Genomic DNA, 68,696 nt, shown 5'->3' with positions numbered 1-68,696 from the left:
GAATACTTTCGCAAGGCACTGTATATCTCTGGGACTCTAGATATTCTGTACCTTGTACCCTTACGTGACAGATTGAGAATATTGGAAGACTGCTTGGTGTGTTTCTGCAACTTGACCTCAATGGGACTTTGAAATCAAGGTTAAATCAAAACGAATAAAAACTAATGTGTGTCTCCTCCACCTCGAGTGTCCTGTTAGTTCCTGTGGCCCCTGGGGGCCCGGCTGACATCCTGCCTGCTGCAGTGTGTGGAACCTCTCCAGATCCAGGGGCATCTGGCTCTGCCCTCTACCTCTCCTCCTGGTCGCCCTCCCCCACCTCTCCCATCTGTGTCCCCCTCTCCCCCTCCCCACACCCAGCACACTGCAGCCAAACCCACGGAGCCTGCGGCTGTTCACACCACAGAGGTAGAAGGGGAATTAGACCTACATGGGTAAACCCTGGCTGCCATAGAGTGACAGTGATATTTCAGTCTGTGTTCAGTTCCTGAGCCCCCGCTGCACCAGTAGCGGTACCAGTGGCAGCCTCTCCAGTGACGTACATGGACACCTTACAGAGACCAGGGAGGCTTCTGTTGAGATGGAGGCTAGCTGTGTCAGGTGCTGTTCCACCTGGCCCTCCTCCAGACCCCTGGGTGCCCGTTTCCTGGTTTGGCCACTGTGTGGTTGTGTGTGTGTGTGTTTGTGTACCCATGTGTACCTGTGTGAATGTATATGTGTGCGTGTAACCGTGAGTGATTCAAGTAGCCCCAGCCCACCCCTCCACCATGACCGGGCACACATGACGACACCATGTTTCTGAAGCATATGTCCTCCGCTGACCTCCAGGACCTCCAGCGGTATTTAGGGATGCATGAGCGGACCGAGAGGGCTGACACATGTTGTCCAGTCCTGCAGAGGGGACAGACACCAGATGTTTAACTAGTTCATTTAACTGAAGGCCCATGTAGAAACCTTGTAGAAACCTTGTAGAAACATTGTAGAAACCTTGTAGAAACCTTGTAGAAACCTTATGGCTGTTGTTGTAGCTCCTCTAAATCCACCCCAAAAAACAGTCAACCAAGAGGACTGGAGAATCTGAGATGTTGTCCTGTAGAGACATGACATTATTCAACAGAGGACTGGGGAATCTGAGATGTTGTCCTGTAGAGACATGACATTATTCAACAGAGGACTGGAGAATCTGAGATGTTGTCCTGCAGAGACATGACATTATTCAACAGAGGACTGGAGAATCTGAGATGTTGTCCTGCAGAGACATGACATTATTCAACAGAGGACTGGAGAATCTGAGATGTTGTCCTGCAGAGACATTACATTATTTAACAGAGGACTGGAGAATCTGAGATGTTGTCCAGTCCTGCAGAGACATGACATTATTCAACAGAGGACAGGGGAATCTGAGATGTTGTCCTGCAGAGACATGACATTATTTAATTAACAGAGGACTGGAGAATCTGAGATGTTGTCCTGTAGAGACATGACATTATTCAACAGAGGACTGGGGAATCTGAGATGTTGTCCTGTCCTGTAGAAACATGACATTATTCAACAGAGGACTGGAGAATCTGAGATGTTGTCCTGCAAAGACATGACATTATTCAACAGAGGACTGGGGAATCTGAGATGTTGTCCAGTCCTGCAGAGACATTACATTATTCAACAGAGGACAGGAGAATCTGAGATGTTGTCCTGCAGAGACATGACATTATTTAATTAACAGAGGACTGGAGAATCTGAGATGTTGTCCTGTAGAGACATTACATTATTCAACAGAGGACTGGAGAATCTGAGATGTTGTCCTGCAGAGACATGACATTATTTAATTAACAGAGGACTGGAGAATCTGAGATGTTGTCCAGTCCTGCAGAGACATGACATTATTCAACAGAGGACAGGAGAATCTGAGATGTTGTCCTGCAGAGACATGACATTATTCAACAGAGGACTGGAGAATCTGAGATGTTGTCCTGCAGAGACATGACATTATTCAACAGAGGACTGGGGAATCTGAGATGTTGTCCTGCAGAGACATGACATTATTCAACAGAGGACTGGAGAATCTGAGATGTTGTCCTGTAGAGACATGACATTATTCAACAGAGGACTGGGGAATCTGAGATGTTGTCCTGCAGAGACATGACATTATTCAACAGAGGACTGGGGAATCTGAGATGTTGTCCTGCAGAGACATGACATTATTTAACAGAGGACTGGGGAATCTGAGATGTTGTCCTGCAGAGACATGACATTATTCAACAGAGGACTGGAGAATCTGAGATGTTGTCCTGCAGAGACATGACATTATTCAACAGAGGACTGGGGAATCTGAGATGTTGTCCTGTAGAGACATGACATTATTCAACAGAGGACTGGAGAATCTGAGATGTTGTCCTGTAGAGACATGACATTATTCAACAGAGGACAGGAGAATCTGAGATGTTGTCCTGTAGAGACATGACATTATTCAACAGAGGACTGGGGAATCTGAGATGTTGTCCTGTCCTGTAGAAACATGACATTATTCAACAGAGGACTGGAGAATCTGAGATGTTGTCCTGCAGAGACATGACATTATTCAACAGAGGACTGGGGAATCTGAGATGTTGTCCTGCAGAGACATGACATTATTCAACAGAGGACTGGGGAATCTGAGATGTTGTCCTGTCCTGTAGAAACATGACATTATTCAACAGAGGACTGGAGAATCTGAGATGTTGTCCTGTAGAGACATGACGTTATTCAACAGAGGACTGGGATGTATATTTAAGGTCTGACGGATGTTGTTCTATGTTCTGTATCCCCCCTGTAAGGTTGGTGTATCTGGACCTTTCCTGCCTTCCCTGTCCTGTTGTGTGTGTGTGTGTGTGTGTGTCCTGTCCTGTCATAGTGCCTGTGACGTCCCCTGTGCTTTGTGTTTAGGTCTGTAATGTGTTATGTCTCATTTAGTTGTATAGAGGCGCTGGCTAGACAGGACAGGAAAATACACACACACACACACACACACACACACACACACACACACACACACACACACACACACACACACACACACACACACACACACACACACACACACACACACACACACACTAACAAAGACCCATGTAAAGACATATTCACACACACACACATTTTACAGCAAACCCATGCAGGGGTGGAGACAGAAGGACCATCCACAGGGGGTGGGGGTTTGTGTTTGGGGGCGGACGACCGGTGCCCCCGGACTCAAATAAAATGACCAAACCCGTGGCCATGGCAACTGCCTAACCTAAGCCAATTTATAGACCCAAACAGTGAGGTCTCTGACAACAAACATCCTCCCTATAAATATGTAAACCAGGCCTATCCCGATGACTAGTGTGGGTGGGTGTGCAGTGGGGAGCAGAGAGGGCAGCCTGGGGGGACCACCCACCATCATGGCTCTCCTCTGATCACGGATGAATGAACTGTTAGAGCCCCGTGGCTCTCAGTCACCCGGAATCAATACAAACACTCAGGCCTTTAAAAAACAATGTTTTTACATATGTTGGCCCGTATTCATAGAGTAGGAGTGTTGATCTAAGATCAGGTCCCCCTTGTCCATATAATCATATTCATTATGATCTGAAAGGCAAAACTGATCCTAGATCAGCAATCTGAGATGTTTTCTGACCCAATGTGGAGATGCTGTGATTTGCATATACACACCCCTTGTATATTAACCTGACTGCCCCCTTCCATACTAATGGACTGTTCAGTGAATTATGCAACAGATACACATATGACTTTCAGTTTTACGGTTTATGAATGTTATAGATAGAAAATGTGTGTGTGTGTGTGTGTGATTATGTGTGTAGGCCACGGACAGAATGTGCTGTGTGTGTGTTTACCACCATCTGCCTGTGTTTTGGGTGTCAGGTGTGTGTGTGTGTGTGTGGTGTGTGTATGGTGTGTGTGGTGTGTGTGGTGTGTGTCTGGTGTGTGTGGTGTGTGTGCATGGTGTGTGTGTGTGTGTGTAGAATGTTTACGCCATTCGCCCTGCGTTACTCAAATGTCTGGCTGGACATTTTCATCAACTAGCTGCTAAGTCATCAAGGGGCCGTCCCAAATACCACACAACATCATTACTGGAGTCCCTAGGGGGGCGCCCGGATGCACATGACGCGTGTGTGTTTGTGTGTGTGTGTCTGTCTGTCTGTGCACGCATATGTGTGTGTGTGTACTGTGTATGTGTGTGCATACGTGACTGTGTGTGCGTGTGTGTGCATATGTGACTGTGTGTGTGTGTGTGGACATATACGTGACTATGTGTGTGTGTGTGTGTGTGTGTGTGTGTGTGTGTGTGTGTGTGTGTGTGTGTGTGTGTGTGTGTGTGTGTGTGTGTGTGTGCATACGTGACTGTGTGTGCGTGTGTGTGCATACGTGACTATGTGTGTGTGTGTGTGTGTGTGTGTATGTGTGTGTGTGTGTGGACATATGTGACTGTGTGTGTGTGTGTGGACATACGTGACTATGTGTGTGTGTGTGTGTGTGTGTGTGTGTGGACATACGTGACTATGTGTGTGTGTGTGTGTGTGTGTGTGTGTGTGTGTGTGAGTTTGTATGTGTGTGGGGGGGCATACGTGACTGTGTGTGTGTGCGTGTGTGTGTGTGTGTGTGTGGGGGGGGGGGGGGCATAAGTGACTGTGTGTGTGTGTGTCTGTGTGTGTCTGTGTGTTTAAGCTGGAACATTTATAGTGTGGTATTTTCAACACACAGCTGCAAAGCACAGGAGGGCTTTAATGTTGTGTTGGAAGTCTGGACTCTGATGATCTGTCCGTCCACCCCTCCCCCGTTTATTTTCCACTGTTCCACTGTCTAACTCTTCTCACCTGATGCACCAGCAGAAACACTGAGACAAAGACATCGTGACAACATGTCTGTAATGGTCTCTTTGTGTTAATGTGATGCCTTCACATAGGATCAAAGCAGTACATACGGTGCTCTGAATAGGATTATGAGTGTTAAAGATACGATGAAGTTGCTGAGCTTGTGTGTATGCGACAGACAGCGTTTTTCTGTGCATGCTTGCTGAATCCTTACAGTTCTAGAAATGGGCCCCCTCTCCCCGTCTACCCCCTCCCCCTCTCTTACCCTATCTCCTTCTTCCCCTCTCTTCCACTCACTCGCACTACCCCTCTTCACCTCTCTTCCACTCTCCCCCTTCCCCTTTCCCCCTCTCCCTCTTCCCCTCTCTTCCACTCTCCCCCTTCCCCTTTTCCCCTCTCTCCCTCTTCCCCTCTCCCTCTTTTCCTCTCTTCCACTCTCCCCCTTCCCCTTCCCCTTTTCCCCTCTCCCTCTTCCTCTCTCCATCTTCCCCTCTTTCCCCCTCTCCCCCTTCCCCTTTTCCCCTCTCTCCCTCTTCCTCTTCCCCTCTCTTCCACTCTCCCCCTTCCCCTTTTCCCCTCTCTCCCTCTTCCCCTCTCCCTCTTCCCCTCTCTTCCACTCTCCCCCTTCCCCTTTCCCCTCTCCCTCTTCCTCTCTCCCTCTTCCCCTCTTTCCCCCTCTCCCCCTTCCCCTTTTCCCCTCTCTCCCTCTTCCTCTTCCCCTCTCTTCCACTCTCCCCCTTCCCCTTTTCCCCTCTCCCTCTTCCCCTCTCTCTCTTCCACTCCCCCCCTTCCCCTTTTCCCCTCTCTCCCTCTTACCCTCTCTTCCCCCCTTTCCTTCTTCTCCTATCTTCCCCTTTCTTCCCCTCTCTCCCCCTTCCCCTTTTCCCCTCTCTCTCTCTTCCCCTCTCTCACCCTTCCCCTTTTCCCCTCTCTCTCTCTTCCCCTCTCTTCGCCTCTCTTCCCCTCCTCCTTTTCTCCGCTCTCTCCTTCTTCCCCGCTTCTCCTTTTCTCCTTTTCTCCTCACTCCCCCCTCTTTCCCTCTCTTCCCCTCTTTCCCTCTCTTCCCCTCTTTCCCTCTCTTCCCCTCTTCCCCTCTCCTCCTTTTCTCCTCACTCCCCCCTATTTCCCTCTCTTCCCCTCTTTCCCTCTCTTCCCCTCTTTCCCTCTCTTCCCCTCTTCCCCTCTCCTCCTTTTCTCCCCTCTCCCTCTCCCCTCCCCCTCTTCCCCTCTCTCCCTCTCTCCTCTCTCCCCCTCTTCCCCTCTCTCCCTCTCTCCCTCTCTTCCCCTCTCTTTTCCTCTCTCCCCACTCTCCCTCGTCTCCTCTCTCCCTCTTCCCCTCTCTCCCTCTCTCCTCTCTCCCCCTCTTCCCCTCTTCCCCTCTCCTCCTTTTCTCCTCTCCCCCTCTCCCCCTATCTCCCTGACAGGTGCTGTCCCCGGGGCCCTGAGGTCCAGTCTAAACACTCAGGTAATTGCGCCCAGGTGGGAGCGTGTGTGTGTGTGTGTGAGTGTGTTGAATGCTGAGGTAGAGCAATGTTTTCATTCTAAAACAATAACACAACCGCAGATAAAAATGGCACATTCTGTGTTAAAGCAATGAACCTCCTGGGGTGTTATTGAAGAGGGAACCGAGGGAGAGAAACAGCAAGGGGGAAGGAGGGAAGAAAGAAAATAAAAACACAGAGCTGTGCTCTTCTTCACCTCTTGCACCAGACCCAGTGGGATTGTCTCAGGTCGAGCCAGTTTACGAATCGTAGCATATCTTTATTAATAATCGAGACCCTAAACAACGCACAACGCTGGGTAAACAGCTGACCACAGAACTCATGCTATTCGCTTATTCATCACTTTTTGTAGAGTGGAGTGGAGTACAGATGTCATATCTTAATTTGATCATCCTGTTGTTGCAGGGATTTTCCTGCAAAGCAGGACATGCAAGATTGTGGTGTTTTTGACGTTTAAAAAGTCTTCTAAAGTTTGTAATATCCACCATAACATGTCAAACTTGATTTAGTGGTGTGGGGGCTGTGCTTTGGCAAAGTGGGTGGGGTTATATCCTGCCTGTTTGGCCCTATCCGGGGGTATCGTCGGATGGGGCCACAGTGTCTCCCGACCCCTCTTGTCTCAGCCTCCAGTATTTATGCTGCAGTAATTTATGTGTCAGGGGGCTAGGGTCAGTCTGTTATATCTGGAGTATTTCTCCTGTCTTATCCGGTGTCCTGTGTGAATTTAAGTATGCTCTCTCTAATTCTCTCTTTCTTTCTTTCTCTCTCTCTCTCGGAGGACCTGGGCCCTAGGACCATGCCTCAGGACTACCTGGCCTGATGACTCCTTGCTGTCCCCAGTCCACCTGGCCGTGCTGCTGCTCCAGTTTCAACTGTTCTGCCTGCGGCTATGGAACCCTGACCTGTTCACCGGACGTGCTACCTGTCCCAGACCTGCTGTTTTCAACTCTCTAGAGACAGCAGGAGTGCTAGAGATACTCTGAATGATCGGCTATGAAAAGTCAACTGACATTTACTCCTGAGGTGTTGACCTGTTGCACCCTCAACTACTACTGTGATCATTATGATTTGACCCTGCTGGTCATCTATTAACATTTGAACATCTTGGCCATGTTCTGTTATAATCTCCACCCGGCACAGCCAGAAGAGAACTGGCCACCTCTCATATTCTGGTTCCTCTCTAGGTTTCTTCCTAAGTTCTGGCCTTTCTAGGGAGTTTTTCCTAGCCCTGTGCTTCTACACCTACATTGCTTGCTATTTGGGTTTTTAGGCTGGGTTTCTGTACAGCACTTTGAGATATCAGCTGATGTAAGAAGGGCTTTATAAATACATATAATTGATTGATTTCCATTAACGAAAACTGCATCAACCCCTACATAAAACATTTCCATTCATTAAAATCCACGTAATAATTCACATTTTCTGCTGCATGATTATTTTCCTGTTGTAGCAAACTGGTTCAAATTAAGATCCTACATCTGTTGAGTGGAGAGGTTTCAGGAACAAGGGGAGCAGTTTGTGTGATGTGTGTGTGTGTGCACATGTGTAAGTTCTTGCTTGCATGTGTGTGTGTGAGTGCTATTGCTAACAATAAAGAGTTATCTCAGAACTGGGATGGCTGGCCCCACTAGACAGCCAGCCAGCTAAGGAACCAATGAGTGAATGGCGGAACGGCAGCACAGCTGTTTCTCATTGGTAACTCAGTACCGGCTGATGACCTACATTCTACTGGACGTCTTTAAAACCACCAGGGCCCTGCTGACTGCCACAGTTAGACTCTCTCAGAGAGAGAGAGGGAGGAGGAAAAGAAGGAACGAGAGAGAGGAATAGAGAGAGGGGAGAGAGAAAGACAGAGAGATAGAGAGAGAGGGAGAGACAGAGAGGGAGAGAGAGAGAGAACCCACCACAGACCTTCTGACCGCCAGAGTCAGACTCTCTAATCCCTCAGTGATGGGGAGAGGCAGAAAGAAGGAGAGAGAGAAAGGGAGGATGGGTGAGAGAGTGGGATAAACAACAGCATGATATTGTTATGAAAGAGTACAGGAGAGAGATAAAGAGTTACCAAGGGAAGGAAGGAAAGGGAGGGAGGAAATACATGTGAGTGACTGAGAGAGGGAAAGGAAAGGGGTAGGCAGAAAGAGAGAGGACGGGAGGGTGTGTGTGAGACAGAGAGAGGGAGAGGGAGGGAGAGCGTTAAATATTGGGGAAAGAGTGAGAGTGTGATTGAGAGAGAATGCGAGGCAGCCACAGCCCTTGGCATGCCTCGCAAATGTGTTTCCACAGCCCACAAGTGCAGCTGTGCACATCTCCAGTGAAAAAGAACGAATGGAGAAGAAAAAACAATTCCGGACCAACATCTATTCTTCCTGGATGGACTTTGTGTTGCACCAGTGGCTCGGAAAATCCTATTTTTTCCAAATGTGTTGTCCTACTCAAACACTCTGCGGTCACTCAAACTTTCATAAAGTTCGGCTGTCTGCATTTCAATGAGGAGATCCTTTCATTAAAGTTAGCGTGCCGCGGCAGCATTCCTCAAAAGCAGAGGACAGGAACAGCAGACAGGGAAGCAGGGATCTTATTGTATTGACCCACCAACCTCCCCCTTTCCCTCCAAAGGAGGCTGCTTTCCTGGGCTCAGCCCGGACGAAGGACAGGGCGGCTAAGTGGAGAGCCGGAGAGGCCTGGTAGGGCAACAGACCTGCAAGTTCAGCCATTATATAACTTCAGCACACACACACACACACACACACACACACACACACACACACACACACACACACACACACACACACACACACACACACACACACACACACACACACACACACAGCTTGATGGTTCCTCTCTAGGTTTCTTCCTAAATTCTGGCCTTTCTAGTGAGTTTTTCCTAGCCACCGTGCTTCTACATCTGCATTGCTTGCTATTTGGGTTTTTAGGCTGGGTTTCTGTCACACACACACACACACACACACACTCCGCTCCGTTACAGAGGGAAGAAGGAACTGAAAGTGGGTCACTGTGTCCCGGAGAGAGAGAGATAGAGAGAGACAAAGAGTATGTGTGTGTGCGTGAGAGTGTGTGAGTGAGAGAGAGAGAAAGAGAGAGGACGACAGTGAAATGAGAAAAGTGAAAGGGGGGGACACAGAGACGGTCCAGCTTTTTACTCCACTGCTTAGGAATTCATTGGATGGAAGTGTGCTGTAGACAGACATCTAGAGGAAGGAGGGGGAGGGAAAGGGAGGACAGGGGATTCAGAGATCGGGGTTATGTAAGGGGAAACTGTTTCAGGAGTCAGAGAGAGAGAGAGGGAGAGAGAGAGGGTGACTGAGCAGAGAGAGAGAGAGAGAGAGAGAGAAAGAGAGAAAGAGAGAAAGAGAGAGAAAAAGAGAGAGAAAAAGAGAGAGAGAAAGATATACAGAGAGAAAGATATACATACATTTAAACATACATAGAGAAAGAGCGAGAGAGAGAGAGAGAGGGAGAGAGAGGGAGATAGAGAGAGGGAGAGAGAGAGAGAGATAGAGAGAGGGTGACTGAGAGCAGAGAGAGAGAGAGAGAGAGAGAGAGAAAGAGAGAAAGAGAGAAAGAGAGAGAAAAAGAGAGAGAGAAAGATATACAGAGAGAAAGATATACATACATTTAAACATACCAATTAGGATTTGGCTAAAAATACTTGAATCAGTCATAGAGCCCATTGCCCTTTATGGTTGTGAGGTCTGGGGTCCGCTCACCAACCAAGACTTCACAAAATGGGACAAACACCAAATTGAGACTCTGCACGCAGAATTCTGCAAAAATATCCTCCGTGTACAACGCAGAACACCAAATAATGCATGCAGAGCAGAATTAGGCCAATACCCACTAATGATCAAAATCCAGAAAAGAGCCGTTAAATTCTATAACCACCTAAAAGGAAGCGATTCCCAAACCTTCCACAACAAAGCCATCACCTACAGAGAGATGAACCTGGAGAAGAGTCCCCTAAGCAAGCTGGTCCTGGGGCTCTGTTCACAAACACAAACACACCTTACAGAGCCCCAGGACAGCAGCACAATTAGACCCAACCAAATCATGAGAAAACAAAAAGATAATTACTTGACACATTGGAAAGAATTAACAAAAAAACAGAGCAAACTAGAATGCTATTTGGCCCTACACAGAGAGTACACAGCGGCAGAATACCTGACCACTGTGACTGACCCAAAATTAAGGAAAGCTTTGACTATGTACAGACTCAGTGAGCATAGCCTTGCTATTGAGAAAGGCCGCCGTAGGCAGACATGGCTCTCAAGAGAAGACTGCCCACAAAATGAGGTGGAAACTGAGCTGCACTTCCTAACCTCCTGCCCAATGTATGACCATATTAGAGAGACATATTTCCCTCAGATTACACAGATCCACAAAGAATTCGAAAACAAATCCAATTTTGAAAAACTCCCATATCTACTGGGTGAAATTCCACAGTGTGCCATCACAGCAGCAAGATTTGTGACCTGTTGCCACGAGAAAAGGGCAACCAGTGAAGAACAAACCCCATTGTAAATACAACCCATATCTATGCTTATTTATTTTATCTTGTGTCCTTTATCATTTGTACATTGTTAAAACACTGTGTATATATATATATATAATATGACATTTGTAATGTCTTTATTGTTTTGAAACTTCTGTATGTGTGATGTTTACTGTTCATTTTTATTGTTTATTTCACTTTATATATTCACTTTATATATTATCTACCTCACTTGCTTTGGCAATGTTAACACATGTTTCCCATGCCAATAAAGCCCTTGAATTGAATTGAATTGAAAGAGAGAAAGAGAGAGCGAGAGAGAGAGAAAGAGAGAGAGAGAGAGAGAGAGAGAGAGAGAGAGAAAGAGAGAGAGAAAGAGAGAGAGAGAGAGAGAGAGAGAGAGAGAGAGAGAGAGAGAGAGAGAGAGAGAGAGAGAGAGAGAGAGAGAGAGAGAGAGAGAGAGAGAGAAAGAGAGAAAGAGAGAGAGAGAGAGAGAGAGAGAGAGAGAGAGAGAGAGAGAGAGAGAGAGAGAGAGAGAGAGAGAGAGAGAGAGAGAGAGAGAGAGAGAGAGAGAGAGAGAGAGAGAGAGAGAGAGAGAGAGAGAGAGAGAGAGAGAGAGAGAGAGAGAGAGAGAGAGAGAGAGAGAGAGAGAGAGAGAGAGAGAGAGAGAGACAGAGAGAGACAGAGAGAGAGAGCGAGGAGAGAGAGAGAGAGAGAGAGAGAGAGAGAGAGAGAGAGAGAGAGAGAGAGAGAGAGAGAGAGAGAGAGAGAGAGAGAGAGAGCAACACATTTTTTTGCATGACATGTCTGTCTTTCACAGGCTTTCATGTCACCAAAGGCAGGTGTCCTGTGACACGCGATTCAACTGCTTTTCTGTGGTGCTGCAGAGAGGACCTCTCTTTCAGAGAGAGGAGGGGAGTTTATGTTCCAGATTTCAAGTTGAGATTCCACTTTGTAAACACAATGTTGACACAGTGTTGACACAATGTTGACACTCGGGTTGAAACAATGTTGACACTCGGGTTGACACAATGTTGACACTTGGGTTGACACAATGTTGACACTCGGGTTGACACAGTGTTGACATTCATGTTGACACAATGTTGACATTCAGGTTGACACAATGTTGACATTCAGGTTGACACAATGTTGACATTCAGGTTGACACAGTGTTGACACTCAGGTTGACACAATGTTGACACTCAGGTTGACACAATGTTGACACTCAGGTTGACACAATGTTGACACTCAGGTTGACACAGTGTTGACACTCAGGTTGACACACGCAGTTGAAGTCAATCAACGTTTGAGCTATAGAATCTAGAGTTGTCTGGATTGGCTGTCACAAAGCCTTTGACTGTGTATCACAGACTGTCAGTCTCAAACTGACAACCAAAACACTTGCATGTGTAACGCAGGGCTTATTTATCACGACTCCTCCACTACTGTAAATCAGCCTCTCATAGAAATTCAGACAAACTTCCTTGGCGTGTCCAATCTGTTTGTCTCTGAGACTACAGTAGCATGTTGTGCTGAAGTTACGAGGGCCGCCTGTCCTGACGGATGTTCTCTCTGAGGAGCTGGTTTCCTGTTTGTGATACAGGCCTCAGTGGGCTTTACCCAGGTTCCTATGGGGCTCTCCTGCTTTGTGGAGGCCGAGACAAAGGCCGTGTGTCACCAGCAAAGAGAGAGAGAGAGAAGACTTGGGGAGAGAGGGTCGGAATTACAGAGGACTTCCCTCTCTCTCTCTCTCTCTCTCTCTCTCTCTCTCTCTCTCTCTCTCTCTCTCTCTCTCTCTCTCTCTCTGTCTCCCTCTGTCCCTCTCTCTCTCGGTCTCCCTCTGTCCCTCTCTCGCTCTCTCGCTCTCTCTCTCTCTCGCTCTCTCGCTCTCTCTCTCTCTCTCTCTCTCTCTCTCTCTCTCTCTCTCTCTCTCTCTCGGTCTCCCACTGTCCCTCTCTCTCTCTCCCTCTCTCGGTCTCCCTCTGTCCCTCTCTCTCTCGCTCTCTCTCTCGGTCTCCCTCTGTCGCTCTCTCTCTCTCTCTCTCTCTCTCTGTCTCTGTCTCTGTCTCTGTCTCTTATTTATCCCTCTCCCCCATCTCTCCCTTTCTCTCTGGCATTGGTTCGGCCTCCTCCCCCCTACTCAATTCCATAATGAATCGACTTGCATAACTTGCATAATTCATTTGGGACGGGATAATAGGAGAATGTTACAGTAATGGTGGGTGGAAGGGCCACTACTCACTGTCAGGGCTGGTCATACTTCTTCATCTGTTCATACACAGTGTATCCACATAATGCGTTGGTGAGTTGTGTGTGTGTGTGTTCACAGTGTGGGTTTTTGTTGTGGAAAAGAGTGTGTGTGTGACTCTACATGCTCGAGCGTATGAATGTGTAATGTGTGTGAGAGAGTGTGTGTGTGTGTGTTCATCTGGCGTGAGCGTATCAGAAGGGGTCGGAGGTCAAACCCGGAGGAGTGTGCTGGCTCTGGAATGCAATAAGACCCACATGAGGAACTGATTAACACACACACACACACACACACACACACACACACACACACACACACACACACACACACACACACACACACACACACACACACACACACACACACACACACACACACACACACACAGAGAACCCACTTAAACATCAGGACGCATCTCGAGAGTGTCTCCCAGGGCCGGGAGGGTGGCGTGGGGGTGGGAGCTGCTGAAAAAGCCCGATCCTCCCTGTCCTTCATTAATCATGTTAAGGCCATTTATCTAGACGAGTCTGACATCACAATCCAACCACACAATCACTGTATAACAATATGAAATGACATGCTGCCAGAATACAGAACAAGAGTCGGGCTGTTTTGGAATGCATTCCACAGGTCATCCTATTCCTACATAGTGCACTGTATAGAGGAAGAGGTGGCGTTTGGGCCGTAGCCTTGGTTCCTAATGAATATACTTACCTACATACCTTACTGTGCCGTATGACAGCTGGTTCTGCTACTGTTTACTACAGGACATGAAGCTCCAGATGTTTCACTTTCATATGTTTTACTCCACAACAATGTAATTACTGTGTGTGTGTGTGTGTGTGTGTGTGTGAAGGTAGAGTATACTCCCCTCCTTATCGAGTTAACTAAGGATGACTTGCCAGGACTTGTCACGAGACCTGGCCTAAGGTGCCAGACTCGTGTTTTTCTGCCGGTGTGTGTGTGTGTGTCAGAGGGGGAGAGGTTAGTGTAGGGGTAGTAGTCATGTGCTTTCTCTCCCATGTGTGTCAATACATGTCTGTTTGTATGTTTGTGTGTGTTAGTGCATGTGTGCATATATGCGTGTGTGTGTGTAGTGTGTAAATATTGCATTAGGGAAGACAGGAGATGGGTAAGGTTAGTTTCCTTCCCCTTTGTAACAAATACACATCCTTTGTCTATGTTTGTCATAACTGATATTAACTGATATTCTCCAAAAATCGATGGATATACAGTACATAAATAAATGAATGATCAAACATCTCAGATTGGGTCTTTAAACTAGAGAAAATAGTTTCAAACTGCCACTAATACTAACTCAGTGAGGGTAGAGAGATCCCACTAATACTAACTCAACAAGGTAGAGAGATCCCACTAATACTAACTCAGTGAGGGTAGAGAGATCCCACTAATACTAACTCAACAAGGTAGAGAGATCCCACTAATATTAACTCAGTGAGGGTAGAGAGATCCCACTAATACTAACTCAACAAGGTAGAGAGATCCCACTAATACTAACTCAACGAGGTAGAGAGATCCCACTAATACTAACTCAACAAGGTAGAGAGATCCCACTAATACTAACTCAACAAGGTAGAGAGATCCCACTAATACTAACTCAACGAGGTAGAGAGATCCCACTAATACTAACTCAGTGAGGGAGAGATCCCACTAATACTAACTCAACAAGATCCCACTAATACTAACTCAGTGAGGTTAGAGAGATCCCACTAATACTAACTCAGTGAGGTAGAGAGATCCCACTAATACTAACTCAACAAGGTAGAGAGATCCCACTAATACTAACTCAGTGAGGGTAGAGAGATCCCACTAATACTAACTCAACAAGGTAGAGAGATCCCACTAATACTAACTCAACGAGGTAGAGAGATCCCACTAATACTAACTCAATGAGGTAGATAGATCCCACTAATACTAACTCAACGAGGTAGAGAGATCACAAGTCCCACCAACTAACTAAGCACATAGTGTTCATAAGGAAGACGTGGTCACACACTGTTCTCCCCATAGAAAATGACTCACTCATAATAAACATTGCAGTTTCTGCTCTCCTGTCTGGAGACACACACACTAACACACCTCTCTGGAGACAGACAGTGATCAGCAGGCTCCACTCCTGGCTACATCACATGACCAGGTAACATAATCGAGAGAGATGAGTCATCCAGTTGTAAATCTTTCTTTATATGACTCCATTTCTTTCTTATATGGACCAATCATTCTAGTGGCTCATTTAAAGGAAGACAAAACACTGAACATAATAGGAATTATTTGACAATCAACTCACTTACTCAATTTCAATCTCACGGCACAATTCAAACTTCTTTTTCCACTTTGTGTGTGTTGTTCGGCTTTTATACTGATTGTATTAAAAGGATGGCAATGACAAGAACATCCATATTATCGGCTGTTTCCCTAATCAGGAAGTACATTTGAATTTGGAACGACTTGTTCATTCCTTAGTTTCTATTCCCTGAGTGTATAAAACATGAACAACGACTGTTATTTCCTGGAACACGGACTGAACTGGTGAGCCCAGGTGAAAGCTGGGATCCTTTATTGATGTGACTTGTTAAATCCACTTAGATGAAAGGGTGGAAACAGGTTAAACAAGGATTTTTTAAGCCATGAGACAATTGACAGGAAAATACCTAGTCAGTTGTCCAACTGAATGTATTTCACTGAAATGTGTTAACAGTTTTTAATAATCGCTAGGACCCATTAGACCCAATACTTAGGTCACCTTTTCAAAACTCTTCACACAGTGAGCACAACAACAGTCTATGTGGGCTAAACTATGGATCATTTTTTCATTGCTTTTTCACGAAATGCATTCAATGACTACATCTTTCAATTTTCATGAACTCTTTTCTCTGTCACGCCCTGACCTTAGTTATCTCTGTTTTCGTTATTATTTTGGTTAGGTCAGGGTGTGACGAGGGTAGGTATGCTTTTGTTTGTCTTGTCTAGGGTTTTTGTAGATCCAGGTTTTTTTTGTAAGTCTAGGTAATTGTATGTCTATGGTGGCCTGAATTGGTTCCCAATCAGAGGCAGCTGTTTATCGTTGTCTCTGATTGGGGATCCTATTTAGGTTACCATTTTCCCTTTTGAATTTGTGGGTTCTTGTCTATGTGTAGTTGCCTGTCAGCACTTGTTTATATAGTGTCATGGTTTGTTTTTTTTGTTAGATTGTTCAGTGTTCAATTTGACTAATAAAAGAGAATGTACGCATACCACACTGTGCCTTGGTCTCCTCCATACAACGACCGTGACATTCTCACTCAGACACAACCACCACCAAAACTCTATGTACCTACAGGCCAATTTGCACATGTTTACATACTCTTTTCAAAACTGTTCAACTTAAGTTCAAAACCTAACATAACACAACATTGAATAAGACATACATTTGCTACATTTCTACAGTAATACCGTGTTGAAATATATTCCACATCTAAAGAATTAAATACTATCAAAACAATTAGACCAACCACAGCTGATTCCCATTGTAGCTGAACACCTACCCAGGTGTTAGTCTTTCAATTACATTACCATCTATACAAAAGGGGACATTTTAGGAATAATGCTGTGCTGTAATGTAAACATGGACCCAGCCAGAGATAGAGAAGTGACAGAGGAAGAAGAGTGGCTGGGAGAGGGAGAGGGAGAGGAGTGCGCACGCACACATGGTGGAAGAAGACTGAGAGGAAGATCAAGAGCTGTAGTCTCAGTTGAGATTAGGGCTACTATAATTGATCATGTAATAAATCATGGTCTATCAATGAGAGAGGCTGGTATGAGTGCAGCCAAATCTGCAACACTCAACAGTGGCATCTATTGTGAGAAATGTCCCGCAAAACGATAGCTAAGATGTGCATTCTGCAAGGGCATCTGACTGAACTGTACATTACAGAAGTAAATTGAGCAAAGCCTCCAAACCCACTTGTGTGTAATTGTTTTTGTATTTCTGCTTAGGACCCAGCGGTGACCTCCCACAGGCGGGAGAGGTAGGATTTTTCACTGCTGTGCAGGAAACTGCAGTCGTTGATATGGTCATCAGAAACAACGGCATAAAACTCACAGAGATTCGGGACGAGTGTTGGCAGACAATGTAAGCATAACAAATATGCTTACATCAAGTCAGGATGAAGCAGTTGTACACTGTCCCCTTTGAGAGGAACTCTGAACGAGTCAAGCAACTCAGGAACCAATATGTCCAGGTAAGATAATATAAGATATATAATACACAACTGGTTTTGAACAAAACCAAACAGGGCAGAGGCGCACCATGGCATGTTTTAAGGTATAATGTAAACTACCGTCATAGCCTAACTCTTATGTTGCCTTGTGGATGTATTTTAGAGAGTCGTGGAGATTGAAGCCAGTTAAACACCCCACATATTCATCTTTGTGGATGAGGCTGGTTTCAACTTGGCCAAAACACGGCAGCGAGGAAGGAATGTGATTGGAAAAAGAGCCACAGTGGACGTCCTGGGCCAGAGGGGTGACAACATCACAATGTGTCCAGCAATATCCTCTGATGGATTCCTGTCTCACAAACCGCTAATTGGGCCACACAACATTTCATTCCTGCATGACCTCTATGGGAGGGTTGTGCCAGGTGAGGGCAGGGTTGCAGTGAGGCAAAATCGGCCAACGTTTGTAATTGCATGGGACAATGTGGCACTTCACCACTCCCATACAGTCACAGAGTGGTTTACAGCCCCTCCCAGGATGATGTCACTTTTCCTCCCACCTTACTCTCCATTCCTCAACCCCATAGAGGAATTATTTTCCTCATGGAGGTGGAAGGTTTATGACCACCATCCACATGATCAAATGTCCCTCCTGGACCCAATGAATGGTGGATGCCTGGACATATCTGCAGAAGATTGCCAGGGATGGACCAGGCATGCCAAAAGATTAGTTCCTAGGTGTATTGCCCACGATGACATAAGATGTGATGTGGATGAGAACCTGTGGCTAAATGCAGAAGACAGGGTTGACAGGGTTGACTGGTACGGCAACTGCTCCGCCCTCAACCGTAAGGCTCTCCAGAGGGTAGTGAGGTCTGCACAACGCATCACTGGGGGCAAACTACCTGCCCTCCAGGACACCTACACCACCCGATGTCACAGGAAGGCCATAAAGATCATCAAGGACATCAACCACCCGAGCCACTGCCTGTTCACCCCGCTATCATCCAGAAGGCGAGGTCAGTACAGGTGCATCAAAGCTGGGACCGAGAGACTGAAAAACAGCTTCTATCTCAAGGCTATCAGACTGTTAAACAGCCACCACTAACATTGAGTGGCTGCTGCCAACACACTGACACTGACTCAACTCCAGCCACTTTAATAATGGGAATTGATGGGAAATTATGTAAATATATCACTAGCCACTTTAAACAATGCTACCTTATATAATGTTACTTACCCTACATTATTCATCTCATAGGCATACGTATATACTGTACTCTATATCATCGACTGTATCCTTATGTAATACATGTATCACTAGCCACTTTAACTATGCCACTTTGTTTACATACTCATCTCATATGTATATACTGTACTCGATACAATCTACTGTATCTGCCTATGCTGCTCTGTACCATCACTCATTCATATATCCTTATGTACATATTCTTTATCCCCTTACACTGTGTACAAGACAGTAGTTTTGGAATTGTTAGTTAGATTACTTGTTGGTTATTACTGCATTGTCGGAACTAGAAGCACAAGCATTTCGCTACACTCGCATTAACATCTGCTAACCATGTGTATGTGACAAATAAAATTTGATTTGATTTGATTTGACTACTGTATCTGTATCGGTAGATGGTGTATATACAAATGATTGTATTTTGGAATCACTCAATGCCATAAAATGACATAAAACACATTGAAGCATATTGCATCATGTCTGATTCATTCCTATAACATAAACTGCAGGTTATTCTAAACAGTAGAGTGGTGTCATTCTTGTTTTGTACAGAAAACATTGTGTAATGCTACCTGTTGTTAGTGTTGTTTTATGAGTGACAACGTGTGCTTGTTGGGTGACAACCTTTGCCAGTGTTCTGGAAGAAGGAGTTGATTTGAGACATGTATGAAGTGTTTTGGTAGTTTTAGGGCATTGTGAACGTGGAATGAACTGCTGTGCCAAGCTGAAAGTTAGTTAGGAGAACTGTGTGAAGAGTTTTGAAAAAGTGACCTAAGTATTGAGAAATGGGTTCTAGCGATTGTAAAAAATTGTAACCCAACCCCTCTGAATAAGAGAGGTGCGGGGGGGGGGGGGGGGGGTTGCTCAGTGGCATAACAACAGATTTTTACCTTGTCAGCTCAGGGATTTGATTCAGCAACCTTCCGGTTACTGGCCCAACGCTCTGACCACAAGGCCAATCGAGACATGAATTGTGTGTGTGTGTGTGCCACATAAGGTGTTCCTAATGTTTTGTTGACTCAGGGTATGTACAAACAGTACACACTGATGCGTGTCTCTATGTTTTTACATTCCGGTTAATGATGATGATCAGAGGTGCTGGCCACTCTTCAGCCAGCGTCGTCGTGGTGACCAAACATGTTCAGTGACTCAGATCTGTCTTGCCCAATGACAACAGCAGGATGTCTCTGCCAGTGTCTGTCTATCTAGTAGGTAGGGCTCTGCTAGTCTGGGGGATTCCTCCTTTGGCTCGCCCTGCCCTGTTTCCTTCTGAGTGGCGTGACTGGGAGGTAGAGGTGACTGTACATTAGAGCAGACAGACAGGGCTGATAGCCAAGGGGGTGGATGGTATGGCTTCTGGTGGGTAGGGCAGTACCGGTGCCATTCCTACCATTCCAAGTGAAAGCACCACAATGGACAAGTCTTTCTGAAGTTTTTGTCCGTAGCGTGACAAAAATGTGTTAGGGCTAGGCAGCACAGTCATATGGCTGTATGGGACTGTGTAGTATTGTTGAGTAACTGAATACAACAAACTGGTTAACTGAGTAGCCTGACTGGGAGGCTGGCAATGGAACGTTCAGACTTGGAGAAGGAAAGTTGGAGGAAAGAGTGGAGGAAGAGGAGCGTCCTCTCTGCCGCCGCCTGCTGTAGTGGGCCCATGATGATGGACAACCCTGGGGGCAGAGCACCAGATAAGCTCCCCGGGCCTCCACATGGCTTTCAGGGCTATAGGGGGCCGAGGGGGGTCAGGGGGCCCAGTGTGGGAGTGCCTCTCTGGGGCTCCATCCATCAGCTCTGCCCTTCAAGGGGCCAGGCCTGGGGCTGCCGTGTACTATCAGTATTTATGATGTGACATTTTTCTAAACGTCAGAGCGATGTTGATAACGTGTAGGATGTGAGGTTGTGTTGAGTGCAAAAACAAATTTGCCATTTCTGTTAGGCTACAGTGTCATTTGCAACACCCTGCGTCTGTTGCGCAACACGCTACAGTGTTGCCCTTCTGTCACTACAAAATGCCTCGAGTCAAAAGGAAAGTCCATAATTCAGAGCGTTGCGCCTTGTGAGCGTTTGTGTGTTTGGGTTTCCTTTCCTTCTCTTTTCCACTGTGACATCATCAGTCAGGCTCGTGACTTTTGACGGACAGCTTTTGAAAATAACATCATAGCAACGGCATGGCAACTGAAACATTCCGACGTCATCTGGAGGGCTTTTTTTTATGACAATTTACAAAAATGCCTCTACATGTCATCTCTCGAAGACAGACCTGTAGCCTGCCTCTCCATGTCATCTCTCGAAGACAGACCTGTAGCCTGCCTCTCCATGTCATCTCTCGAAGACAGACCTGTAGCCTGCCTCTCCATGTCATCTCTCGAAGACAGACCTGTAGCCTGCCTCTACATGTCATCTCTCAAAGACAGACCTGTAGCCTGCCTCTCCATATCATCTCTCGAAGACAGACCTGTAGCCTGCCTCTCCATGTCATCTCTCGAAGACAGACCTGTAGCCTGCCTCTCCATGTCATCTCTCGAAGACAGACCTGTAGCCTGCCTCTCCATGTCATCTCTCGAAGACAGACCTGTAGCCTGCCTCTCCATGTCATCTCTCGAAGACAGACCTGTAGCCTGCCTCTACATGTCATCTCTCAAAGACAGACCTGTAGCCTGCCTCTCCATGTCATCTCTCAAAGACAGACCTGTAGCCTGCCTCTCCATATCATCTCTCGAAGACAGACCTGTAGCCTGCCTCTCCATATCATCTCTCGAAGACAGACCTGTAGCCTGCCTCTCCATGTCATCTCTCGAAGACAGACCTGTAGCCTGCCTCTCCATATCATCTCTCGAAGACAGACCTGTAGCCTGCCTCTCCATATCATCTCTCGAAGACAGACCTGTAGCCTGCCTCTCCATCATCATGTCATCTCTCAAAGACAAAATGTTGTCATTCCTCACACTGCTGTCACCAGCTGGCATTGACTGACACACTCATTTTCTGGAGATGTGTGTGTGTGCATTCATGTGCACTGGCCTCATGAGTTGTGCCCTGCCGTAATAGATCCCCAGAGTGGAGGTGTCATAATACCCATAAAACCTAGCGGTCAAACAGGGAAATGGTTGTAATTGTTTTTCCACCATTCATTTTTCCCATAGGGGATTTTATGGACACTGAAACTAAGCTCTGTGTTTTGTGAAGGTTTACCCGGTTTTGATAACCGTGTCAATCTCTCTCAGACAAGGGGACTTTTATCAATATTTCAGCTGTTGTGTACATTTGTTTTATTAGATGACTTTATTATTTCATTCCAAGTCATCATCTCATCACTATATCCTGTCTGACAAAATCACTATTTTAGTAGCTCTTCAAAAATAAACAAGGAATACTTTTATGACTGCTGAATATCAACTATCAATAATTTATTTCATGTATTCTCAGGTAGAGTTACCTCAAAAAGAAACTGCTCTCTTTTGCTCTGTCCGTCGCACATTCTTCTGTCTCATTTACATAGCAGGTGTAAAAGAAACACACACACCAGAAAAGTAGGCGCGCAATGGGTTATTGTCGTTGTGGTTAATTGCCTTGTTTTCTGAGCTAAACTATGTGGAATATTGGCCTGTTGGAAACTACAACTCCCTACTACATCGCACAGTTTGCGATGTCTGATTTATCTCTAGAGAAACTGTGCAATGTGTGCACTGAGCTTACAGAAATAAACTGGACAAAATGAAATTAAAATAATTAAACCGAAGTCAGTCAATTAGTTGTTTAAAAAACGAAAAGTAACCTACATTGCTCAGCACTAGTGGCTATTAACCCCTGGTTATTTCCCAACTTACATCTATTTTAGGATGCTACTGGATACTTCATGACAATAATGATTCAGAAAGTTCTCCTTCCATTGAAATGGGTTATGACTATGAAATGATAGTTCCCCCCCCCACACACACACACTGCCAGTAAAGCTCATCGGATAGAACCAGTTGTGTTGTGGATAGAACCAGTTGTGTTGTGGATAGAACCAGTTGTGTTGTGGATAGAACCAGTTGTGTTGTGGATAGAACCAGTTGTGTTGTGGATAGAACCAGTTGTGTTGTGGATAGAACCAGTTGTGTTGTGGATAGAACCAGTTGTGTTGTGGATAGAACCAGTTGTGTTGTGGATAGAACCAGTTGTGTTGTGAGTCCTTCCCTTTGTGTGTGTCATACTATTTCAAATACTTTCGGGGCCACACTCCCAATATGGAGGCTGAGAGAGAGGGGATGACCCTGGCGTGTGAGCGAGAGGAACACTGTGCTGCTGTCATTACACCCTCCTGGGAGAGAGGGAGGGAGGGAGGGAGGGAGGGAGGGAGAGAGAGAGAGAGAGAGAGAGAGAGAGAGAGAGAGAGAGAGAGAGAGAGAGAGAGAGAGGGAGGGAGGGAGGGAGAGAGAGAGAGAGAGAGAGAGAGAGAGAGAGAGAGAGAGAGAGAGAGAGAGAGAGAGAGAGAGAGAGAGAGAGAGAGAGAGGGAAGTCCAAGACGTGCCGGGACGACATGTACCGTAGTGGTTACAGTGTGTGGGTGTCACCGGTACATAGAGTGTGTGTGAGTTTAGTTCATGCTGACCAGGCCCTCTTCTCTGGGTGTGTACAACACTTTGTTCTGTGACTCAGATGTCATGACAGTGTTAATCTCCCCATAACAACTGATTTGGGATCAGTTTCTAAGTGCATTAGTGAGTAAACAGACTGAGTTAAAAAGGCAAACACACACACACACACACACACACACACTAAATACCAGCCAGACTACCGCTGCACGCGACTCATTGGCGCAGTACGAAAGAGGGTCATTACGCAACATTTCAATATGCTCCTAAAATACATCCTCTTGACTCTCTTGTGTCTTATTAACACCCATTGGTGGTTACATCCAACACTTCATACTAGAGACACACCATGTTCCTAACTTTAATCTGGCTCATCTCATACAAGTACAATTTGCCTCTAAAATATAAAGTTCAGGATTTATGCCACGTTCTCTCCCTGTTTAGAACTGGAGTCAATGTATCAGGATCAGGCTTTAACACCAGAGATGACAGAGAGAGGGAAGGAGTGTGAGAGGGCAGGAGTGTGAGAGGGTAGGGGTGTGAGAGGGAAGGAGTGTGAGAGGGCAGGGGTGTGAGAGGGAAGGGGTGTGAGGGGCAGGGGTGTGTGAGGGTAGGGGTGTGAGAGGGAAGGGGTGTGAGGGGGCAGGGGTGTGAGAGGGCAGGAGTGTGAGAGGGCAGGGGTGTGAGAGGGTAGGGGTGTGTGAGGGAAGGGGTGTGAGAGGGTAGGGGTGTGAGAGGGAAGGGGTGTGAGAGGGTAGGGGTGTGAGAGGGAAGGGGTGTGAGAGGGTAGGGGTGTGGTAACTGGTAACCTACAGCATAATAAATGTTGCTAATGTCAAGATTAGTGGCGGTGGTAAGTCCTGTTCTGCTCATCTACTCTTCCATGGCGACATGCGTAGTGTCATAATGCCCATCGTGCTAACCAGGGCCCTGCCCAATCACCAATACCCAGTGACTCACTAGGAAGATTACACACTGCACACACACACACATACTCTTGCATGTACACATACCCAGGTGCACACATACACACTCGCGTGCGTACGCACACAGCATCGTTGGCTGAGACCATGAAAATCTTTAAAATTACCTCAACATTTGATTTGCTGTAAAATTAAATGAATATTGGCAGAAATTATTGTAGAAATGTGTGAAAATAAAAGCGTTAAGTTCAATGATGGATATGAGATGAAAATGTTCACAATTATTTCTGTCAATATTCACTTCGGTAATTTTACCGCAAATCAAGCATGTTTATCTCTTAATTGTAAAGGTTTTCATCACAGCTGTAAAAGTAGGGCACCAAAATGACATTACCAATAGTCTGCTCCCACCTTGTGGACAATAGGAATGTTGCGGCGTTTGTCCTGTGGATTTCCCCAAGTACTTATGTAAGGCACTTTCTTTTTATGGATTTGGTGGTAGGATAGGATAACCTGTCCTACATAAAACAGCTGCAGTTCACACACACACAGGGGTTTACACTTTACACGTGTAGGGGTATGTACCATGACAGTAATAAGCAACACATTGTTGTCTCAGTCAATGTACAGCGTGTATATTCACTGCTGTTTTCTTCTATCACTTGGAATGAAATGTGTACGTCCCCCTCTGACGTTATCTATTTCAACATGCATGTCTTTATCGGGTGACCTTGGCCAAGCATCCCTACCCCATCCCTACCCCTCACGGTGGCTGAAACAATTAGGCCCTTATACAAATAAATAGAAAATATGTTGCTTGCAAATCTACACAATGCAAGACATTGAATTTGGAATCAAAGTCGTTTAAAACCGAGCTTTACTAAGCAGCAATCTCTTTCTCGGCCTCTGCGACTGTTGCCAGGAGCCGGAGATAGACCGGTGACGTCCAATCATCTGCACAGCCCTCTCCTCTTTTCCTAGTTTGAGAGGGCTGGAATTACATGACATCATTTAAAGAGCGCCCCCGTACCACCAACGAGGAAAAAAATAAAACTTGAATCCTCACTCCTCCATCTTCCCACGAGCTGGAAGAGAAAACACCTGAGGGTCGTTTGCCATTGGGACGCTTTCCCTTCCCTTGTCGATATCGCGCAGCCTGTACCATTATTGGATTGGCCGCGGCGGTATCGCCGATAGTATCGGATTCGGGGAGGGGCGTTCTCTCCGCACGGGGAATGGCGGAGCAGCAGGCTGCTGTGCTGAGGATTCAGTGTGGGAGAGAGATGGGGATTTAGCACAATAAGATAGATCCCAGTCCTCTCTGTTTTCCACTCTCTCTCTCTGTTGTCGTTCTAAATCTCTGCTGCCCCTGGCCATGGATCCAGAGAAAACGTTGACGTTCTGCCTTGGACTCAAAGCAGAGGCGGTATGTTGACTTACAGATTTTGTATTATCAACATCTTCGCTTGATGTGATTGCTGTGAGTTATGGTGATTTTGTCAACAACTGGGCAATATTATACTGCAGGGGTATTAGGATACTGTGAATGCCGCCGTGATGTTTTCTAAGAAATGTTCCTAGCTTGCAAGGATTTGTTGTCATTACCGTCGCTTCAGTGGATATCTGTTATTGTTGGAAATAATTAAATTGATATTGCAAAAAATATTTAGGCTTCACAAGACTAAGGTTTTATGGACAGTCTGAAGTTCAAGTTTTTCCTAAATCAGGCCTTTTGAGCATAGATAGACTTGTTGTACAGCACACACACAACTGCATGATTATCATTTCATTTACGTTTTCATTTAAGACGTGTTGCTGATATCTGAAAGTTGATTTCCTCATCTCATTGTCTGGAAATTAATTTGCTGTAATGCACCAAAGAATGACCTTAATGTTACACAGCCCATAATTAAAAGTGCTTTTAGCTCCCGACCCTCATAATAAAGGTAATTTATAACCCCTCTGCCAATGGTGAAATACTATAGTGCTGATTCAATGAGCTATAGGCCTCGGGACGGGATAATGTAGGGCTGAAGCCCCTGGGTAACAGGGGGCAACAACAAAACAACAACTATGAAGGAAATACAGTGCATTCGGAAAGTATTCAGACCCCTTGACATTTTCCACATTTTGTTACTTTACAGCCTTATTCGAAAATGTATCAAATAAAATAAAATCCTCAGCAATCCACACACAATACCCCATAATGGCAAAGCGAAAACAGGCGTTTATATGTTTTTGCACATTTATTAAAATGAAAAAACAGAAATACCTTACTTATATAAGCATTCAGACCCTTTGCTATGAGACTCAAAATTGAGTTCAGGTGCATCCTGTTTCCATTGATCATCCTTTTGATGTTTCTACAACTTGATTGGAGTCCACCTGTGGTAAATTCAATGGATTGGACATGATTTGAAAAGGCACACACCTGTACGTATACGATCCCATAGTTGACAGTGCATGTCAGAGCAAAATCAAACCAAAGAGGTTGAAGGAATTGTCTGTAGAGCTCAGAGACAGGATTGTGTCGAGGCACAAATCTGGGGAAGGGTACCAAAACATTTCTGCAGCATTGAAGGTCCCCAAGAACACAGTCGCCTCCATCATTCTTAAATGGAAGAAGTTTGGAACCACCAAGACTCTTTCTAGAGCAGGCCGCCCGGCAAAACTGAGCAATCGGTAGAGAAGGGCCTTTGACAGGGAGGTGAACAAGAACCCGATGGTCACTCTGACAGAGCTCCAGAGTTCCTCTGTGGAGATGGGAGAGCCTTTTAGAATGAGAACCATCTCTGCAGCACTCCACCAATCAGGCCTTTATGGTAGAGTGGCCAGATGGAAGCCACTCCTCAGTAAAAGGCACATGACAGCCCACTTGGGGTTTGCCAAAAGGCACCTAAAGACTCTCAGACCATGAGAAACAAGATTCTCTGGTCTGATGAAACCAAGATTGAACTCTTTGGCCTGAATTCCAAGCGTCACATCTGGAGGAAACCTGGCACCATCCCTATGGTGAAGCATGGTGGTCTGAATACTTATGTAAATCTGTTTTTTATTTTTTGATACATTTTGCGTTGTCATTATGGAGTATTGTGTGTAGATTTATGATGGAAAAAAAATTAATGAATTGTTGAATAAAGCTACAGTAACAAAATGTGGAAAAAGTCAATACTTTCCGAATGCCTTTTTTATTTTACCTTTATTTAACCAGGCAAGTCAGTTAAGAACAAATTCTTATTTTCAATGACGGCCTAGGAACAGTGGGTTAAATGCCTGTTCAGGGGCAGAACGACAGATTTGTACCTTGTCAGCTCAGGGGTTTGAACTTGCAACCTTACGGTTCCTAGTCCAACTCTCTAACCACTAGGCTACCCTGCCGCCCCATTAGATATGTAGTATATTTCTTAAACCCGCCAACCACAGGAAGACTCAGGAGCCCACTCTCAATGAGTGTAGGCAGCCTGCTGCTGCCTGCTGCCGCTCTGCTAATCATCAGATGGGGGAGGACAGGAGGTAGGGGGCCCACGTTGGTAACTGGGGGGCCCTGCCTTGATTGGGTAACTGATTATTAAATACATTTAAGTAAACTGCATTATAATTAAATGTGACTGGTCAATTGTGTGAATAATGGTCTGGGCCCAAAATCATAGGGGGCCCAATAGGCAAAAAAACAGCAACAAAAAACAAATTATGTAATTTTTTTAAATTATAATTTTTATACAACCACAGGAGCCCACTCTCAATGTTCAAAATACACCAGAGAGCATAATTTAGCCCCAGAGAATCAACAGTTTATCCCAATAAAGCACATACAGGTATCTGCCAAAATAAAGGAAACACCAACATAAAGTGTCTTAATAGGGTGTTGGGCACCACGATCCAGAACAGCTTCAATGCACCTTGGCATAGATTCTACAAGTGGACCTAAACCAACACCAGAACATATATTCATATCCCTTGTTTACTCAAGTGTTTCCTTTATTTTGACAGTTACCGGGAAGGCCACAGTTTGGGCAACATTCACACTAAATATCAGCTCCAGCTTGTTGGTATGTGACCATAGACATATAATCCATAGAAGGGCAATGGGTCGGAAGGCGGCGGGGCAGGGGGCTATAAAAAAACAAAGCCCTGGGGGGGCCTATGATTTCTTACTCCGGCCCTGTATAGGCCTAGAGGTCTTCTCGGCATGGCTAAACACACTGTATATACAGAACAGTGTGTTGCGAGTCAGCTACTAGAATATGTGCAATTACCGTTCTCAAGAGGATCTTTACATTGATTGTAGGCTTAGTTGTAGTGGGTAGTAGTCATGTGTTAGTGTGTATGTTAAAAAAGTTATCTCCGATTGAATACACTCACTAAGAAGAAAACTCCGCTATTGTAGGGGTTTACTATCATAGCTGAATTTCTCGCTCGCTCGCGCACACACACACACACACACACACACACACACACACACACACACACACACACACACACACACACACACACACACACACACTGTTGACTGTCCATCAGGCATTGTGCTATGAACGTTCCTAATCATTTATCTTCTGATGATAATAATATATCTGTTGAGGAGGACAATGTTTCTTCATAACTTCCACTGGTCACTGTTGAAGTGGTCTTAGCTAACGGTCTCTTCTGCCAGAACAATCAGCTCTTTTGTATCTGTCCAGGATGCTCCTGCGGTCACATTAGCTCGTAGAAAAAAGGGTTCCAAAAGGGTTCTTCGGCTGTCCCCATGGGAGAACCCTTTTTAGTTCCAGGTAGAACCCTCTGTGGAAAGGGTTGTCTGTACATGGAACCCAAAAGCGTTCTACCTGGAACCAAAAAGGGTTCTTCAAAGGGTTATCCTATGGGGACAGCCAAAGAACCATTTCAGGTTCTAGATAGCACCGTTGTTTCTGAGTGTATAGCCTATTGTGTAAGAGGTGCCTGGGTTAACCAGGTCTCCCCTCAGTCTGGCCTGTTTTCTTACTCTCTTTACAGGTCCATCATATCTCACAAGGCCAGCCAGCCACACACACACACACACACACACACACACACACACACACACACACACACACACACACACACACACACACACTGGTGAACAGGCAGGAAGTGAGGAAGTGTGTTAAGCTGTTTGTCTCGCTGTCTGTCTGTGGCTTTGCGCCGTGGTTAGGTGTTAGTGTGGGAGACATCTACAACTTGTAGTAGAGGTGTCTTGTGGTTTTTAACATGGTCTCGGGGGATGATTGAATGACCTCTTCAGATCCAGTAATGTATGATGTATGATGTGGTGGGCTAAACCACAGACTCTCAACTTTACAGAGTGCAGGCCAGTGATAATACACGATTTCTCTTCCTGTAGATAAGACTGTTTGGCTGCCTGAAATCCCCTCCTATGCCTGTGAAAGGCATTTACTGAGTTGTCGTTGCCGATCACTCCCAGTCAGTAGGTACAGTAGGTCTTATACTCCCAGTCAGATACAGTAGGTCTCATACTCCCAGTCAGATACAGTAGGTCTCATACTCCCAGTCAGATACAGTAGGTTTTATGCTCCCAGTCAGATACAGTAGGTCTCATACTCCCAGTCAGATACAGTAGGTCTCATATTCCCAGTCAGATACAGTAGGTCTTATACTACAGTAGGTCTCATACTCCCAGTCAGATACAGTAGGTCTTATACTCCCAGTCAGATACAGTAGGTCTCATACTCCCAGTCAGATACAGTAGGTCTTATGCTCCCAGTCAGATATAGTAGGTCTCATACTCCCAGTCAGATACAGTAGGTCTTATGCTCCCAGTCAGATACAGTAGGTCTTATACTCCCAGTCAGATACAGTAGGTCTCATACTCACAGTCAGATACAGTAGGTCTCATACTCCCAGTCAGATACAGTAGGTCTCATACTCCCAGTCAGATACAGTAGGTCTCATACTCCCAGTCAGATACAGTAGGTTTTATGCTCCCAGTCAGATACAGTAGGTCTCATACTCCCAGTCAGATACAGTAGGTCTCATACTCCCAGTCAGATACAGTAGGTCTCATACTCCCAGTCAGATACAGTAGGTCTTATACTCCCAGTCAGATACAGTAGGTCTTATACTCCCAGTCAGATACAGTAGATCTCATACTCCCAGTCAGATACAGTAGGTTTCATACTCCCAGTCAGATACAGTAGGTCTTATACTCCCAGTCAGATACAGTAGGTCTTATACTCCCAGTCAGATACAGTAGATCTCATACTCCCAGTCAGATACAGTAGGTTTCATACTCCCAGTCAGATATAGTAGGTCTCATACTCCCAGTCAGATACAGTAGGTCTTATACTCCCAGTCAGATACAGTAGGTCTCATACTCCCAGTCAGATACAGTAGGTCTTATGCTCCCAGTCAGACATAGTAGGTCTCATACTCCCAGTCAGATACAGTAGGTCTTATGCTCCCAGTCAGATACAGTAGGTCTTATACTCCCAGTCAGATACAGTAGGTCTCATACTCCCAGTCAGATACAGTAGGTCTCATACTCCCAGTCAGATACAGTAGGTCTCATACTCCCAGTCAGATACAGTAGGTCTCATACTCCCAGTCAGATACAGTAGGTTTTATGCTCCCAGTCAGATACAGTAGGTCTCATAATCCCAGTCAGATACAGTAGGTCTCATATTCCCAGTCAGATACAGTAGGTCTTATACTACAGTAGGTCTCATACTCCCAGTCAGATACAGTAGGTCTTATACTCCCAGTCAGATACAGTAGGTCTCATACTCCCAGTCAGATACAGTAGGTCTTATGCTCCCAGTCAGATATAGTAGGTCTCATACTCCCAGTCAGATACAGTAGGTCTTATGCTCCCAGTCAGATACAGTAGGTCTTATACTCCCAGTCAGATACAGTAGGTCTCATACTCCCAGTCAGATACAGTAGGTCTCATACTCCCAGTCAGATACAGTAGGTCTCATACTCCCAGTCAGATACAGTAGGTCTCATACTCCCAGTCAGATACAGTAGGTTTTATGCTCCCAGTCAGATACAGTAGGTCTCATACTCCCAGTCAGATACAGTAGGTCTCATACTCCCAGTCAGATACAGTAGGTCTCATACTCCCAGTCAGATACAGTAGGTCTTTTACTCCCAGTCAGATACAGTAGGTCTTATACTCCCAGTCAGATACAGTAGATCTCATACTCCCAGTCAGATACAGTAGGTCTCATACTCCCAGTCAGATACAGTAGGTCTCATACTCCCAGTCAGATACAGTAGGTCTCATACTCCCAGTCAGATACAGTAGGTCTTATGCTCCCAGTCAGATATAGTAGGTCTCATACTCCCAGTCAGATACAGTAGGTCTTATGCTCCCAGTCAGATACAGTAGGTCTTATACTCCCAGTCAGATACAGTAGGTCTCATACTCCCAGTCAGATACAGTAGGTCTCATACTCCCAGTCAGATACAGTAGGTCTCATACTCCCAGTCAGATACAGTAGGTCTCATACTCCCAGTCAGATACAGTAGGTTTTATGCTCCCAGTCAGATACAGTAGGTCTCATACTCCCAGTCAGATACAGTAGGTCTCATACTCCCAGTCAGATACAGTAGGTCTCATACTCCCAGTCAGATACAGTAGGTCTTTTACTCCCAGTCAGATACAGTAGGTCTTATACTCCCAGTCAGATACAGTAGATCTCATACTCCCAGTCAGATACAGTAGGTTTCATACTCCCAGTCAGATACAGTAGGTCTTATACTCCCAGTCAGATACAGTAGGTCTTATACTCCCAGTCAGATACAGTAGATCTCATACTCCCAGTCAGATACAGTAGGTTTCATACTCCCAGTCAGATATAGTAGGTCTCATACTCCCAGTCAGATACAGTAGGTCTTATACTCCCAGTCAGATACAGTAGGTCTCATACTCCCAGTCAGATACAGTAGGTCTTATGCTCCCAGTCAGATATAGTAGGTCTCATACTCCCAGTCAGATACAGTAGGTCTCATACTCCCAGTCAGATACAGTAGGTTTTATGCTCCCAGTCAGATACAGTAGGTCTCATACTCCCAGTCAGATACAGTAGGTCTCATATTCCCAGTCAGATACAGTAGGTCTTATGCTCCCAGTCAGATACAGTAGGTCTCATACTCCCAGTCAGATACAGTAGGTCTCATACTCCCAGTCAGATACAGTAGGTTTTATGCTCCCAGTCAGATACAGTAGGTCTCATACTCCCAGTCAGATACAGTAGGTCTCATATTCCCAGTCAGATACAGTAGGTCTTATACTACAGTAGGTCTCATACTCCCAGTCAGATACAGTAGGTCTTATACTCCCAGTCAGATACAGTAGGTCTCATACTCCCAGTCAGATACAGTAGGTCTTATGCTCCCAGTCAGATATAGTAGGTCTCATACTCCCAGTCAGATACAGTAGGTCTTATGCTCCCAGTCAGATACAGTAGGTCTTATACTCCCAGTCAGATACAGTAGGTCTCATACTCACAGTCAGATACAGTAGGTCTCATACTCCCAGTCAGATACAGTAGGTCTCATACTCCCAGTCAGATACAGTAGGTCTCATACTCCCAGTCAGATACAGTAGGTTTTATGCTCCCAGTCAGATACAGTAGGTCTCATACTCCCAGTCAGATACAGTAGGTCTCATACTCCCAGTCAGATACAGTAGGTCTCATACTCCCAGTCAGATACAGTAGGTCTTATACTCCCAGTCAGATACAGTAGGTCTTATACTCCCAGTCAGATACAGTAGATCTCATACTCCCAGTCAGATACAGTAGGTTTCATACTCCCAGTCAGATACAGTAGGTCTTATACTCCCAGTCAGATACAGTAGGTCTTATACTCCCAGTCAGATACAGTAGATCTCATACTCCCAGTCAGATACAGTAGGTTTCATACTCCCAGTCAGATATAGTAGGTCTCATACTCCCAGTCAGATACAGTAGGTCTTATACTCCCAGTCAGATACAGTAGGTCTCATACTCCCAGTCAGATACAGTAGGTCTTATGCTCCCAGTCAGACATAGTAGGTCTCATACTCCCAGTCAGATACAGTAGGTCTTATGCTCCCAGTCAGATACAGTAGGTCTTATACTCCCAGTCAGATACAGTAGGTCTCATACTCCCAGTCAGATACAGTAGGTCTCATACTCCCAGTCAGATACAGTAGGTCTCATACTCCCAGTCAGATACAGTAGGTCTCATACTCCCAGTCAGATACAGTAGGTTTTATGCTCCCAGTCAGATACAGTAGGTCTCATAATCCCAGTCAGATACAGTAGGTCTCATATTCCCAGTCAGATACAGTAGGTCTTATACTACAGTAGGTCTCATACTCCCAGTCAGATACAGTAGGTCTTATACTCCCAGTCAGATACAGTAGGTCTCATACTCCCAGTCAGATACAGTAGGTCTTATGCTCCCAGTCAGATATAGTAGGTCTCATACTCCCAGTCAGATACAGTAGGTCTTATGCTCCCAGTCAGATACAGTAGGTCTTATACTCCCAGTCAGATACAGTAGGTCTCATACTCCCAGTCAGATACAGTAGGTCTCATACTCCCAGTCAGATACAGTAGGTCTCATACTCCCAGTCAGATACAGTAGGTCTCATACTCCCAGTCAGATACAGTAGGTTTTATGCTCCCAGTCAGATACAGTAGGTCTCATACTCCCAGTCAGATACAGTAGGTCTCATACTCCCAGTCAGATACAGTAGGTCTCATACTCCCAGTCAGATACAGTAGGTCTTTTACTCCCAGTCAGATACAGTAGGTCTTATACTCCCAGTCAGATACAGTAGATCTCATACTCCCAGTCAGATACAGTAGGTCTCATACTCCCAGTCAGATACAGTAGGTCTCATACTCCCAGTCAGATACAGTAGGTCTCATACTCCCAGTCAGATACAGTAGGTCTTATGCTCCCAGTCAGATATAGTAGGTCTCATACTCCCAGTCAGATACAGTAGGTCTTATGCTCCCAGTCAGATACAGTAGGTCTTATACTCCCAGTCAGATACAGTAGGTCTCATACTCCCAGTCAGATACAGTAGGTCTCATACTCCCAGTCAGATACAGTAGGTCTCATACTCCCAGTCAGATACAGTAGGTCTCATACTCCCAGTCAGATACAGTAGGTTTTATGCTCCCAGTCAGATACAGTAGGTCTCATACTCCCAGTCAGATACAGTAGGTCTCATACTCCCAGTCAGATACAGTAGGTCTCATACTCCCAGTCAGATACAGTAGGTCTTTTACTCCCAGTCAGATACAGTAGGTCTTATACTCCCAGTCAGATACAGTAGATCTCATACTCCCAGTCAGATACAGTAGGTTTCATACTCCCAGTCAGATACAGTAGGTCTTATACTCCCAGTCAGATACAGTAGGTCTTATACTCCCAGTCAGATACAGTAGATCTCATACTCCCAGTCAGATACAGTAGGTTTCATACTCCCAGTCAGATATAGTAGGTCTCATACTCCCAGTCAGATACAGTAGGTCTTATACTCCCAGTCAGATACAGTAGGTCTCATACTCCCAGTCAGATACAGTAGGTCTTATGCTCCCAGTCAGATATAGTAGGTCTCATACTCCCAGTCAGATACAGTAGGTCTTATGCTCCCAGTCAGATACAGTAGGTCTTATACTCCCAGTCAGATACAGTAGGTCTCATACTCCCAGTCAGATACAGTAGGTCTCATACTCCCAGTCAGATACAGTAGGTCTCATACTCCCAGTCAGATACAGTAGGTCTCATACTCCCAGTCAGATACAGTAGGTTTTATGCTCCCAGTCAGATACAGTAGGTCTCATACTCCCAGTCAGATACAGTAGGTCTCATATTCCCAGTCAGATACAGTAGGTCTTATACTACAGTAGGTCTCATACTCCCAGTCAGATACAGTAGGTCTCATACTCCCAGTCAGATACAGTAGGTCTCATACTCCCAGTCAGATACAGTAGGTTTCATACTCCCAGTCAGATATAGTAGGTCTCATACTCCCAGTCAGATACAGTAGGTCTTATACTCCCAGTCAGATACAGTAGGTCTCATACTCCCAGTCAGATACAGTAGGTCTTATGCTCCCAGTCAGATATAGTAGGTCTCATACTCCCAGTCAGATACAGTAGGTCTTATGCTCCCAGTCAGATACAGTAGGTCTTTTACTCCCAGTCAGATACAGTAGGTCTCATACTCCCAGTCAGATACAGTAGGTCTCATACTCCCAGTCAGATACAGTAGGTCTCATACTCCCAGTCAGATACAGTAGGTCTCATACTCCCAGTCAGATACAGTAGGTTTTATGCTCCCAGTCAGATACAGTAGGTCTCATACTCCCAGTCAGATACAGTAGGTCTCATATTCCCAGTCAGATACAGTAGGTCTCATACTCCCAGTCAGATACAGTAGGTCTCATACTCCCAGTCAGATACACTAGGTCTCATACTCCCAGTCAGATATAGTAGGTCTCATACTCCCAGTCAGATACAGTAGGTCTCATACTCCCAGTCAGATACACTAGGTCTCATACTCCCAGTCAGATACAGTAGGTCTCATACTCCCAGTCAGATACAGTAGGTCTCATACTCCCAGTCAGATACAGTAGGTCTCATACTCCCAGTCAGATACAGTAGGTCTCATACTCCCAGTCAGATACAGTAGATCTCATACTCCCAGTCAGATACAGTAGGTCTCATACTCCCAGTCAGATACAGTAGATCTTATACTCAATTCTACAGTAACCAGTTGACAGTCCTGCTGACACTGTTGACAACATATATCTTGCTCTCAGTGGTAATCGCATCAAACTGTCAATACTGCAGTCTTCATCCTTGTTACATCTTGAGTCAAGATGGACTGGAATAAGTTGCAACCAACCTAAAGAGCAATTCTTCTTTTTCCCCCTCTCTCAGCCAATCACAATTTCCAATGTGTTGGGATACATCTTACTTTAACCCTGAACCTGACCAAAAATAACCTGAAAGCTGTTGCCCATCAACAGAGTTACAGTTGACAGTTTGTTGATAGATCTGTATAACACATATAGGGAACTATCCAAATATAGTGTGACCAAACAATGGGATACAAGATTATCTAGATGTTTTCTAAAATCTCTGGTATTCCGTTCACACTGTCCAGTAACAGTACATTACTATCTTCACTCCTCTAACCAGGCTGACAACTGCTGTTAGTGGTCCTGCCGTCGACAGAGTGGGGTTTCCAGTCCGGAGCTGCCTGTGTAATGTTTATCCCAAACTAGTCTCACACTCCTCTGCTACGGCTGTGTGTGTCCCTCTGTGTGTGTGTGTTGCTCTGCTACTGTTTGATCAATACCTGGCACAGACGCCAGCTGCTTGTCCTCACCCTGTACTCTACTGCTGCTGCAGTGCCTCACTTTGTTAGAGAGCAGCAGGAGTTGGATGGATGGAGACTACTAGGAGGACTCTGGGTCAACCCTGATAGGGTGTAATAGTGTGTAGTAGTGTGTAGTAATGTGTAGTAGTATGTACTGGTTTTTAGTAGTGTGTAGTTATGTGTAGTAGTGTGTAATAGTGAGTAGTAGTGTGTAATAGTGTGTAGTATTGTGTAATTGTGTGTAGTAGTGTGTAGTAGTGTGTAGTAGTGTGTAGTAGGGTGTAGTAGTGTGTAGTAGTTTGTACTAATGTGTAGTAGTGTGTAGTAGAGTGTAATAGTGTGTAATAGTGTGTAGTAGTGTGTAGTCGGGTGTAAGTTTGTAATAGTGTGTAGTAGTTTGTAATAGTGTGAAGTAGGGTGTAGTAGTGTGTAGTAGTTTGTAATAGTGTGTAGTAGTGTGTAGTAGTTTGTAATAATGTGTAGTAGGGTGTAATAGTGTGTATTAGTGTGTAGTAGTGTGTAATAGTTTGTAGTAGTTTATAATAGTGTGTAGTAGTGTGTAATAGTGTGTAGTAGTTTGTAATAATGTGTAGTAGTGTGTAGTAGGGTGTAATAGTGTGTAATAGTGTGTAGTAGTGTGTAGTCGGGTGTAAGTTTGTAATAGTGTGTAGTAGTTTGTAATAATGTGTAGTAGTGTGTAGTAGGGTGTAATAGTGTGTATTAGTGTGTAGTAGTTTCTAATAGTGTGTAGTAGGATGTAGTAGGGTGTAGTAGTACTAGTCGGACATGTAGAGTAGCTACAGTTTTGACTATGTGTGAAGGTTAAAATGGAGGATTTCCCTTACTAACTGATTTGAAATCAGTCATTGTCATTAGCTACTAACTAGTTTCTGTTAGCCTGCACTAGTACCCTCAAACTACACTCTGGACCTCCAAGACAGTCCACTGCTTTTCTTCATTGTTCCCCTCTAATCCTGGGACACCAGGTGGGTGCAATTAATTATCAGGTAGAAAACCAGCAAGCTCCTAACCATGTTAAGGTCTAATAACCCTGATCTAGTATGCGATTGGGGCTCCATTATGCAATGTGCTTATTGGTGATTATGGGATGACACCAATACAGTGCAGGCTCGGATGATAGGCCTAGTACCAAATCTATGTGTGAGTTCAAACAGTGCTGGGGGGAGAGATGCAGTGCTGGGGAGAGAGATGCAGTGTTGGGGAGAGAGATGCAGTGTTGGGGGGAGAGATGCAGTGCTGGGGAGAGATGCAGTGTTGGGGAGAGAGATGTAGTGTTGGGGAGAGAGATGTAGTGTTGGGGAGAGAGATGTAGTGTTGGGGAGAGAGATGCAGTTCTGGGGAGAGAAATGCAGTGTTGGGGAGAAAGATGTAGTGTTGGGGAGAGAGATGTAGTGTTGGGGAGAGAGATGCAGTGTTAGGGGGAGAAATGCAGTGTTAGGGAGAAAGATGCAGTGTTAGGGGGAGAGATGCAGTGTTAGGGGGAGAGATGCAGTGCTGGGGAGAGAGATGCAGTATTAGGGAGAAGGATGCAGTATTAGGGAGAGAGATGCAGTATTAGGGAGAGAGATGCAGTGTTGGGGAGAGATATGCAGTGTTACGGAGAGAGATGCAGTGTTACGGAGAGAGATGCAGTGTTAGGGGGAGAAATGCAGTGTTAGGGAGAAAGATGCAGTGTTGGGGAGAGATATGCAGTGTTAGGGGGAGAGATGCAGTGTTAGGGGGAGATATGCAGTGTTGGGGAGAGAGATGCAGTGTTAGGGGGAGAGATGCAGTGTTACGGAGAGAGATGCAGTATTAGGGAGAGAGATGCAGTGTTAGGGAGAGAGATGCAGTGTTAGGGAAAGAGATGCAGTGTTACGGAGAGAGATGCAGTATTAGGGAGAGAGATGTAGTGTTAGGGGGAGAGATGCAGTATTAGGGGGAGAAATGCAGTGTTAGGGAGAAAGATGCAGTGTTGGGGAGAGATATGCAGTGTTAGGGGGAGAGATGCAGTGTTAGGGGGAGAGATGCAGTGTTAGGGAGAGATATGCAGTGTTGGGGAGAGAGATGCAGTGTTAGGGTGAGAGATGCAGTGTTAGGGGGAGAGATGCAGTGTTAGGGAGAAAGATGCAGTGTTGGGGAGAGATATGCAGTGTTAGGGGGAGAGATGCAGTGTTAGGGAGAAAGATGCAGTGTTGGGGAGAGAGATGCAGTGTTAGGGAGAGAGATGCATTATTAGGGAGAGAGATGCAGTATTAGGGAGAGAGATGCATTATTAGGGAGAGAGATGCAGTATTAGGGAGAGAGATGCAGTGTTACGGAGAGTGATGCAGTATTCGGGAGAGAGATGCAGTATTAGGGAGAGAGATGCAGTGTTACGGGGAGAGATGCAGTGTTACGGAGAGAGATGCAGTATTAGGGAGAGAGATGCAGTGTTAGGGAGAGAGATGCAGTATTAGGGAGAGAGATGCAGTATTAGGGAGAGAGATGCAGTATTAGGGAGAGAGATGCAGTGTTGGGGAGAGATATGCAGTGTTACGGAGAGAGATGCAGTGTTAGGTGGAGAGATGTAGTGTTACGGAGAGAGATGCAGTGTTAGGGAGAGAGATGCAGTGTTGGGGAGAGATATGCAGTGTTGGGGAGAGATATGCAGTGTTACGGAGAGAGATGCAGTGTTAGGGGGAGAGATGCAGTGTTACGGAGAGAGATGCAGTGTTAGGGAGAGAGATGCAGTGCCCAGTGCAGCCTGGCCAACAGAGACCCAACGTCAGCTGACAAAAGGCTGACTGCTCATTTGCATGTTTGGTGACATGCCGTCCGGTCAGACTGAGTTGGGTGTAAAAAAAAGCCCAGTGTCTCCGTCCATGCGAGCATTGTGTCCTCTGTGGCTGGACCCCCGCAGCCCACTGCAACACTAAACAGATAGGCATTTTCCTTTTACTGTTATGCATCCGTCCTCCTGTCTGTCTGAAATGTACACACACAGGCGTTGTGTTGCGTTGCGTTCTGTTGTGTGTTTGAGGTAGACGTGCCGAGTACAATGGAGGTATTGTATCTGGGGGTTGTAAGCGTGAAGTGGGCTCGCTCACTGATTTCCAATGCAGATGGACTCTGGTATCTGGGATGATAGCACGCTTACAAGTGATCACAATCGCATGGCTCTTTTTTGGTTATGCAAATCCTTTAGCCAATATGTGCTTTTGACTTGATTAATGACTAATCCTTTCTACAGGAACTGTCCTGTTCCACAGTTCATGTGAATGCTGGGTCTGTTCAGTAGGAATAACATGTTTTAACTGTGGTCCATCAGGGAAGTTAGTACCAACTAAACTTGCTCAATAAGAACATAGATTTTCGTTTTCCCTTGCAACATGTACCCTACTACTGAACATCACCCTGTCTGTTAGGGCCTGTCTGTCTGTAGGGGCCTGTCTGTCTGACTGTCAATCTGTAAGGAGGTGCCAGGCTGGGAAATTGATAAATGATAACCTGAAAATGACATCACGGTTGTTTAGGACTCAGGGTACCTTGTTGTCCCCTGTCACTGCAGGAACACTGAGAGGTTGTTTGTTTGTGTGTGTTTGTGTGTATCAGGTTGAAAGTGTGTCGGGGGTTGACTGTGGTGGCCCTGGAGAGTTTATCTTTTAGGCGCATCCACAGTCAGGCTGTCTGGATAGGTGAACATCCACAGTCAGGCTGTCTGGATAGGTGAACATCCACAGTCAGGCTGTCTGGATAGGTGAACATCCACAGTCAGGCTGTCTGGATAGGTAAACATCCACAGGGGAATTGGGGTCAGGTACGGGCAATTCCAGTGTTATGGATGTGACATTTGCATGCAAAATCACAAACTAAATGGCTCACAGAATTGACATACAAAACGTAAACAAATGTGTGTGTATAGTACCACTGGGAGGACCATATACCCAAAAAACAGACTACTAAATATTGGCACTGGGGGGACCGTATACCCCAAAAACAGACTACTAAATATTGGCACTGGGGGGACCGTATACCCAAAAAACAGACTACTAAATATTGGCTTATAGGCATTACAAATGTTAAGTGAACTGGACAAAGTTTTATGGGGAGACTGTATTTATTCGATTTTTATTAGCTAAACTGTAAATTCAGATCGAAGGGTTGGCCTCTCTCTCTCTCTCTCCCCCCCCCCCCCCCTCTCTCTCTCCCCTCCCCTCTCTCTCTCTTTCTCTCCCCCTCTCTCTCTCTCTCTCTCTCTCTCTCTCTCTCTCTCTTTCCTCCCATTCCTTTCTTTCTCTGATGTGCAGCCTGTCTGTCTGTCAGTCAGTCTGGCTCTGCCTGTGTAAATGTCAGCTGTATTAACTACCCCCCCCCCCCCCCCCCTCTGTTCTCTCTTCTAGATGACCATCTCCCTGCAGGGACCGGGAGGACCAGCAGCTACGGTAAGGAGTCTAACCTTTCAATATGCAGTCATTCATTCACAACAACCAGCACAACACATAGAAAGGAACTAGTGGTGGGAGGAAAACCATTAACAAGAAAAAGGTTGGGAGAGAGGGAGAGAGAGGGAGAGAGAGGGAGAGAGAGGGAGAGAGAGGGAGAGAGAGAGGGAGAGAGAGGGAGGTGGAAAGGGGTAGGGGAGGGAACTAATAACAGTACAACACTGAAGATGAACTGGGAATGAAGACAAGGGAGGGAGGGAGGGAGAACTAGGGGGTTAACAAGCAAAATTAAGAAAAGGGGGATGGAGAGAGAGAGAGGGGGAGGGGTGAAGAGAGAAAGGGATGGAGGGAGGACACTAAAGGGCTAACACCCATTCTGAAAAAACAAGGAATGTCCATCTCACACTGTGTGAATGTCCATCTCACACTGTGTTGCTACCTGCTCTCATAGCTGCAGGGTTTCTACATATTGGATCTGCTGTTTGTCCAACTCCTGTGAAAAAGGTGTGGTTGTGTATACTACAAAACCCTCTCCTGGTATCACTAACACGCTAACTAACCTTGAAATAACACGTAAAACAGCCTCAGACTTACGCACCTATAACAAGCATCTTCAGCATGATATCCACTATGGATTAGATAACAGGCCTCAATGCCAAAATCCTAAAGTATCCCTTTAAGTGCTTCCCTCCTGCTGGCCCACAGTCTTCACTCCTGCTAGCCCACAGTTTTCACTCCTGCTGGCCCACAGTCTTCACTCCTGCTAGCCCACAGTTTTCACTCCTGCTGGCCCACAGTCTTCACTCCTGCTAGCCCACAGTCTTCACTCCTGCTGGCCCACAGTCTTCACTCCTGCTGGCCCACAGTCTTCACTCCTGCTAGCCCACAGTTTTCACTCCTGCTGGCCCACAGTCTTCACTCCTGCTAGCCCACAGTCTTCACTCCTGCTAGCCCACAGTCTTCACTCCTGCTGGCCCACAGTCTTCACTCCTGCTAGCCCACAGTCTTCACTCCTGCTAGCCCACAGTCTTCACTCCTGCTAGCCCACAGTCTTCACTCATGCTAGCCCACAGTCTTCACTCCTGCTAGCCCACAGTCTTCACTCCTGCTAGCCCACAGTCTTCACTCCTGCTAGCCCACAGTCTTCACTCCTGCTAGCCCACAGTCTTCACTCCTGCTAGCCCACAGTCTTCACTCCTGCTAGCCCACAGTCTTCACTCCTGCTAGCCCACAGTCTTCACTGCTGCTAGCCCACGGTCATGTGGATGTTTTGGTCAAAGTGGTCAAACCAGTAGCCTAGTGATTCAGCGGGTTTACAATACACGTCAACGATGATGAATGTGTGGAAAGACCAGATTAAGACTTCCTAGATAACGTTTATTTTCTCATTGCAGACGACTGTGTCTCCAAAGGGTTCAGACATGGGAACCATCAACAAGGTTAGAGATGTATTCTGTTTATGTCTGCTATCCACTGTTTCAGACCCCTTGACCTTTTCCACATTTTCTTACATTACAGCCATATTCTAAAATGGATTAAATAGTTATTCCCACTCGTCAATCTACACACAACACCACATAATGACAAAACAAAAACTGGTTTTTAGAAATGTTTGCTAATTTATAAAAAATGTAAAAAAATTACACAAGTATTCAGACCCTTTACGCAGTACTTTGTTGAAGCACCTTTGTCAGTTATTACAGCCTCGAGTCTTCTTGGGTATGATGCTACAAGCTTGGTACACCTGTATTTGGGGAGTTTCTCCCATTTTTCTCTTCAGATACTCTCAAGCTCTGTCAGGTTGGATGGGGAGCGTCACTGCACAGTTATTTTCAGCTCTCTCCAGAGATGTTCGATCAGTTTCAAGTCCGGGCTCTGGCTGGGCCACCCAAGGACACATCCCCACAGCATGATGCTGCCACCACCATGTTTCACCGTAGGGATGCTGCCAGGTTTCCTCCAGACGTGACGATTGTCATTCAGGCCAAAGAGTTCAATCTTGGTTTCATTAGACCAGAGAATCTTGTTTCTCATGGTCTGAGAGTCCTTTAGGTGCCTTTTGCCAAACTCCAAATGGGCTGTCATGTGCCTTTTACTGAGGAGGGGCTTCTGTCTGGCCACTCTACCATAAAGGCCTGATTGGTGGAGTGCTGCAGAGATGGTTGTCCTTCTGGAAGGTTCTCCCATCTCCACAGAGGAACACTGGAGCTCTGTCAGAGTGACCATCAGGTTCTTGGTCACCTCCCTGACGAAGGCCCTTCTCCCCTGATTGCTCAGTTTGGCCGGGCGGCCAGCTCTAGGAAGAGTGGTGGTTCTAAACTTCTTCCATTTAAGAATGATGGAGGCCACTGTGTTTTTGGGGACCTTCAATGCTGCAGACATCTTTTGGTACCCTTCCCCAGATCTGTGCCTCGACACAATCCTGTCTCTGAGCTCTACAGACAATTCCTTCGACCTCATGGCTTGGTTTTTGCTCTGACATGCACTGTCAACTGTGGGATCTTATATAGAGAGGTGTGTGCTTTTCCAAATCATGTCCAATCAATTTAACTTTCCACAGGTGGACTCCAATCAAGTTGTAGAAACATCTCAAGGATGATCAATGGAAACAGGATGCATCTGAGCTCAATTTGGAGTCTCATAACAAAGGGTCTGAATACTTATGTAAATAAGGTATTTCTGTTTTATATTTTTGTTATATGTTTTCTAACATTTCACTTTTCACACTTTGTCATTATGAGGTATTGTGTGTAGATTGATGGAGGAAATGTTTTTTATTGAATCCATTTTAGAACAAGGCTGCAACGTATCAAAATGTGGAAAAACGGAATGGGTCTGAATACTTTCCGAATGCACTGTGTATGCCTGGTTAAGTAAAGGTCATGAATACATTTTTGTTTGACGCTACCACATCTGAGCCACTCAACTATTCAAGGGTTTGATGACTAGTTAAGTAGTTAAATCAGATGAGATGGTGCTGGGCTGGAACAAAAAAGTGCAACCCTGGGGGGTACTCTTCTCCAATCCCACAACTGGAAATTTGAGAAACACCCTGCTCAAGCTAAACGAACATGTTGTTGTTGTTTACCATGTACGTTGTTGTCATGTCATGTCTTGTCCACTAGGGGGTGAAGGACCAAGCTGGCTCAGGCAGCCAGCCCATGCTCAGTCATAAGTACTGCCCTGGTGTCAACAACAACCCAGGCTACCTGTGTGAGACCGGCCACTGCTGTGGGGAGACAGGATGCTGCACCTACTACTACGAGCTGTGGTGTGAGTAACAACCAGTCGATACCAGCCAAGAGGCTTGTCTTGTCAGCATTTGCTGTCACACAGCTATACCGATGCATTGTGGTATGTAACCAGACCAGATCGGGAGTTTAACATGAGCAAGCCCTTAAGGCTGGTCCTCTGGTCAAACTGTAGACGGTTTGTCTTATTACGGTATAATAAATATCAATTTATTAAAGCCTTTTCAATGTGATTATGCAACAGTATAGCTACCAGAGGCTGTTCAATAATTGGGATTAATAAAGTTGCTTGAATTCAATTCAGTATTGCCAGTGTCTCTGTGTGTCTGTATCCTGCAGGGTTCTGGTTGCTGTGGACCATCGTGATTCTGTTCAGCTGTTGCTGTGCCTACCGCCACCGGCGGGCCAAGCTGCGTGTCCAGCAGCAGCAGAGACAGAGGGAGATCAACCTGATCGCCTACCACGGAGCCTGCAACTACCCTGCGTCCATGTTGGACCTCAGTACGTATAGCTACGCTCGCCTCTCTCCCCGGTCCTTTCATTGTCTGCGTCACCTTATCGTCTTATTAGCAGGACCTGGGTTCAAATAGCATTTGAAATGTTTGCTCATTTGCTTGAGTCTGCCTAGGGTGCTAGATTGGTTGGATTTGAACTTTTGTGACTATTCCATTGGCTGCATTGTGCCAGGGAAGGTCAAGGAAGTACAACTTATAGCCCCGATGCAGTCTTCTTAATTTTATTTTCAAATGTAAACAGCTCCGGATATATTTTTGTATAATTTGTTTTCCTGAGCCTCCTTTTGCCATTGAAATGCTCAGTCTGATTGTGTGGGCGTGTTGATACAAATGTTAATATACAGTATTTACATACACAACCCTGACTGGCGGATAGGAGCGTCTAGACTCTAGTACCCCTCCAAAGTAGGAGGATACATACGCAAATAAAAGATGACTAGTCATTGGTCAGAATAATCAGATCTGATTGTGATGTCATGATCTGGGCCAAAAACTCCATCTCGCCTGAACATTTTTTTTCAAACAGCTCTTACACAAAAAGGGCATTATCATAAGTTTGTCATTTCAACCTCATAGTGTAGAAGTATCATTAAAAAAACAAGACTTTTGAATGCGCTGCACAATGACTATTTTGGAGTTTGGTGTCTCAGTCCCTATTGCTGGTCATGTAACCCTAGTGGTTAGGAGATGAAATTGATTATCTGTCATGTGTTATACTGCAGGTTTCCTGGCCTCCTTCAAGCTGCCGTCCTATGAGGAGGTGGCAGCCCAGCCCCCCTCACCCCCTCCATCCTACAGCTCCGTCTTTGCTCTGCAGGGGGCGATGGGGGGCGCCACCGCTTACACAGCCACCCCTTACGGTTCAGCCTACCCCCATCACCACCAGCAACAACCCCTCGGCCCTCCCTCCTACTTGGTTAGCTCCAGGGCGGGCCCCAGCGGTGCCGGTGGTGGCCTGACCTCATCTCAGAGTTCAGACAACTACACCAGCTGCTCCTGCGAGTCCTGCTCCCTCCTCACCTCCCCATCCAGCACTTCCTTCTCTGTCCAGGTGACCTACGAGACGGATAATACCAGCCATGCCTCCACGCCCGGTAGCGAGGTTGGAGGAGGAGGGAGGGAGGTCCTGAGAGGCTTCCCCAGGGAGGGTTCATCTCTGGAGGGAGTTGTGTCTGCCAGGTCCCCTTTGTCTCCTGGAGGATATCCAGCTCCTCCTCTGCCCCCTCCTCCACCTGAACTTCTACCTACACCTTCTCCCACAACGTCTTCTCCTCTCCCTCACACTCTCCCCCCTCCCAAACTATCTTCTCCCTCTCCACTTCCTCCTTCACATCATCCGCCACTCCCTCCACTCATCCTTATGGACCCCCTGGCTGTGCTGGCTGAGCAGAGAGGGGTAGAGGGCGGCCTGAGTGAGGGTGGGGTCACAGAGAGACAGAGCCCTTCCATCCTCTCTCCCCCCAAGCCCAGCCAGTCTCCCCCCAAACACGCCCTCTTCTCCACCAATGTGGACTTCTTCGAGCCCGTGGAGAAAGAGAAGAGAGAGGAAGAGGAGGAGGAAGAGGAGGATGAGGATCATTTCCGTCACCGCCGGCTCACAGGCGACTCCGGCATCGAAGTGTGCCGCTGCCAAGTGAAGAGCGAGGAAGAGGATGCGGAGAAGAAGGGGGAAGAAGATCAAGTTGGAGGAGGGGATGGAGAGGAGGGGGCGGATTTCCTCCATGACAGTGTGGACTGTTCCCTCCGAGCGCAGCAGGTCGCCCAGTGTGGCCACGCCTCCTCGGCCATCCCCAGGGGCGGGGACGCCATCATCACCGTGGAGTCGTCATGAGGACAGCCAATGAGGGCCAAATAATTTGGTCAGGTGACCAAAACACTTGACTGACAACAAATGGAGCCAATGGAGCTTAAAAGTGTTTACTTTGACCCAGTAGCACCCCTTACTGTTCAAACCAGGAAGGAAGCCAAGCCCCACATCAACTAGTATGGGCCTGCTTGTGTTAACGGCTTACTGTAGTAATGTAAAGTCACTATAGTAACACAGAGGAAGAGGATCATCACAGCCTTCTAATTGAAAGGAGGAAGGAAGTCGTTACAGAGGGAGTCGGACAGTTTATCTGTGTTGATCTTTCTGACGGTCATTATCATTCTGTCCCGCTGCGCTGCCACCGGGAACAAAGACACCTTTTATTATTTCTCAAAGTGCAGAAACCAATGCTGCAGTGAAACTGCTAATTATACTCTCTCTCACTCTCTCTTTCTGTCTCTGTCTTTCTGTCTCTCTCTCCCTCTCTCCCTTTCTGTCTCTCTCTCTCCCTCTCTGTCTCTCTTTCATCACAGGAAGAGGAGCAACAGCTGCATGAGACAGTATAAAGTCAGCATAATGTTCACACAGTCTCCCTCGCACACACACACACACACACACACACACACACACACACACACACACACACACACACAGCCCACCTGCTGTGTCTGAAGCTCTACTGCACCTGCCCTTTTGCTTTGCAAAAATACCTCCCGCTTTCTTCCTCTCCCCATCCTCCCATCCTCCCATCAGAGTACTGTTAGCTCCTCTTCTCTTCTCCTCCTCTCCCATCCTCCCATCCTCCCATTAGAGTACTGTTAGCTCCTCTTCTCTTCTCCTCCTCTCCCATCCTCCCATCAGAGTACTGTTAGCTCCTCTTCTCTTCTCCTCCTCTCCCATCCTCCCATCCTCCCATTAGAGTACTGTTAGCTCCTCTTCTCTTCTCCTCCTCTCCCATCCTCCCATCAGAGTACTGTTAGCTCCTCTTCTCTTCTCCTCCTCTCCTCTCCCATCCTCCCATCAGAGTACTGTTAGCTCCTCTTCTCTTCTCCTCCTCTCCCATCCTCCCATCCTCCCATCAGAGTACTGTTAGCTCCTCTTCTCTTCTCCTCCTCTCCCATCCTCCCATCCTCCCATCAGAGTACTGTTAGCTCCTCTTCTCTTCTCCTCCTCTCCCATCCTCCCATCAGAGTACTGTTAGCTCCTCTTCTCTTCTCCTCCTCTCCTCCTCTCCCATCCTCCCATCAGAGTACTGTTAGCTCCTCTTCTCTTCTCCTCCTCTCCTCCTCTCCCATCCTCCCATCAGAGTACTGTTAGCTCCTCTTCTCTTCTCCTCCTCTCCTCCTCTCCCATCCTCCCATCAGAGTACTGTTAGCTCCTCTTCTCTTCTCCTCCTCTCCTCCTCTCCCATCCTCCCATCAGAGTACTGTTAGCTCCTCTTCTCCTCCTCTCCTCTTCTCCCATCCTTCCATCAGAGTACTGTTAGCTCCTCTTCTCCTCCTCTCCTCCTCTCCCATCCCTCTCTCTCAGAGCAGCCTGCCTTTGACGAGGGCCAGTGGTTGATGTTGCTGTTGGATGTACAGTCATTGACAAGGTGAGACTGGGTCTAGTCTAGTTACAAGCTGGTACAGACTGACCTCGCTGTCTGACACTCACATTGACCTGTTGTTGCGCTGCTGCTCGGACGATCGGCAATCTGCAAGGCAATAATGATATGAACAATGATTATGACGATGGACAAGAGCCATTGAAATCACTCCAAGACTGTCTGACTGTCCGTTGGATTCTGAGTGGTCAGTGACAAGAATATGAACACTGAGAAAGAGGTGGTGTGTACAGTTACAACACGTCAAGACTTTGCATTGGTTTTCTGATACCTATTCTAGTGCTGTTTCACTGTTAGCTGATGGTACACATCCAGACTTTGTCCTATTCTGACATTTCAAAAGAGGAATTGTGATGTGTATTTCTCCCAAGGTTTAGAACTATGTACCATGTGAACTGATCTTAGTGTGCTCTCTACCCAATCTACGCCATCTTTTCTCTGTCCTCTTGTGATGGAGTTTCCTTATCTGCTCAATTGCTCATTCAACAGCCTAACTCTAACTTTAAACCTTCACCTATGATATTGAATGTAATCATTTGCATATTATCAACACCAAGCAAAGGGAGTAAAATGGAACATTTTAACTGGAAATGAAGTGCTAACTGGACGAAGGACTGTTAATATCAGAAGTTACAGCTTTGATTTCAAGGCATTGCACTTGATTTTCGTCATCTGTATTGAAGTGCCCCTTTTGTCGTGATCTAGACTGTTTCATCGTAAATAGTGCCCTCTCCCATATTGTCCTAGACCTAGAGCGAATGGAGGAGTTGTTTTGTGAGCTTTTCAAACTGGAACCGCGTCAGGGCTTTCTCTCGTGTGCTTTGCTGTTGTGTGTTTATGTTCATCTTTAATAATCATGAATCATGTATTTTTTAATTCAACAGAACCATTTTACCATAATCGCCTAAGGATTGTTACAGATTGAGTACTCACTAGTCAATTACAGAATGACTCACTTTAAACAGCGATCAAAATATACTGCCGAATGTTATTGTGCTGAACAGGCGTAGTGTGAAAATGAGACAAATCACAGCTTTCATTTCATGTTGTTGTTATTGTCACATATAGTTATCTGAAGGCTACATTTAGTTTCTCTGGTAACAAGCAGTGGCTTCATACTGTAGGCATGGTTACCATGGATTTCCCATGTACTGAGTCTTGTTTGAGACCCAAGCCTGACTTCAAAGCTATTGACCTCTAGATTGGCTCAAAGCTACAGTAGATTGATTTTAATACTGTAACCAGTTGGACTATTCTCTGCGACTCAAGGTGATGATGGAGATCTTGTTATCTGGGCTGGAGGAATAGCATGTTAACTCTTAGTGTGACTACAATCACAGACAGGAGATGATCCTTGCATTTCATTTTATACATCTCTCTTTCACCACTATGTGTGTGTGTTTATGTGTGTGTGCATGGGTGTGTGTTTGTGTAAAGCTCTTATTCGGCAGCTTATGTATAATTACAGTTATTGCTGATGAGTCACTCGCTCCCACTGGCTCATTCACCTGGGTGGACATTTCTGAGAAAATGTTTTTTTTTATACCAGATTTCCATGTTCAGACATCCTGTAGGGTTAAAGAAAACATTGTGTATGATGTCATCTCATCATCTCATGATGTCATCTCATCACGTCGGTCAGTGCAGCCGCATAGCTGAGCGTGGGGGGGGGGGGGGGGGGGGGGGGACGGACGGGGGAGGGAGAGAGATGGGGAGAGAACAAGAGAGAGAGGGGTGGAGAGAGAGAGGGAGAGAAAAGGGGCGATAGAGGGAGAGTGAGAGGGGGGAGAGAGAAAGAGAGAGTGGGAGAGGGGTGGTGAGAGGGGGGGAGAGAGAAAGAAAGAGAGAGGGAGAGAGAGGGGGGGAAAGAGAGAGAGGGAGAGAAAGGGGGGAGAGAGAGGGAGAGGGGGGAGAGAGCGATAAAGAGAGAGAGAGGGGGAGAGAGAGCGAGAGAGAGAGTGAGAGAGAGAGACAGAGAGAGAGAGAGAGAGAGAGAGAGAGAGATAACATGAACAGCCAGTGGGCTCATTGCTCCTCTGTGTCTTGCTGAGGGAGAGGCTGTTTTTCATTACTAAGTATTTGGGTTCTCCTCTGTCATGTAGTACTGTCCTATGTGTGGTTGTCTTCTAGTCGTATACCCAAACCCATGTTCAGCAGTACTACTTCAGCAGTCTCTTTTTTAAAGATACTCACAGTACAACTATGAAACCCATGTACAGCAGTACTACTTCAGCAGTCTCTTTTTTAAAGATACTCACAGTACAACTATGAAATCCGAGACGTGCAAAAGAAAAGGTACATGTTTAGCAATAGAATGGCATTAACTGTTATCCCTTCCTCTGATCATTATAGGTTGAAAACTGGTTGTACTCAAGTTGTAAACCTGTTATAATGACAACATTTACCTGTCGATAGTGATCAATGACTTGTGAAACTGCATTTTAATAAGAACCATGTCTGTTTCAAAGGTACCCTTTAACTACAGGTCTCAGACCAGCTGACTCAACCCCCACTCCTAATCTTGACCATTGGGACATGAGAAGCAAAGCTGACCTCAGAGCAGCTCCTTTTGTGACTATGACCATTTATTTTGCCTTGTCAGCTGCCAGTTGTTTCCTATGAACAGTATGCTTCTTCTAGCCTGGTCCCCATTCTGTTTGTGCTGTCTTCTCAGATCTGGAACCAGGCTATGCCCCCCCCCCCCCCCCCCCCCCCCCCCCCTGCCCAGTCCCTTTGTTGATAGGCCAAGGCAAAATGTCAGACTGTTACCTCGCCTAGTTATTATGACTGCGATTGGATGTTGCCCCTTTTTTTCTGATACTATATAGCCTCCTCTATATTTGTACTATTAGCTACTACCTTTATTTTGTATACCTTGAGAATTTAATTAGAAGCATTGGTACAGTAGTGCCAAGTTCATTTTATGGAAAGCTGGGTCATATTCATTAGGGCGCACCGTAGCAAAATGTTTTGCAATGGGGGGCGACAAGTGTTTCTTATTGGCCAAAATAAGGAAGACCTTCTCTGTTTCAGTCCATTTTCTACCACTTGGTATATAATGAATATGACACTGTTGGGCCAGGATGTCTTAAGACTGTTGATTTTACTCCAGGCAGGGAAGAATGTCTCATGTTTCACCGACTTCCTAATATGGATGCTGCACTATCCTGCCATTGACTGACAGCAGGCTTTAGCAACTACAGTTGAAGTCGGAAGTTTACATACACTTAGGTTGGAGTCATTAAAACTCGTTTTTCAACCACTCTACAAATTTCTTGTTAACAAACTATAGTTTTGGCAAGTCGGTTAGGACATTTACTCTGTGCATGACACAAGTAATTTTTCCAACAATTGTTTACAGATAGATTATTTCACGTATAATTCACTGTATCACAATTCCAGTGGGTCAGAAGTTTACATACACTAAGTTGACTGTGCCTTTAAAGAGCTTGGAAAATTACAGAAAATGATGTCATGGCTTTACAAGCTTCTGATAGGCTAATTGACAGCCTTGAGTCAATTAGAGGTGTACCTGTGGATGTATTTCAAGGCCTACTTTCAAATTCAGTGTCTATTTTCTTGACGTCATGAGAAAATCAAAAGAAATCAGCCAAGACCTCAGAAAAGACATGTAGACCTCCACAATTCTGGTTCATCCTTGGGAGCAATTTCCAAACACCTGAAGGTACCACGTTCATCTGTACAAACAATAGTATGCAAGTATAAACCCCATGGGACCACGCAGCCATTATACCGCTCAGGAAGGAGACGCGTTCTGTCTCCTAGAGATGAACGTATTATGGTGCGAAAAGTGCAAATCAATCCAAGAACAACAGCAAAGGACCTTGTGATGATCCTGGGGGAAACCGGTACAAAAGTATCTATATCCACAGTAAAACGAGTCCTATATCGACATAACCTGAAAGGCATCTCAGCAAGGAAGAAGCCACTGCTCCAAAACCGCCATAAAAAGCCAGACTACGGTTTACAACTGCACATGGGGACAAAGATCGTACTTTTTGGAGAAATGTCCTCTGGTCTGATGAAACAAAAATAGAACTGTTTGGCCATATTGACCATCGTTATGTTTGGAGGGAAAGGGGGAGGCTTGCAAGCCGAAGAACACCATCCCAACTATGAAGCACGGGGGTGGCAGCATCATGTTGTGGGGGTGCTTTGCTGCAGGAGGGACTGGTGCACTTCACAAAATAGATGGCATCATGAGGAACAAAAATTATATTGAAGCAACATCACAAGACATAAGTCAGGAAGTTAAAGCTTGGTTGCAAATGGGTCTTCCAAATGGACAATGACCCCAAGCATGCTTCCAAAGTTGTGGCAAAATGGCTTAAGGACAACAAAGTCAAGGTATTGGAGTGGCCATCACAAAACCTTGACTTCAACTCCATAGAACATTTGTGGGCAGAACTGAAAAATCGTGTGCGAGTAAGGAGGACTACAAACCTGACTCAGTTACACCAGCTCTGTCAAGAGGAATGGGCCACAATTCACCTAACTTATTGTGGGAAACTTGTGGAAGGCTACCCGAAATGTTTGACCCAAGTTAAACAATTTAAAGACAATGCTACCAAATATTAATTGAGTGTATGTAAACTTCTGACCCACTGGGAATGTGATGAAATATAATAAATCATTTTCTCTACTATTATTCTGACATTTCACATTCTTAAAATAAAGTGGTGATCCTAACTGACCTTAAACAGGGAATTCTTACTACGATTAAATGTCAGGAATTATGAAAAACTGAGTTTAAATGTATTTGGCTAAGGTGTATGTAAACTTCCGACTTCAACTGTATGTGATATACACTGAGAGTACAAAACATTACCTTCATAATATTGAGTCCCCTCCTATGTTGACTCCAATGCTTCCCACAGTTGTGTCAAGTTGGCTGGATGTCCTTTTGGGTGGTGTACCGTTCTTAATACACACAGGAAATTGTTGAGCGTGAAAAACCCAACAGCGTTGTGCCTGGCACCTACTACCATACCCTGTTCAAAGGTACTTCAATCTTTTGTCTTGCTCATTCAATCTCTAAATGGTATACATACACAATCCATGTCTCAATTGGCTCACCTGAATTCACCTGGTCAGTCTTTGTCATGGAAAGAGCAGGTGTTCATCATGTTTTGTACACTCAGGGTTCATGAAGCCATAGTAACTATGTGATATACATGTAGCTATAGCAACTATGTGATATACATGTATCTATAGCAACTATGTGATATACATGTAGCTATAGCAACTACGTGATATACATGTAGCTATAGCAACTACGTGATATACATGTAGCTTTAGCAACTACGTGATATACATGTAGCTATAGCAACTATGTGATATACATGTAGCTATAGCAACTATGTGATATACATGTAGCTATAGCAACTACGTGATATACATGTAGCTATAGCAACTATGTGATATACATGTAGCTATAGCAACTACGTGATATACATGTAGCTATAGCAACTATGTGATATACATGTAGCTATAGCAACTATGTGACTGTTAGTTAATTATATTGAACAATGTGTATTCCTTGAGGGTATGCTACTGTACAAGTAATTGCAATTCTGTCTCTTCTGTCTATCATGCATGTTTGGTTCTGAGAGAGAAGGTTGACAGCACTGTCGCCAGTGTAACTGTATGTATCATCATTGCAGCTATTGATTATAATAAACATATTCATGATGAAGGTATTGATTATAATAAACATATTCATGATGAAGGTATTGATTATAATAAACATATTAATGATGAAGGTATTGATTATAATAAACATATTAATGATAAAGCTATTGATTATAATAAACATATTCATGATGAAGGTATTGATTATAATAAACATATTAATGATAAAGCTATTGATTATAATACACATATTAATGATAAAGCTATTGATTATAATAAACATATTCATGATGAAGGTATTGATTATAATTAACATATTAATGATAAAGATATTGATTATAATAGGCTTCCTAAAGCTTAACGCTTATTGATGGTGATATTTGTTAATTTGATGCTATTGTCTGTTGACCAGTCTCAGCCCCTTTTTCAGAAACGTGACATTATGAATATCTCATTGGTTCATTCTGTATTCCCTGTGTGTAGCAAATATACAGACTAATGACATGGTGATTTCTAATCCATCTCTCGGTGTAACACATGCTACAGCTGTACTCCCTACTGACGTTGTTGACTTGGTTCTTTCCTATCTCAACCAGTGCTTTTTCAGATGCTTCATTGCGTATTAGGTTGAATATTTATGTCACTCTCTCACCTACAGGTCCTGGCTTTTACCATATTGGACTTGGTCGTCCACAATGATTATTATGAAACAAACTGTGGATTTTGTGTGGAAATAAATGTTGCAAAGTGCTGCACCAACACTAGTCTAGGTGCAGGTTTTTATTTGCTTCACAGCATTGAACATGGATGAGAACGCCGCCGGAGGAGATGGCTGCCTTTTTACGGGCTCTATCAGGAATCAAGGTAAGAACCAAGTGCAGACTGTGTGAAGTAACAATGTCATTGCGACAGGTCACGGCAGGCAAGGGTCGATCATCCAGAGTAGTAGCAAGGTACTGGACGGCAGGCAGGGTCAGGGATGGGCAGAATGGTCAGGAGGGCGGGTACAGGGTCAGGACAGGCAAGGGTCGATAATCCAGAGTAGTAGCAAGGTACTGGACAGCAGGCAGGGTCAGGGACGGGCCGAATGGTCAGGAGGGCGGGTACAGGGTCAGGACAGGCAAGGGTCAAAAACCAGGAGGATGAGAAAAAGAGAGACTGGGAAAAAACAGGAGCTGACAGGACGAACGCTGGTAAGCTTGACAAACAAGACAAACTGGCCACAGACAAACAGAGAACACAGGTATAAATACACAGGGGATAATGGGGAAGATGGGTGACACCTGGAGGGAGGTGGAGACAGGTGAAACAGATCAGGGCGTGACAAGCTCCTAATCAATTGTGCTATTTTGTGTGTTTTTTCATGTAGTTTGTAACTTATTTTGTACATAATGTTTCTGCCACCATCTCTTATGACCCGAAAAGAGCTTCTGGATATCAGAACAACGATTACTCACCTCGAACTGGACAAAGATTTTTCTTTAACGAGTCGGTTGCGAAGGATGTACTCCAGACACCGGACCAGGCCCAAATCCCAGCATTTGCATGAAGAAACAATGCCTATACAGAGGACGCAGGTCCGGGTGCCTTGTTAGACTTGTCGGCGAGCAGGTAACCCACCTCTACCATCCGTCCTATTGGCCAACGTGTAATCATTGGAGAATACACTGGATGAGCTCCGTTCAAGACTGTCCTACCAAGACTGTCCTTAAAACAGTTTCACCAAGTTGTGGCTGAACGATGACATGGATAATATAAGGTTGGCTGGTTTTTCCGTGCATCAGCAAGACAGAACAGCTGCCTCCGGTAAGACAAGGTGTGGCGGTCTATGTCTATTTGTCAATAATAGCTGGTGCGCAAAATCAAATATTAAGGAAGTCTCAAGGTTTTGCTCCCCTGAGGTAGAGTATCTCATGGTAAACTGTAGATCACACTATTTACCAAGGGAGTTGATCTTTATTTTTCACTACATCTCAGTGCAAGAGGCTGCAGTACCTAGTTTGAATCCAGGCAGCAATGTCATATGGGTGTCACTGCAGTACCTAGTTTAAATCCAGGCAGCTTCACATCTGGCCATGATTGGGAGTCCATAGGGCGGTGCACAGTTGGTCCAGCGTCGTCCGGGTAGGCAGTCATTCTAAATACGAATTTGTTCTTAACTGACTTGCCTAGTTAAATAAAGGTTACATTTAAAAAAATATTATTTACCACCACAAACCGATGCTGGCACTAAGACCGCACTCAATGAGCTGTATAAAGCCATAAGCAAACAAGAAAATGCTCATCCAGAGGCGACACTCCTAGTGGCCGGGGACTTTAATGCAGGGAAATCTGTTTCACCAAGTTTCTACCAGCATGTTACACGTGCAACCAGAGGGGAAACATTTTTTACAAGCAAAAACTAAAGCAGGCAGTACCAGTGATACGTAATACGGAAGTGGTCAGATGACGCAGATGCTAAGCTACAGGACTGTTTTGCTATCACAGACTGGAATATGTTTGTAAAGCTATGATTGTCCAAAACGGGTCCCCACCCGTCTTCTACTGTTGTTCTCCTCTGCAGTCGTCCGGTATACGGTGACTTGTCGTGTAGTCCTGAACAGAACTGCAGAGTTGATTCTACTTCCATTCGCTCTGGAAGATGCTTCTTTGAAGATAGGCTAGCCAGCCGTGTCGATGGTTACCAGTGGGGTGACGAGGGTAGCATACTCTGGTGGTTTTGAGTAGTAGTAGTATGGTTCTACTGTAATTCACTTTTCTAGATACTTTACTAAGGACACCTAATCAGCCGTACCAGTGATTGTCCGGGAGGTGACTTTATCGTCTCTACCTCGTGTTGAGAATCAGAGTTCAAACCGCTTTAAACGTGAGCTGCAGCTCTATGTCTCTCTGGTCTGAGATGTTAATTCTTAACCCATCATTTTACACAGTTTGTTCAAAAGGGGCGGTTTCGTCAGGCTGACACGCTCTCTGACCACACTCAAGGGGGCGGTGACTACTTACTGTGCACAGTTCATTTCCTCTTATAGTTTCTAAAATCACAACCCCCTCCTAACAAAAACACTTTCATCAGGTTTCATATAGCATGCGCAACGCAGAGGATGGACATTTCGTACATGTAGTGTGTATACTTTTCAAGTTACAGTATTTCCTTTATAACAGTGTTCTTTAGACCGCTTTTGACCATTCCCCACATGCTGAATGTTCTGTCCTTGATTTACAACAGGGTGTGAGGTGCTAACCCCCAAAAATATTTGCCATCGGTCCTCAGATCCTCAAAAATTCCTACAGCTGCACCATCAAGAGCATCCTGACTGGTTGCATCACCGCCTGGTTATGGCAACTGCTCGGCCTCTGACCGCAAGGTGCTACAGAGGGTAGTGCATACGGCCCAGTACATCACTAGGGCCAAGCCTCCTGCCATCCATGACCTCTATACCAGGCTGTGTCAGAGGAAGACACTAAAAATTGCCAAAGACTCCAGCCAACCTAGTCATATACTGTTCTCTATGCTACCGCACGGCAAGCAATACTGGAGTGCCAAGTGTAGGTCCAAAAGGCTTCTTAACAGCTTCTACCCCCAAGCCATAAGACTGCTGAACAGCTAATCAAATGGCTACTTAACAGCTTCTACCCCCAAGCCATAAGACTCCTGAACAGCTAATCAAATGGCTACTCGGACTATTTGCATTGACCCCCCACCCCTTTTTTTACGCTGCTGCAACTCACTATTTATTAAATATGCATAGTCGCTTTACCCCTACCTACATGTGCATATTACCTCAACTACCTCGACTAAACTGTAGCCCTGCACATTGACTCTGTACCTGTATCCCCTGTATATAGCCTTGTGGTGGTATTTTATTGTTGCTCTTCTATTTTTTTTATTTTTGTTCATTTAGTAAATATTTTTCTTGACTCTTGACTTATTTTAAAAAAATGCCATTGTTGGTTCAGGGCTTGTATATTAGCCTTTCACCGAAATGTCTACACCTGTTGTATTCGGCACGTGTCAAATATAATTTGATTTGAAAGCTTGTGTCTGAGAAAATGACTGATAGTGAGTAGTCTCAATAATAAGTAGTCTGTTTTAATGCAGCAGTCTGGTTTTTGTAGCAAATAGCCTATAATTATTGACTGACCTTGGAATTTCTCTGCTGTTGTTTCTTTTTGCTACACAGTCTCGCTAACACCAGCCTCTACGTCATCCTGTCACACCCTGACCATGTTTTGCTTTGTATGTTTCTATGTTTTGGTTGGTCAGGGTGTGAGCTGAGTGGGCATTCTATGTTACATGTCTAGTTTGTCTAGTTCTATGTTTGGCCTGATATGGTTCTCAATCAGAGGCAGGTGTTCGTCATTGTCTCTGATTGGGAACCACATTTAGGTAGCCTGTTTGGTGTGGGGTTTTGTAGGTGATTGTCCTTGTTCCTGTCTCTGTGTTACTTTGCACCAGTATTAGGCTGTTTCGGTTTTCGTGTTACGTTTATTGTTGTATTTGATTCTTGTTTACCTTGTTTTATTAAACATGGATCGCAATAGCCACGCCGCATTTTGGTCTGACTCTCTTTCACGTACAGAAAACCGTGACACATCCAAGCTAGTGGCTACTGCACTAAAGAGCCAATCAAGAATTGCATGTTGCGTGAGTTTTGGACATCTCAATTGCAGAACAAAAAATGACATTTCCCCTGTCTTCTATTTGTAAAGGTAGGCAGAAACACCCATATGTATCAACCATCCTATAGTAAGAGTTCTGATCTAGGATCAGGTCCCCTCTGTCCAGGTAATCTTATTTGTGGTGATCTACAGTAAATGGCAAACCTGATCCTAAATCTGATCTCCTACTATTGAGACACTCTTCTCTTACTTTTATTAAATCACCACTGGGCAAGCAACCCATTGCAAAGCCACAGCTATCGAGCTAGCCCTAACACCAACATCCACCCACCACTAGGCTGTCACAGAACAGCACCCGGTTTCCCAAAAGTATCTTAACGCTAAGTTCCTCCTATGGTTCTAACCATAAACGTAGCCTTAAGATGCTCTTATGAAACCGGGCCCATATCTGTGAGAGCTGTACTGGTCTGATAAGATGCCAAAGCCACAAAGAGGTCCAGTGATATTCAGGTGGTGAGCCACACATCTGACATGCTGCCGTCACCTTTTACAAGCATTTCAACAACCTGCTTCATTACGCTGTGGAGCATCAACAGCATTAAGTCCCTGTTTGGAGCAACAGTCAGCAAGATTGTAACCAAAGGCATCTGACTTGACATAATGCTGAGGACTGGGAGTTTGTTTGTGGTCCAAGATCAAGGGCTGAGTTGACTCCAATACACTTGAACATATCCAGCAAATGTTTATATGAATTTGGTAAACATTTCAATAAATGTAGTGTGGAGTGATGGCCATCGCCTCCTAAATACTACCACAAAAACCTCAATCCCCATATGGCATTGCTGCCTGGGGGCGTGGCCTTCTAATTAGACAGACTTGTAAAGGTGTGTGAGGGCACACAGCCAAGGTAACTAAGTAGCCTTCATAGAGATAGATATCAGTGCCAATATAGTGTTTGTGACAGCATAGGCAGAGCCATTGAGGCTACAACCCATTGGAATCCCCACCCAGTTGACTACTTGACTACATTCAAATGTCGGATGATGGCAATGTCCAATAACAATGGCAATGTGCATCCTAAAATGTGTTATATCCACGATGAGTCCTCTATCTATAACTATGGTAGCCTTGCACAAGCCTTGGCTTGTGGGAGCTGGAACGGCTCATAGGAGCAGGAGCCTATCTCTTGTAGATGACATGGAGCCAGTGGGTTTGGCGACGAGTATGAAGCGAGGGCCAGCCAACGAGAGCATACAGGTCGCAATGGTGGGTAGTATATGGGGCTTTGGTGACACAACGGATGGCACTGTGATAGACTGCATCCAATTTGTTGAGTAGTTTGTTGGAGGCTATTTTGTAAATGACATTGCAGAAATCGAGGATTGGTAGGATGGTCAGTTTTACAAGGGTATGTTTGGCAGCATGAGTGAAGGATGCTTTGTTGTGAAATAGGAAGCCAATTCCTAGCTCCAACAGTGCAGTAACAATACACAACCATACACACATCTAAAAGTAAAATAATGTAATTAAGAAATATACAGTATAAATATTAGGACGAGCAATGTCAGAGTAGCATTGAATAAAATACAGTAAAATAGAATACAGTATATAAATATGAGATGAGAAAAGCAGTATGTTAACATTATTAAAGTGACTAGTGTTCCATTATTAAAGTAGCCAGTGATTCCATGTCTATGTATATAGGGCAGCAACTCTAAGGTGCAGGGTTGAGTTGCCGGGTGGTACCAGGCTAGTGATGGCTATTTAACAGTGATGGCCTTGAGATAGCAGCTGTTTTTCAGTCTCTCGGTCCCAGCTTTGATGCACCTGTACTGACCTCGCCTTCTGGATGATAGCGGGGTGAACAGGCAGGGTGGTTGATGTCCTTGATGATCTTTTGGCTTTCCTGCGACAATGGGTGATGTAGGTGTCCGGGAGCGCAGGCAGTGTGCCCCCGATAAATGCATTGGGCAGACCGTACAGCCCTCTGGAGAGCTTCGTGCTGCTCCCTGTACCCACTGAGTGCTAGTGAGCATGTGATGTTGGGCAGACCGTACCACCCTCTGGAGAGCCTCGTGCTGCTCCTTGTACCCACTGAGTGCTAGTGAGCATGTGATGTTGGGCAGACCGTACCACCTTCTGGAGAGCCCTGTGCTGCTCCCTGTACCCACTGAGTGCTAGTGAGCATGTGATGTTGGGCAGACCGTACCACCCTCTGGAGAGCCCCGTGCTGCTCCCTGTACCCACTGAGTGCTAGTGAGCATGTGATGTTGGGCAGACCGTACCACCCTCTGGAGAGCCTCGCTCTGCTCCCTGTACCCACTGAGTGCTAGTGAGCATGTGATGTTGGGCAGACCGTACCACCCTCTGGAGAGCCTCGTGCTGCTCCCTGTACCCACTGAGTGCTAGTGAGCATGTGATGTTGGGCAGGCCGTACCACCCTCTGGAGAGCCCCGTGCTGCTCCCTGTACCCACTGAGTGCTAGTGAGCATGTGATATTGGGCAGACCGTACCACCCTCTGGAGTGCCTCGTGCTGCTCCCTGTACCCACTGAGTGCTAGTGAGCATGTGATGTTGGGCAGACCGTACAGCCCTCTGGAGAGCCTCGTGCTGCTCGCTGTACCCACTGAGTGCTAGTGAGCATGTGATGTTGGGCAGACCGTACCACCCTCTGGAGAGCCTCGTGCTGCTCCCTGTACCCACTGAGTGCTAGTGAGCATGTGATGTTGGGCAGACCGTACCACCCTCTGGAGAGCCTCGCTCTGCTCCCTGTACCCACTAAGTGCTAGTGAGCATGTGATGTTGGGCAGACCGTACCACCCTCTGGAGAGCCCCGTGCTGCTCCCTGTACCCACTGAGTGCTAGTGAGCATGTGATATTGGGCAGACCGTACCACCCTCTGGAGTGCCTCGTGCTGCTCCCTGCACCCACTGAGTGCTAGTGAGCATGTGATATTGGGCAGACCGTACCACCCTCTGGAGTGCCTCGTGCTGCTCCCTGCACCCACTGAGTGCTAGTGAGCATGTGATGTTGGGCAGACCGTACCACCCTCTGGAGAGCCTCGCTCTGCTCCCTGTACCCACTGAGTGCTAGTGAGCATGTGATGTTGGGCAGACCGTACCACCCTCTGGAGAGCCTCGCTCTGCTCCCTGTACCCACTGAGTGCTAGTGAGCATGTGATGTTGGGCAGACCGTACCACCCTCTGGAGAGCCTCGCTCTGCTCCCTGTACCCACTGAGTGCTAGTGAGCATGTGATGTTGGGCTGTGTAAACCAGATGCAACCCGGATACAGACGTCCATGAATCTGCGTATGTGAACGTGAATACCTTGGAAACAACAACATCTTGGACACAGTCTCCAGTTGTTATTATACCTCAATGGTCTCCTCTGACTGTCTGTTAGCATGCAGCTCCTCAAACTGTTGTTATTATACCTCAGTGGTCTCCTCTGACTGTCTGTTAGCATGCAGCTCCTCAAACTGTTGTTATTACTGTATACCTCAGTGGTCTCCTCTGACTGTCTGTTAGCATGCAGCTCCTCAAACTGTTGTTATTATACCTCAGTGGTCTCCTCTGACTGTATGTTAGCATGCAGCTCCTCAAACTGTTGTTATTACACCTCAGTGGTCTCCTCTGACTGTCTGTTAGCATGCAGCTCCTCAAACTGTTGTTATTATACCTCAGTGGTCTCCTCTGACTGTCTGTTAGCATGCAGCTCCTCAAACTGTTGTTATTATACCTCAGTGGTCTCCTCTGACTGTATGTTAGCATGCAGCTCCTCAAACTGTTGTTATTACACCTCAGTGGTCTCCTCTGACTGTCTGTTAGCATGCAGCTCCTCAAACTGTTATTATACCTCAGTGGTCTCCACTGACTGCCCGGTAGCATGCTGCTCCTCAAACTGTTGTTATTATACCTCAGTGGTCTCCTCTGACTGTCTGTTAGCATGCTGCTCCTCAAACTGTTGTTATTATACCTCAGTGGTCTCCTCTGACTGTCTGTTAGCATGCAGCTCCTCAAACTGGCAGCTCTCTTCCAACCTCACTGACTGTGTCAAAGGGACAGGAATCATCTGCATCAGCCTATACCAGGGCAATGGGACCCTCAACACGTCTAGGGCAGTGGGCCCCAGGTCCAAGAATGTGACCAGGTTGGACTACAGCTTCACCTGCTGTTCAAAGAAGGTAGAGCTGTTGGTAGTGGACAGGTCAGGCAACGTGGGTGTGTGTCTGGGCTTGGAGTTAGTACTACATCCACCCAGGTCTCTGTCACCAACACTACAGCTGTACCTGTAGTTAGTACTACATCCACCCAGGTCTCTGTCACCAACACTACAGCTGTACCTGTAGTTAGTACTACATCCACCCTGGTCTCTGTTACCAACACTACAGCTGTACCTGTAGTTAGTACTACATCCACCCAGGTCTCTGTCACCAACTCTACAGCTGTACCTGTAGTTAGTACTACATCCACCCAGGTCTCTGTCACCAACACTACAGATGTACCTGTAGTTAGGACTACATCCACCCAGGTCTCTGTTACCAACACTACAGATGTACCTGTAGTTAGTACTACATCCACCCAGGTCTCAGCCACCAACACTACAGCTGTACCTGTAGTTAGTACTACATCCACCCAGGTCTCTGTCACCAACACTACAGCTGTACCTGTAGTTAGTACTACATCCACCCAGGTCTCAGTCACCAACACTACAGATGCACCTGTAGTTAGTACTACATCCACCTTTGTCTCTGTCACCAACTCTACAGCTGTACCTGTAGTTAGTACTACATCCACCCAGGTCTCTGTCACCAACACTACAGCTGTACCTGTAGTTACTACTACATCCACCCAGGTCTCTGTCACCAACACTACAGCTGTACCTGTAGTTAGTACTACATCCACCCAGGTCTCTGTCACCAACACTACAGCTGTACCTGTAGTTAGTACTACATCCACCCAGGTCTCTGTCACCAACACTACAGCTGTACCTGTAGTTAGTACTACATCCACCCAGGTCTCTGTCACCAACACTACAGCTGTACCTGTAGTTAGGACTACATCAACCCAGGTCTCTGTTACCAACACTACAGATGTACCTGTAGTTAGTACTACATCCACCCAGGTCTCTGTCACCAACACTACAGCTGTACCTGTAGTTAGTACTACGTCCACCAAGGTCTCTGTCACCAACACTACAGCTGTACCTGTAGTTAGGACTACATCAACCCAGGTCTCTGTTACCAACACTACAGATTTACCTGTAGTTAGTACTACATCCACCCAGGTCTCTGTCACCAACACTACAGCTGTACCTGTAGTTAGTACTACGTCCACCAAGGTCTCTGTCACCAACACTACAGCTGTACCTGTAGTTAGGACTACATCAACCCAGGTCTCTGTTACCAACACTACAGCTGTACCTGTAGTTAGGACTACATTCACCCAGGTCTCTGTCACCAACACTACAGCTGTACCTGTAGTTAGTACTACATCCACCCAGGTCTCAGTCACCAACACTACAGCTGTACCTGTAGTTAGGACTACATCAACCCAGGTCTCTGTTACCAACACTACAGCTGTACCTGTAGTTAGGACTACATTCACCCAGGTCTCTGTCACCAACACTACAGCTGTACTTGTAGTTAGTACTACATCCACCAGAGGGCCACCTTTGACTCTGTCCCTGTATCTAAGGGTCTGTGTGATGCTTTCTCTCCTCCTGTGGAATAGAGTAGAGCTGTAGAGTTGTATTCGTTCATGTAGGTAGATGTCATGTGGAACAGTGGAATCAGTGCAGAGAGAGTTGTGTCATTAGATGTAACCAGTATGTATATGTTATGTTGTAATAAAAGACAGGGTGGAAATGTGAACGTTTTGTCATAAAACGTGGAGGGTTTTTATTCTTCTTTCTCTTAAATCTGTCAAACTGGAACAATGGAGATGTTGTTAGAACTTCTGCTTTTTCATTCTGAGAAACTCTTCACAGTCAGTATAGATGAAAAAAGACCCCTACTGTAGATGGCCACGGAAGGAAGATTCCCCTAGGTTCAGATCTAGGATCAGGTTTCTCTCCCCCAATCCTAACCATAACCATGTGTGGTGGAAATTCAAAACCGACCTAAGATCAGCGTCTAGGGACAACTTCCCCCCACACCACCAGTCACAGAGTGAGAGCCATAATGTGCTCTCCATTTGAAGGCTGGGGGTGCTGTAAACTCAGTCAGGATATATGTAGTGTATATGTCAATTAACAGGATCCCCATTTATTTTAGCACATCAAAAATCGGGACCCTGTGAATTCATACATACATCATATAGCATGATATATAGTAATGTAATGTATTATATTATCACACTAAGGCTGGTGGGAGTCATATAATGTATTATATTATCACACTAAGGCTGGTGGGAGTCATATCATGTATTATATTATCACACTAAGACTGGTGGGAGTCATATCATGTAGTATATTATCACACTAAGACTGGTGGGAGTCATATCATGTATTATATTATCACACTAAGACTGGTGGGAGTCATATCATGTATTATATTATCACACTAAGACTGGTGGGAGTCATATCATGTATTATATTATAAAACTAAGACTGGTGGGAGTCATATCATGTATTATATTATCAAACTAAGACTGGTGGGAGTCATATCATGTATTATATTATCACACTAAGACTGGTGGGAGTCATATCATGTATTATATTATCACACTAAGACTGGTGGGAGTCATATCATGTATTATATTATCACACTAAGACTGGTGGGAGTCATATCATGTATTATATTATAAAACTAAGACTGGTGGGAGTCATATCATGTATTATATTATCAAACTAAGACTGGTGGGAGTCATATCATGTATTATATTATCACACTAAGACTGGTGGGAGTCATATCATGTATTATATTATCAAACTAAGACTGGTGGGAGTCATATCATGTATTATATTATCACACTAAGACTGGTGGGAGTCATATCATGTAGTATATTATCACACTAAGGCTGGTGGGAGTCATATCATGTATTATATTATCAAACCAAGGCTGGTGGAGTCATATCATGTATTATATTATCAAACTAAGACTGGTGAGAGTCATATCATGTATTATATTATCAAACCAAGGCTGGTGGGAGTCATATCATGTATTATATTATCAAACTAAGGCTGGTGGGAGTCATATCATGTATTATATTATCACACTAAGGCTGATGGGAGTCATATCATGTATTATATTATCACTTCAGTTGAAACACATGTTTAATACTGATGAGCGCTGTGAGAAACATACATGTTTAGATTGGCTGGTGCAAGTCACGTGATGACCAGTGTGGTGTTGATTTGACAGTTTCCTCTTCACTGTGGTTAACTGTTTAAAACATGTATCACTATAATAAGTCACACAGATGCAGGACAGTCCAGAGAGAACACATAGATACAGACTTATATTAGAGCTGATATAAGTAGAAGTTACTGAATTTCACCACCAGTGTGTTAAGATGTCAGAGGGAGTCGATGAAATCTCGGATGGATTTGAAGACGATGAATCCGATGCAATGAAGAACACAGACATTGATGACCAAAATTATTCCAACGTAAGAGCCTTCAAGCCCAGTACAAGAGATGGAGCTGTTGCTTCAGGTAGGATTGCACGAACACACACACACAAGCACACACAAGCACACAAACAAATACAGGTGTGATAACCCTGTAGAACTCTAGCTTTATTTGTCTCAATCCTGGATGATACAGTAAAACACATTACCAAAGATCTTTAATCATTTGTGATTCAGTACATGTTCAGTGGTGGAAGAGACCCTCTGGAGTTGCTGCAGTGTGTCTGGGGCTGCTGTGTGTTCTCCTACTGGCTGGGATCATAGGCCTGTCTGTCTACTGTAAGTTTAGTATGTTCTTACTGAGACTTAAAGAGCCTACTTAATCATACTTACTCATTAATGGTGTTTTAGTTACATGTTTCATCAACTTTACCCTTTTACAGATGGAGTCATTGGTCACCAGCTACAGTCCAGTTACAACAACCTGACTAAAGAGGGAGACCAGCTACAGACCAGTTACAACAACTTGACTAAAGAGAGAGACCAGCTACAGGCCAGTTATAGCCTTCTGATTAAAGAGAGAGACCAGCTACAGACTGAGAGAGATTTTCTTAGTGGGAGGCTTACCAATCTCGGTGAGTAAACACACAGTAGTACATATTCATTAATCCCACATACTTTATCGTGTGCTGAATTTTTTACTTTAGTATCCTGTGTGGTTAATTGAAAGAAATTAATGTTTTCATCTTGTAGAACAAACCTGTCCCAAAGGCTGGCAGAATTTTGAATCCAGTTGGTACTTCCTGTCTGATGATACTAAAACCTGGAAGGAGAGCAGAGAGGACTGTCTGGAGAGAGGAGCAGACCTGGTGATCATAAACAGTGATAAGGAACAGGTGAGAGAGAGAGAGATTATATATAGATATATAAATATATACAGAGAGAGAGAGAGAGAGAGAGAGAGAGATTATATATATATATATATACATATATATATATATATATACATACAGACAGAGAGAGAGAGGATATGGGTGTGCTAGGGGTATACGTATATTTATTTATCTTTCTCAACAACAGGAGTTTCTCTTCAACCTCAACAAGGGAGTCTGGATTGGTCTGACTGACTCTGTTACTGAGGGGACCTGGAGATGGGTGGACGGCACCCCACTGACCACCCCAAGGTAATATACTACTGCTCTAATAACACTGACTAACCCAAGGTAATATACTACTGCTCTAATAACACTGACCAACCCAAGGTAATATACTACTGCTCTACTAACACTGACCACCCCAAGGTAATATACTACTGCTCTAATAACACTGACCAACCCAAGGTAATATACTACTGCTCTAATAACACTGACCACCCCAAGGTAATATACTACTGTTATAATAACACTGACCACAGTGTAGGGAGAAGGGCTGATTCTCTGTGTTGTTCATACTCTAGGTCAACAAAGTTGAATTTAAACTGAAACATTTCTGTACATTATTTAGGATTGTGATGTTCTAACTGTGACACCTGACTGTTTTTAACCCTGTAGGTACTGGTATTAACCATGATATCTGACTGTTGTTAACCCTGTAGGTACTGGTATTAACCATGATATCTGACTGTTTTTAACCCTGTAGCTACCGGTATTAACCATGATATCTGACTGTTTTTAACCCTGTAGGTACTGGTATTAACCATGATATCTGACTGTTTTTAACCCTGTAGGTACTGGTATTAACCATGATATCTGACTGTTTTTAACCCTGTAGGTACTGGTATTAACCATGATATCTGACTGTTATTAACCCTGTAGGTCCTGGTATTAACCATGATGTCTGACTGTTGTTAACCCTGTAGGTACTGGGATTAACCATGATATCTGACTGTTGTTAACCCTGTAGGTACTGGTATTAACCATGATGTCTGACTGTTGTTAACCCTTTAGGTACTGGTATTAACCATGATATCTGACTGTTTTTAACCCTGTAGGTACTGGTATTAACTATGATATCTGACTGTTTTTAACCCTGTAGGTACTGGTATTAACCATGACATCTGACTGTGTTTAACCCTGTAGGTACTGGTATTTACCATGATATCTGACTGTTATTAACCCTGTAGGTACTGGTATTAACCACGACATCTGACTGTGTTTAACCCTGTAGGTACTGGTATTTACCATGATATCTGACTGTTTTTAACCCTGTAGGTACTGGTATTAACCATGATATCTGACTGTTTTTAACCCCGTAGGTACTGGTCTCCACATCAGCCTGATAATGGTGATGGCAAACCAGAATATGGTGAGGAGGACTGTGTTCACATACGTAACAATCAGAGTCATCTGGAGGCGTGGAATGACTTGTCATGTGGCATCAAACTCAACTGGATTTGTGAGAAAGTGCTTTAACATCACCATGACAACATACTGTAACACATACAGTAGCCTAGAGTGCAAACAACTTCCTCCTTCATTCTCTCTCATTCTCTCTGTCTGTCTCTCTCTCTCACACACACACCATCACACACCCTCATTCAGACATGCGCTCGAACACATGCATGCACGTACACTAACGCACACACACACACACACACCTATTGTTGTATTTGTTTGTGGTATCATTTTAATAAAAGTCTTAATTTGCTTCTTGTAGCTTCATTCAACATTAATTCAGTACATTTGACTTTGTGCATTCACATAATATTCAATTAAAATATATTCTACAGATATTTACATGCTCCAATTCAGGCCTGGTGATGACATTCTCAACAGTACCAAACCACCATTACATACACTGTA

At 45.2% G+C, this 68,696-nt stretch overlaps 1 protein-coding gene across 1 annotated transcript; it reads left to right on the top strand.

The window, feature by feature from the left end:
• Window positions 1-25,179: 25,179 nt before the first annotated feature.
• On the top strand, window positions 25,180-46,469 carry LOC139369393 (WW domain binding protein 1-like). Its single transcript, XM_071108671.1, has 6 exons — window positions 25,180-25,505; window positions 40,831-40,872; window positions 42,267-42,311; window positions 43,998-44,145; window positions 44,463-44,624; window positions 45,361-46,469. Exons 1-6 carry the CDS (start codon window positions 25,455-25,457, stop codon window positions 46,467-46,469), a joined length of 1,557 nt encoding a protein of 518 aa, XP_070964772.1. The 5' UTR covers window positions 25,180-25,454.
• The last annotated feature ends 22,227 nt before the right edge of the window (window positions 46,470-68,696 follow it).

This window comes from Oncorhynchus clarkii, chromosome 17 (genome assembly GCF_045791955.1).
Source record: "Oncorhynchus clarkii lewisi isolate Uvic-CL-2024 chromosome 17, UVic_Ocla_1.0, whole genome shotgun sequence".
Taxonomy (NCBI): Eukaryota; Metazoa; Chordata; class Actinopteri; order Salmoniformes; family Salmonidae; genus Oncorhynchus; species Oncorhynchus clarkii.
This window is presented reverse-complemented; position numbering and strand designations above follow the sequence as displayed.

What these genes read in the sequence shown, in the direction of transcription:
- LOC139369393 (XM_071108671.1), top strand. Translation starts at nt 25,455, where the DNA reads ATGGATCCAGAGAAAACGTTGACGTTCTGCCTTGGACTCAAAGCAGAG. An exon ending in ACATGGGAACCATCAACAAG is followed by an intron (nt 42,312 to 43,997) that starts GTTAGAGATGTA and finishes CTTGTCCACTAG; the next exon opens with GGGGTGAAGGACCAAGCTGG. An exon ending in CTACTACTACGAGCTGTGGT is followed by an intron (nt 44,146 to 44,462) that starts GTGAGTAACAAC and finishes TGTATCCTGCAG; the next exon opens with GGTTCTGGTTGCTGTGGACC.